At 39.8% G+C, this 72,089-nt stretch overlaps 2 protein-coding genes and 2 pseudogenes across 4 annotated transcripts in view; all 4 read right to left on the minus strand.

The window, feature by feature from the left end:
* Window positions 1–37,367: 37,367 nt before the first annotated feature.
* Window positions 37,368–41,931, minus strand: LOC143883687 (uncharacterized). 3 transcript variants are annotated; one of them, XM_077387014.1, is made up of 3 exons: window positions 41,522–41,931; window positions 40,876–41,107; window positions 37,368–39,569 (listed from the first exon to the last, which is right to left on the minus strand). In XM_077387014.1, the coding sequence occupies exon 3, from the start codon at window positions 38,510–38,512 to the stop codon at window positions 37,775–37,777; it is 738 nt and encodes a 245-aa protein (XP_077243129.1). In that variant the 5' UTR covers window positions 38,513–39,569; window positions 40,876–41,107; window positions 41,522–41,931; the 3' UTR covers window positions 37,368–37,774. The 3 variants fall into 3 exon arrangements, with proteins under 3 accessions (XP_077243129.1, XP_077243130.1, XP_077243128.1); XM_077387015.1 differs by having other exon boundaries at window positions 37,368–39,110; window positions 39,338–39,569; window positions 40,876–41,931; XM_077387013.1 differs by having other exon boundaries at window positions 40,876–41,931.
* Window positions 41,932–45,701: 3,770 nt separating this feature from the next.
* LOC143883689 (pre-mRNA-splicing factor ATP-dependent RNA helicase DEAH1-like) lies at window positions 45,702–49,263 on the minus strand (annotated as a pseudogene).
* Window positions 49,264–58,428: 9,165 nt separating this feature from the next.
* Window positions 58,429–59,492, minus strand: LOC143883690 (ethylene-responsive transcription factor ERF027 pseudogene; annotated as a pseudogene).
* Window positions 59,493–70,781: 11,289 nt separating this feature from the next.
* LOC143883117 (uncharacterized) overlaps window positions 70,782–72,089 on the minus strand; it is a 5,980-nt gene continuing 4,672 nt past the window's right edge. The window contains exon 5 of the mRNA XM_077386475.1: window positions 70,782–71,107. Coding sequence (XP_077242590.1) covers window positions 70,782–71,107 — 326 coding nt within the window. The remainder of the gene's footprint in view (window positions 71,108–72,089) is intronic.

Consider the following 72,089-nt stretch of genomic DNA (forward strand, 5'->3'; position numbering starts at 1 on the left):
ATACTAGAATCCCCTCTCATTGCGAGGGCGATGAAGGCGCTAGCCCAAGCCCATCCTTAGGGGACTTGCTCAGTCCAAGTAGCATACCCCTCCTTTGTATATAGGAGACTTGTCCAGTCTCATTCTCTTGCTTAACCTCCTCTTTGTGTGTCGTTTGGTTTTGGGAGAACACCCTACTCGGCTTGGCAGCATACCCCTACCCTTATGGGTATTGGGTTGCACATTTGTTGCACCCTACGGCTAGGTAGCTGTCCGGCCCGGCTGGGTGTTTCACCTTTGCCAAATATGCACAAGGTCTCTTATTCCTTTTAGACCCGCCCGGTCTCATTCTCTTACTAAACCTCCTCTTTGTGCGCCGTTTGGTTTTGGGAGAACATCCTACTCGGCTTGGCTTCATACCCCTACCCTTATGGGTATTGGGTCGCACATTTGTTGCACCCTAGGGCTAGGTAGCTGTCCGGCCCGGTTGGGTGTTTTACCTTTGCCAAATATGCACAGGGTCTCTTATTCCTTTTTACGTCATTTGTGTCTCGGAGACAAGCCTTGTCTCCTGTAGAGAGTTTCTCCTTTAGGAGGCTTACCTAGCCTCATGTTAGAATAACCCTTCCTCCTGGCGAGTCTTTGATTCATTTTTTACCCCTTTTTTTGGTAGTGTTTTTAGTGAGTCTCTGACTCATTTGTGCTCTTCTTTTTTTAGTGTGTTAGTTAGTAGTTCGCCTTTAGATTTGTTGTCATTCATCCTTGTTTGAGACTAACTCAGTCATATAGAGCCTTCCCTGCTTGGGATCTTAGATTGTTTTCTCTGTTCTTGGGACACTTCTTTACGTGTTGTGGTTTGTCTCTTTGAGACGCTAGTTGCTTATCCGGGGTTTCCCCTTTTGCTTTAGGGCTTTGCCCTAGTTTGTGGTATTACTTGCGTGTTCCCTTTAAGATTGAAAACATTTAAAGGTTTAGAGCATTGGAAAAGCTTTAAAATCCAAAAAACATTAGAAATTTAAAACTCAAAAACATTTAAAAACTTTAAAAATATCAAAAATATTTGAAAAACATAAAAAACCTTAAAAGAAATATAAACTGTTGAGTGTTTCTTTTAGAAGCGTAGTTTGAGAGTTCGTTTCGAACTACGTTGGCTTGATCCTCTTCCACGAGGTACGTAGTGCAGCTTGAGATTCTTATCTCAAGTCCAGCCAAACTTTGCAAATAAAAAAATGCTTTAACCCTTCAACTTTAAAACCTTGTTTTTAACAAAAATCTTCCTCTAGAGTTAGGAGTTTGTCCTAGATAGAGAGTTTTAGAGTTATGAGTTCGTCTTGGATTTGTTGTGTGCTTGTTTGTGTTTGTTTTAGAGTTAGGGGTTTGTCCTAGCTAGGAGTGCCTCCGTCCGGTTAGTTGGCGATTCACATCGCCGACTGATGACTAGGTCTAGGATGCGTTAGTGATCCCATTGTTTTCCTTAGGACACACAGCCTAGTTACACCTAGGTTGTAGGAACCACCTGCATTAGCCTAGGGCTAATCTGCATTTAGTTAGGGCATATAGGGTGTCCCAAAATCCACAATTCACTGGAATTTAAATAATCGTACAATAAACTTTAATAACTAGTCCGGTCTTTTAGATCGAGTCTAGGATAGAGGTCTAGGTGTCTTAGGCATCCTAGCTTAGAATAGGCGCGAAGAACTACGTTGCCTTGATTCTCGTGGAGGCGGGGATACGTAGGCTTCTTTGGATGAATATCAGACCATCCGAGGGCTCGGGCTAAATCGTTTAGAGTCTCAGGATTTGTTGTGTTGTGTTATATTGTATATTTTGTTGTGTTTTCTTACTTTCTTGTACTGATTTTATACCTTTAGTTATAGCTTGCATGTGTTCGCCCACCAAAACTTAGACACCAGTTAGGTATGTCACTCATAACCTAGCAATCATTAGGCGACACATCTTTTATTTTATTTTGTGTGCTTATTATTTGTATTCTCAGGAAATGCATGCTTAGGTAGACGACTCCTGAGGATTGTTCCCATTTCACATGATTTTCGCCTAAAACTCCTCAAGGTTAATAATAAATGGCATAAGAGACCAAGTGTTCGCACTCGGGCGAATTGGGGGCGCTCTTCGGACCTTCTCCATTCGTCATCAGGCACGGACCTTTCGTATCTCTGGTTATCCATTGCAAACAGAGCATTTGTTTTGGTTCCATGGCGTGTACATGGATGGCGACTCTGAGTTATTTTCAGGTACATCTCGGTTTCGAGCCCTGGCTCCTGATCAGGATGTATCTCATTCGTTTTTGTATCGCCACTCATGCTATGCTGTGAGGGTGGCATCCGTTTCGAGAGTTCCTTGGCAGAGCTCTCTTCCGTTGTGGAGATCTTTGAGGATTGCTGTGGGGATCTCGCGTCCCTCGGCACCGTCCTCGGATCGGGGTCCACAAATGCTATTTGATCAAGGGATGAAATTGCGTAAGTTAAAAATTTGTTAAGAGACTTACCGTGAGAAAATGGCTATTTCCATAATGAAGCATAACTACTCATTCTTAATGGTTGAACATGAAGGTACAAGAGATGTTCATAGTTATTTGAATTCAGATGTCAAACCATATTCTAGGAACACGGCGAAAGCTGATTATTTGAAAATATATAAGAGGGAAAAAGAAAAGCTTAAGCTTGCTTTGGGTAAAGTTGATGGGAGGATTTGCTTTACTTCGGATGTATGGTCATCAATTACACAAGATGGGTATATTTGTCTTACGGCGCACTTTGTTGATGAGGATTGGCGTTTGCATAGTAAAATTCTTAATTTTTATCACATTCCTCCTCCACACACTGGTTTCCTTTTGTTGGTGAAATTTTTTCAATTCTTGAAGGAATGGGGAATTGAAAAAAAAGTATTCTCTTACATTAGATAATGCTTCTACTTTTGATAATCTACAAGACATATTAAAGAATCAACTTCGTATTCAAAATTCTTTGTTATGTGGTGGTGAGTTTTTTCACGTGCGATGTTCGGCATATATCTTGAACCTCATTGTTCAAGATGGATTGAAAATTGCTAATGTTGCGATACAAAAGATTAGAGATAGTATCAGGTATGTGAAAGGATCAGAGGGTAGGTTGAGGAAGTTTGCAGATTGTTGTGCACAAGTTGGTATTGTGACCTCACTGGGTTTGCGCATGGATGTTCCCACTCGATGGAACTCTACTTTCTTCATGCTTGAATGCGCCATCAAATTTCGTACTGCATTCGTCCATTATGATCTTGTTGAAATGGGTTATATTTATTGTCGATCGGAAGAGGAGTGGGAAAGAGGGGTGAAAATTGCCAAATTCTTGAAACCATTTGCGGAGTTGACTAATCTTGTATCCGGTTCTGAGTACCCAACGGCAAACTTGTACTTTATATGTGTGTGGAGAATTCAGTTGCGTCTATTTGAGGAGATGATATGTGAAGATGAAGTTATTAGTGATATGGCTCAAAATATGTACCCAAAGTTTGAGAAATATTGGGATTCTTATAGCATTGTTCTAGCCATGGCGGTTGTTCTTGATCCTAGGTACAAGTTTGAATTTGTAAGATTTTGCCATGATAAGATCGATTCACATACGGTGGAGGGAAAAGTGTCATTTCTCAAAGGGAAGTTATTTTCACTTTTTCAAGAATATGTTGATCAATATTCCACGCACAATAAAGATACCACTTCGGTTGGGACTAATGGCACTCATTCCTTCACCGATGATATTTGTGTAAGTTACATAATTCTTGTCGCATTATATTTTTTTTTTAAGTTTCAATTTTTTTGTACTTGATATAAAAATTGCAATGATGTAGGAATATGACTATTATAGAAAACGACAAAATGTCAGCAAGAAGTCAGAATTAGACCTTTACTTGGAGGAGCCATACTTTGATCCCAAAGAACATCAAGTTTTGGATATTTTAGAGTATTGGAGAAGCAATCGTAGTAGATATCCCATACTATGTAAGATGGCACGTGATATCATGAGCATACCAATAACCACGGTTGCTTCCGAGTCGGCTTTTAGCATTGGAGCTAAAGTCCTCTCAAAATATCGAAGCACGCTTAGTCCGGATAATGCACAAGCTTTGATTTGCTCTCGAAATTGGTTATTTGGCTATGAAGTTCAAAGTAAGTTGTAACATTTAATTTATAACAACACAACATTTATTCATTTTATACTAATATTTACTTCATTATTTATATTTGTAAATGTAGGTGAATGTCCGAGTGATGATCAACTAATGGTGAAATTTTTCGAAGATGGCACTTCGGAAAAAGAGACCCCTCAATTGTGGATGGAATGGAAGGGATATAGCAACTTCTTTGGCTTTGGTTGCATTTTGTTTGATGTTATCGTGCGGTTGCATAAACTTTGTTTTGTTTGTAAGATGTAGACCTATGCACAAGAGCTCTTCCACATGCATCTGGTGGTGTTGAAGCCTATTGTAGTGTTGGAGCTATTCCACATAAGAGCTCTCCCACATGCATCTTATTTTAGATTGGCCAATCAATTTTGAATTTTTAGGTTGCCTGTTGGCTGTTGTAGTGGACTTATGCATCTTATTTTAGATTGGCCAATCACTTTTGAATTTTCAGGTTGCCTGTTGTAGTGGAATTTTCAGGTTGCCTATTGTAGTAGACTTATGCATCTTATTTTAGATTGGCCAATCAATTTTGAATTTTCAAGTTGCCTGTTGTAGTGGAATTTTCAGGATGCCCGTTGTACTTGGAATAGACTGAAGGTATATGCTTTTAAAAGCTAACATGTCTGTTCTTGATCCATCAATGTGAAGTTTATTGCATTTATTTTGTTATTCTACTTGTTGATTGAGCATTCATTGTCACACAATTCATGTATTCAATTGATAGTACTTTTCACACACTAGAAACACTTCTATTTGATGGGTATTCCATAATTTTGGCCATCAAATGGGGCAATTTTCAGATTATCCAGTATTCCAAAATTTGCCGGGTTACCCGGGGGTTTACCCGTACCCGCCCGGGTGGGGTCTGGGTACATGAAATGGCTACCCGCAGAATCGCGGGTATTTTTTACCCGTACCCGTTGGGTCCGTACCCGCACGGGTCGTACCCGTACCCGCGCGGGTTACCCGTTTGCCAGGTCTAACAGCACCTTGGACAGAGGAGTGCCAGGCCGCGTTCGAGGAACTGAAGCAGTGCTTATCCTCCCCACCCCTGTTGACAAAGCCGGAACCGGGGGAGGAGCTGCTCCTGTACCTGTCCGTGAGCCCCATGGCTCTAGCAGCCGTCCTAGTTCGTGAAGAGCACAACCAACAAAAACCGGTCTACTACGTAAGCAAGGTCCTGCATGACGCCGAGATCAGGTAGCAGCGGGTCGAGAAATTGGCCTACGCCCCGATTATGGCAGCCAGGAAGTTGAGGTCGTATTGTCAAGCCCACACAATAAAGGTCCTGACCGATCAACCGCTCAGGCAAGTTCTCCATAAGCCGGACACCTCAGGATGACTCGTGAAATGGGCGGTGGAGCTGAGCCAATTTGATATCCAGTACGCGCCTAGACCAGCAATAAAGGCTCAAGTGCTGGCAGACTTTGTAGCTAAATGCACCATCCCCCAGCAGTGCACTAAACCTGAAATTGTCCAAACCCCAGCTGTGGAGAAGGAAACCACAACTGAGGAGCGAACAGAAGATGGGAATGAAGCAGAAATCATCCCAGTACCGGCAGAATAGGATCCATCGAGCATCGAACCACTCTGGGAAGTGTACGTGGACGGATCTTCGAACAAGGGTGGCTGTGGAGCAGGTTTGATTCTCACCAGGCCTGGCAACTTCACTTTAGATTACGCCTTGAGGTTTGGATTCCGCGCATCCAACAATGAGGCTGAGTATGAAGCCCTCCTCGCCGGAATGAATCTCGCAGTCCAGACCAGCGCCCAAAGGCTGAAAGCATACTGTGACTCCCAGCTGGTTGCAAACTAGATTCAAGGGGTCTATGAGGCCCGCGACGAGCGTATGATCAAATACCTCTCCAAGGTCCGCTAGTTATCCAGCAAGTTCAAAAGTTTTGAGGTCATCAGAATCCCGAGAACAGAAAACGCAAAAGCAGATGTGCTGTCTAAGCTGGCCGCATCCGGATACACCACCCTCCGGAGTATATGTATGGAGTTTCTACAGAAATCCAGTATCGAAAATGAGGCCGCTGAAGTAATGTAGGTGGAGCACGAGTCCTGTTGGATGGACGAGATCATCGAATATCTACGCAGCGGAAAACTCCTCGAAGCCAAGAAGGAGGCCCGCAAAGTGACACAGAGAGCAGCTAGGTTTTCCCTCGATGGTGAGAGCTTGTACAAAAGATCGTACACCCTCCCATACCTAAAGTGCCTCCGGCCAAGCAACGCCGCATACGCTCTGCAAGAGACCCACGAAGGGATTTGTGGGGAACACCTAGGGGGCAAGGCACTAGCGGAACTTTCCAGCGGCAACTCCGAACGTGCACTTGGTCGGGTTGAGCTTCATATTGTGTTCTCTCAGAACTTGGAACATCTCCTTCAGGTTGGATATGTGATCTGACACCTTTTTGCTTTTGACTAACATGTCATCAACGTAAACCTCCATATTCCTCCCGATCTGGTTCTTGAAGAGTTTGTTTACGAGTCTCTGGTATGTTGCTCCGGCATTTTTTAGACCGAATGGCATGACGCGGTAATAGTATGTCCCCTGATCTGTAATGAAGGATGTTTTCGGTATGTCCGATTCGTACATTCTGATCTGACTGTACCCAGAAAAGGTGTCCATAAAGCTCAGTAGGTCATGCCCTGCGGTCGCATCAATCAATTGATCAATTTTTGGAAGCGGGTATCTGTCTTTCGGGCATGGCTTGTTCAAATCGGTGAAATCGATGCAAGTTCTCCATTTGCCGTTGGCTTTCTTTACGATGACAACATTTGTGAGCCAGTCAGAATATTGGATTTTTCGAATGAAGTCAGCCCTCAAGAGCCTCTCCACTTCTTCTTTGATGGCTTGTCGCCTCTCCGGGGCGAAATGTCTTCTTTTTTGTTTTACAGGCTTGCAAGTGGGATCGACACCGAGTTTAGAGTGCTAACTTCGGAATTTATGCCAGGCATGTCCGCAGGGACCCACGCAAAGACATCTGCGTTATCTCTCAAAAACTGGGTGAGCTCCTATTGGGCGTCTTCGCCTAAGGAAGAGCCGATTTGAACCACTTTCCCACTGTCATCTTGGTATAACTGAATTGAGAGGAGATCCTCGGCTGGTTCATTTACGATGATTTGAGCTTCGTCTCTAAGATCGAGCAGCTCAATCGGTAGTGTTTCTGATGCAGTTTTGCCTTTGAGCGCCATGGCATAGCACTCTCTTGATTGCGGCTGGTCTCCCCTGACCTCACCCACGCTGTTAGGGGTGATGAATTTCAATTTTTGGTGGTATGCAGATGCGACGGTGCGGACGAGGTTCTGTCTAGGTCTTCCTAAGATAGCATTATAGGCCGAACCAGCCCTCACTACTAGGAAGTTAACCATAGCAAATGCTTGACGAGGAGGCTCGCCGACAACAACAGGGAGCTCGATTTATCCTTCGACTTTAACTACCTCTCCCGAGAAACCGAACAGATCTGAATTTGCCGGCCTCAGCCTATCATCCCCTATCATCATTTGTTTAAAGGCGTGATAATAGAGGATGTCCGCAGAGCTTCTATTGTCGATCAGGATTTTTTTCAGCTCCCAATTTGCAACTAGCACAGTGATGACCAGGGCGTCGTCGTGTGGGAGTATCAAGTTATCGAGGTCCGCGTCCGAGAAAGAGATTGCATTCTCTATCTTCATTTTCTTATCACAAGTGTGGATGGCGTTGACTCGGCGGGCGTAAGCTTTTCGAGCTGATGACGAAGTTCCCCCAGCTGCGGGCCCTCCCATAACGGTGTTTATAACCCCATTGGGTAGGGATCAGTGGAGTTCAGGACGCCGGCTCAATGGGGCAGGAGACTTATACCACGTCGAGGGCGGAGGGGATCGTCGAGGGCTCCGACCCCGAGGGCTTCTCTCCCTGTGCTCCCTTCTGCGGTCATCCTCTTTAAGAGACTTCTTAAGGTATCCTCGGTTAATCAGTAGCTCGATTTCTTATTTAAGGTGCCTGCACTCGTCGGTGTCGTGCCCATGGTCTCCGTGAAAACGGCAGTATTTCGACTTGTCTCTTTTATTTCCCTTTAAGAGCATTCTGGCCGGCCATTTTAAGAAGTCTTCTTCCTTGATGGCGGCCAGAATGCGCCTTCTAGAGGTATTAGGCAGGGTTTAACTTTCTTCCTTCTGCTGGGGGCTCCTTTCTCTTCGGGGAGCTTTATCGTCCCTGCGCTGCTTGGTGGGGTTCTTTTCTTCCTCGAAGGTTCTCCTCCGGTTCGAGTCCAGGGCCGCCAGAGTTTCTTCTACGGATATGAACTCTTCTGCCCCCCGCCATCAGATCTACAAGTGATTGTGGGTTTCGTCGGGCTACCGATCGCCGAAAATCGTTAGACTTAGCACCAGTGAGGAGCGCATTTGTGGCTGCAGAGGGATCTAGGCTAGGCACCTGGAGGGCCTCTCTATGGAAGCGGCTCACAAACGCCTTCAGCGGTTCATTTTCCTCCTGTCTTAAGGCCATTAACGACGACGCTATTTTTCTTGGCCTTGGACTGCTCATGAAATGTCGGACGAGATCATCTCCAAAGTCTTCAAAATTGCTGATGGAGTTCGACTTAATTCGCGAGTACCAATCTAGCAGCACCTGTCAGGGTGGTCGGGAAGGCTCTACAGAGGAACCCGTCAGAGGCCCCGTGGAGGAGCATTATGGTTCAGAACGTCTCTAAATGGTCCATGGGATCAGTGGTTCTGTCATATTGCGGGATCGATGGCATCTTGAACCCTTTGGGCGTGGTGCGCCCAATACATTATCGGTAAACGACGGTCTGCTTGAGAACGCCTTCGAGGTAGGCCGGCCCTGATCTTTCGCCAGCTCTTCTATCCTGCGGTCTATTTCCTCGATCCTCCGCAGCATCGGGTTGGATCTCTTGTCTGCTTGCCCAACCGATCTGTCCATTTTCTCAGAAGGGCTGGCGGCCGACCCGAAGTGACTTTTCGAGCTCTGTCGGCCACAGCGGGATTTGTCATGTTGTGCACGGTCCTCCCTGGCTCGGTGCCTCGGCACGGAGCAGGATCGGGACCGGTGACGGCGGTGAGGCACTGTTTGTGCATGCCTTGTTTGGGAGTGATGCGCTCGCCTTGAGTGGTGGAAATGATTACGCCGGGGAGGTATAGGTTCCTCCTTAGGGGGCTCAACCTTTCTTGCGGTGGTCGAGAGTCCTCTGGGCCCTGCTGCTGGGGGGCTTGTTGGACCAGGTGCTTGTACTGGTCAACAAGAGTTGTCATCTGATGAAAAAGAATCTGCATTTGCTCAGACGTAGGAGTGGGAGCGGGATTCAGATGCTCTGAGTGAGCCGGACTCTGATCCGCCATCACTGAAGGGGCCACTACTTGTGAGGCGATTCGCTCGCTCCGAGCCCCGCGAGGCGCTCCGGCTCGGGCTGTCCGGGCAGTTGCTACCCGAGCACTCCTCCGCCCTGCCATTTTATAAGGGGATTTGAACAGCTTTTAGTTCAGGGTCCCACGGATGGCGCCAATCTGTTAGGCCCAAAATTGGTAACAGATACAACAGTAATGGAAGAGCTGATCTGGCAGGCCCAAGTTGACTTAAGATGTCCTGCACAGGAGCGCACAAGGTCAGAAGACTAGACCTGGCAAACGGGCGGGCCGGGCCGGATTTGACCCGGCCCGTACGGGTCCGGGTCAAACGGGCAGGGTCAAAGTGACCCGGAAAATTCTACGGGTCATTGACATTGGACCCGCACCCGGCCCGTACGGGCCGGGTCGACCCGCGGGTCACCCGGATTTTTGACGTATTTTTTAAGAGTTTTTTTTTTATTTAGGGATTTGCTAGCCACCTTCTCCTGGGCTATTTTTCGGCTTGTAGCCCCTCCTTTGCTGCAAAGATTGGGTGAAGTACGGTCTGGGGCAAAGGTTACTAGCAACAAAAGAATAAAGAGAAGTAATCATTACGGATTTTTGAAATATTCTCAGAATTTCTAAGTTTGAAATGAAAAATTACCGTAAAAAGGTCAAAAGTAAAAAAATTACATATAAAATATGACAATTACCGAGAAAACTACGGAAAAAAGTAAAAAAACCGTCTTTTGCACTTTTTTACGGGCACCCGCGGGTCCACCCGACCCGGCCCACTTTTGACGGGCCGGGTGGACCCGCGGGTCAATTTCTAACGGGTCACCAACAGGTGACCCGGACCCGTAAATTTACGTGCGGGCCGGGTGGACCCGCGGGTCCGGGTCACTTTTTGCCAGGTCTACAGAAGACCAACCCAAAGTTGTTGCTCCGGACGAGCCCTTCGACACTCAAGTCAGTATGAGCAGAAGAGTAAAGCCAGAACTTGGAATTATAGTTTAGGAAAAAATCCTCCTCTTTTAGCATGAATGAAGGCTATTTATGGTGAGAGTTCTGGGGGGTTGGATTACCTACCCCGGGAAAAAATCTTCGATAAGAGGCAATGGTTTCGATTGCACTTGCATTTCCCCATGTGGGATCTTAGAATTGATCGCCTCCATTAATTACGCCGTCACATCTCACATATGGATTTATAAGCACATGGCACGAAGTTTTGGATCACATCACATGATATAATATATATGTAAAACACGTAATATCATATAATATAATATATAAGTTTTGGATCACATCATATCATATAATATATATGTAAAACACGTAATATCATATAATATAATATATAGTGGGTGCGCCACGTGGCACTCCTCCTCAAAAAACATAAAACTCTCTCTATAAGGTGATATATTTGGATTGTAGAAAAAATCTCACCATATCCCACATTTTTAGCAAAATTGTTTCTATTACTCAATATCCCACGTATATTAGTAAAGTAGTTTCTATTTATTGGAGAAAAAATCTCCGCTACGTCCCATGATTTTAGCAAAATTGTTTCTATCTCTCAATATCCTACGTATATTGGCAAAATATTGGCGAATTATTTATTTTTTGCCCCGTGCATTGCACGGGTTGTCCACTAGTTTATAGCTAATAAAAGCACTGTCACCATGCTTTTGGTGGAGCCAGCTGGAAATTTTTTCTGCTTTTAATAAAATTTCGATGTCAACATTATTGCACTAATTTTAGAATTTTTTTTACTTGTTTTGTTGTTTCTTCTTCTTAATCTTCCACGTTTTTTGTTGTTGTTGTTTGTTTGTTTTTTTTTTTTTGCTTTTTCATCTTTCTATTTTTGTCTTCTTTTTATCCATTTTAAGATTTTATTTTCTCTTTTTGTTTCTTTTTATTCTTCATTTGCTTCAATTTTAGGATTTTTATTTTTATTTTTTACTTTTAAAATTTTTCTTCTTCTTGCACTAATTTTAAGGATTTTATTTATTTTTATGATTTCTCCTCCTCCTACCTATTCTTGCTTGAATTTTAGAGCCTCTTCCTATTTTTCTATTTTTCCTCCTGCCCTTCCTCTTCCACCTCTTCTTCTTCTTCTTTTTCTTCTTCTTCTTCTTCTTCTTCTTCTTCTTCTTCTTCTTCTTATTATTATTATTATTATTATTATGCAAATTTTAGAATATGGGCCCACCATACACGTGGTACATATAATTGGTGAATGGGATTAGGTTGTGCCTATGTAGAAGATTTTATGGGCACATTCTATCTAAGTCAGGGCCCAACAAATGAATGGTTTAGATCACTCAAACAATGTGGCCCCATTGTATTTTTCTGCTCCATGTGAATGCACAGTCGTACACCTTATAAATTCTCATTAATTTGATGGGTAAACAATAGGTAAAATTGTGAATATTGCCCCCTGCGCCTAGCAAAGATCACATCCACCAGATAAGCACCAAAAAAACCATCAAATCTTGATCAAACAAGTGAGCATTGGTCACGGAGGGACCTGGGATTGCCTATAGAGGGCGAAATAAAATATTGACGAAGAATTCTGTAAAAAATCAAGAAAAATCCATGCTATGTTTCCTTTAGAACATGTATATCAATATTACATATTTTTATAATTAGAGAAATGCTAGCAATGGAGCACTACATTTGAAAATACACCCCAAACATGCGAGAATTATTTGATTATTTCGAGAATTTTAACTATGCAGTTAACTAGACATGTGGTGACCCACCATATCGAGGGGCCTAGTCAAAAGGCAATAATAACCAACATGGAACAATTCTTGCCTGGTTTAGAAGTCCTCATGCTACCACCAGCCACAATCTTGGTTGTACATGTGTGCTTGCGTGAGTGGTTGCTACTTGTAATCAAATGGAAAGCACTTTGAATGAGCCATGGTCTCATAGTCTTATGGGTCAAATAAATGCCATAATCATCAATCATTAGCCTCAGAGCAAAAATAACTAAAAATTCACCTTTAACAAGCAAAAGTCCATCATTCAAGGAAGAAGAATGTACATTCAAATGTTAAAGTTACAGTGGACACCATATAAACAGACACATTATCCAAATGACGATGTTTTTTCTAGTGAAGGCATCTTCCAAACACATGATAACTTTAGGCCGTGTTTGGATTCCAGGAAGTTTCTAGAAAGAGTTTGGAAAGGAAAAATATCACTGAAATTTCCTACTTTTTTTAACTAACAAAGATAACAGGAACCAGCCCTATTCAATTTTTATTTAGAAGGGCCTTCAGCTCTAAATTAAGTATAATCAAATTATTTCCCTCTAAATTGTGGAAAGAAAAAAAATTCCTCAGAAAAAATTCTATCAGAAATGATTTTCTTCCAATCCAAGACTTCTCCACATGTTTGGGGTGTTTTTGTATAGTTTGTGCTTAAAACTAGTGTTCCTCTTCTTGTCTTGGATTTGAGAATCGTTCTTTAGCTCAAAACTGATTATTGGAGTCAAAATTAAGGCCCTGTTTGTTTTGGATTTTGAGAAACAATTGTGTATCCAATACTGGTTATAGGACTGAAATTTACGTTTGGGCCCTGTACGTTTTAGATTGTGCCAACCGATTGTGAACCCCCAACTGATTATTAGACTCAAAATCCAAAAATGGCCCTAGAGTGCAACAATCAAACGGGGCCTTAATTTTGAGTCCACTAATCAATTTTGGGTTTGAAATTTATTGTCAAAATCAAAACAAACAGTACTAAGGATTTACTGATATCCGTATGGTGAACTTTTAGATTTAAACCAATCCATCATAAGCTCCATTGGATGACCAAACCCTAATCAGCACCATACATTTGGTAGTCCAAAGCCTACTTTCTACTACTGTGAGCTGCGAGGAAAACATTCTTATGTCGGGATGTTCTTAACAGCCCTTTCTAAAGCACCATGTGTCAAATCATGCAAAAGTAACTATTTGTTTTATGACTAATGCTTTTTTGTCTTTAATAAAATGACAAATATGTCCCTAAATTGCTCACTGGGGAACATTTCAAATTTCGGTTTCGGAATTTATTTCGGTCTGAACTTTCTAAATTTCAGATGAAATGAAATCTAACGAAATAAATAAAGTATTACTTTATCCCGTACAAAATTTTGGCAGAAAATTTTGGCTGAAATTTTGGGAAAATATTAAATAATGAAAAAAGTGAAGATTTTTTGGTGATATCCCTCAAATTTCGGACCGAAATTTCAGGGAAAACGACCAAAATTTCGAATAAATTTCAGGTTTACAGAATTTCGGTTTCGGTCTCGACTGAAACCCAAAATTTTGGATTTTGGTCGAAATTTAAAACCTTTATTGGGGATATTAGGAGTGATGTCTTGGATGGTCATGATAAAATCCTGCTGTCAGACTGTTTTACCAATTCAAGAATACAATAGATCCTCAATAAATATAACTGGATGGGGAAATTATTCCATTATCTCACTAAACGAAAGGGTGTGTCTTTATAATCTTTTTTGGGCGTGGGAATATCATTCCTCTATTTATTATGCATATATGAAAGTATTCAAATGAAACATATCAGCTTTGAAAGGAGAAAAAAATCTTCAGTTTGACCAAATCCTAAACTAAATTATAGAGTAAATGCCAACTTTCACATAAGCGGCTAAAAAATTATAAATAAATCCGTTCTCATCTCTCCTCGTGGCCAATTCAGAGTCTCATTATCCTTAGTAATATACAATACAATATATTATGTTTAGATTTCTAATCAGAAAGGATTAAACAACGCCTATGGTTTAGGTCAATGAGAATCTCCATGACACCAGTTCTAATAATATGGTTTTGTTAAGTTAGCGCGTAACACATGAAAGCCGCACGTTTTAGAACAGATAATTTAAAGAATTCACCGTTAATGGCTGCCCTTTTCTTCTTCCTTTTTTCTAATGAGTATGACTGGTTTAGTGTTCCCCAGAGATTTGGAGTAACTTAAAAAAATGCTGTTCTTCTGTGAAATTATTGTTGAGATTGAAATTTATGATGGGACTTGCAACGTAAGGTGTATTACCTACCATTTCTCAGTGTACCAACCTCAGATAGGGATATTTAGACAATTGATGTCCACGTAAAATAAGATAATAATGAGAGCATATTCTTCGATTAACAATCATACTTTAAATTAGAAGTTTGGTTGTCCACCCACTTTAAAGTAAAGGTATCTATATAATACACTTGCCATGTATGAACCAAGACCCAACTAAATCTAGGCACCCCCTTATTCCATGTGAGATGATATTTCCACTCCCTACATTTCCACACCTTTTTTTTGTCTTTTCTCAAGAGGCTCAGTTTCTTTCCACGTGAGATAGGCATAAACCAAATTGTTCACACCCATTTTTAATTGGAAAAAATGAGTGTAAAATTTGTTTTAAGACGATTTTACCTAAAAGGGAACTGATCCTAAAGTAAAGTGAACAAGCCAAGACCAAGATGGTCAAAAGAAAACAAAGAAAAAGGAGAGAACTGCACAGCCCGTTCTAACAGTGGCTGCTAGCAGAAGTTCTATTCCATTTACATGAAAACATAGAGATTTTTATTCTTCCTTTTCACACCCAAATCTACTTCAGGCAATATGTTTTCTTGCAAGGAAAATGATATGGAGACCATGAGTACCCACCTAGCAGGGGACCTGCAATGAGAAAATGCCATGTGTTGAAAAAAAAAATATTACTTTTCACATCACTTGTGATGATGTGGTGTCAATCAATTTGTTTGGTCCCGTTTAGGTCCTACTCTCGGTTTCTCTAGCATTACTCTTTTTGAAAATGATAGCCAACTTTATTGAAAAAAGAAGACCCAGATGGTCAGGACAAGCTTGAAGGAAAAGAAAAGAAAAAACACAGCACCAGAAAATAAAAATACTAGAGGCATATCTTTGGTAATATTTAAAAGATGAGAAAACGGTTCCTACACCCTTGTGTAGATAAGTTATCTACACACTAGCTCAAAATACAATGGGGGTCCACATTGTCTGGGTGATCCAAACCATTCATTTGAGAGGCCCTCACATAGATAGGGTGTCCACAAAAATTCAGATCCATAGGATCATCCCAACCCTACGATTTGTGGAGTTGAAATGGACGTGTATAAACCTTCACAAATTAGTCCATTTTTTGCCTCCACAGTTCGAATGGTTAGGATGATTCTATGGATCTGATTTTTTGTGGATACCCTATCCATGTGAGGGCCTTTCAAATGAATGGTTTGGATCACCCAAACAATGTGGACCCTCACTGTGCACAAATGGGCCTCCATGCTCCCAAACCGGTTTCTCTTAAAAGATACCTGTTAAATAGATACCTTCAGGCAATATTTAAAAGAGAAATTTTCCTGCTTTTATGTACCAATGTTCCTATGGAACCTCCCAAATAAACACATAATCTCCTTGAAGAACGCCACATTTTCTTTTTTCACCATCTTTTTTTCAGGAAGTAAACTAGATGCATTAAAAGAAACAATATCAATAAGGACAGCAGCAAACTCGAACAAGAGGCACTCAACGCCCTTACCGTTGTTCACTATTACCAGTCCACCGATATGGAATGTAGCGGTGGTCTTTCGAAGCATTTCTCCTCCTCTTCTTCTTAAGGAAAGCTTCAAGCTTTCCAGCTGCCTGCAAAATCCTACAAAAAATAGAGTGAAAAACAATAAAATACTATCCCTTGATATGGTCTAGAGAAAATCACATCACAGCCTATTTCCTTCTACAGTTCAAAGACAATCCCGTTTATCTGCAGTTCATACATACCTTAAGTGAAGAATTTTAGAGAATTTCTATTATTCTTGAATTTCTTGGATAAATTACAAAGACAATTGATGATGCTTATAAAGAGCACTTACATGATAAACATAGAAATAAATCAAGACAACCATGGAAAGAGATAACACTAGAATATTATAATCTAACCTAATCAAATCTACTTTCCTAATCTCTCTTGCTTGCCTCTTCTAATCCACTTGGTTAATTTATCTAGTTGCTTCATTTAGCCAACTTACCCAATCTACCTCCAAGATGATCCAACGGTGAGATCTTAACCCAATCCAACCGTTGGATCCCACATATCCTAACATGCCCCCTCAAACGTATATGGATTGAAAATCGATATACGTTTGAAAATAATGAAAAAATGCCCAATACAATAGAATTCCCCAAATTACAAATATAATCAAAATCAACCGATTTGATGCACACTTCCAGAAATCGATGAAGAAATCCTTTGATGAAGACTGATGTTGATGCCAAGGATCATAGACGATGGTTGCCGAAGAAGATGTCGCTTCACTTGTTGTCATGAAGAGGGCTTAAAAGCCAATAAATCATAGCCTCGATAGGGCTAGATAATACTCAAGCCTTGATGGGTGAGTAAATATGGGTCACTATGAACCAAATGCCGGAATGGGCAAGAATTGGGTCACTATGGACCAATGCCATAATTGGCAAGAAATGGGTCGCAATGGACCGATGCTGGAATGGGCGAGAAAGGGCCACGATGAGCAAGAAATAATGGGTCATCAAGTACCGATCATCTTGGAATTTGACTCTCAGGCACGAACCTCAAATAATCGAGGCCCCTCAACTGAGTAGATAAATCAATTTCAGGCGCACCTCAAAGAGGTACCTCAACTGAAATAGGACAAGGAAAAGGGATGGAAAAGAAAAAAAAGAAGAAGCGACAACAAGCGACTACTATAATTACGGCAACAACACAAAACTTTGAAAAAGTCGAGAAAATGAGTGTGCACATATCAAATCTGGGGATTTCATTTTACTAAAGATATAAGAGGATATGCATTTCAGAGGAGACAAAGGAAGTGGGTGAATTGAGTAAATTGAGGAGATGACAAAACCTAAGCAATGCTCACTCTTGGGTTTCTGTGTAGCACTAAGCAACAAAAATATATTGTTTTGAAAAAGGTGGGGTAAGAACCATCACTGATATCTCCTCAAGAACAGAACCCCCTCTTCTTTTTTTTATTACGAGATATCACCCTTGTGATGTTTTGTAGAAGCAACAGTGGCGGGGACATGTCAGAGAAGTAGATCCGGGGCTTGGGATCCGATCATACCATGAATGCAGGCCTCTGAAATGATTTGGAGGTGGTAGCAACAAGGATGAAATCAGCGACTTCTTACCAGTGAGAAGCGCATAGATTGTTGCATTTGGGAGTGCACCTTACATTGCCAAGAACGGTACCTGGGGCTAGTTTATTTAGAAACTCAAAACAGCGACAAAACTATGGCCGGGAGATGTGGTAAGAGGAGAGAAATGGGACACACGATCCAGGCAGAGATAGAGGCAGAATAGAGAAAGGCCGAGCAAGATATCAACACAAGGACGAGGATGGAAACAATGGCAAATGCAAAAACTGAAGTTAATTTGAGAAAAAAGAAAAAGAAAAGCAGCAAGCATGCATAGAAATAAATCAAGGGTGGCCGGGCGGACGGCTAGATCGGCCGTCCGCCGGAGAGAGAAGCTACTTGTGTTGTGGTCACTCCAAGATCGGAGGCTCTGATACCATGAAGAATTTTAGAGAATTTCTATTATTCTTGAATTTCTTGGATAAATTACAAAGACAATTGATGGTGCTTATAAAGAGCACTTACATGATAAACATAGAAATAAATCAAGACAACCATGGAAAGAGATAACACTAGAATATTCTAATCTAACCTAATCAAATCTACTTTCCTAATCTCTCTTGCTTGCCTCTTCTAATCCACTTGGTTAATTTATCTAGTTGCTTCATTTAGCCAACTTACCCAATCTACCTCCAAGATGATCCAACGGTGAGATCTTAACCCAATCCAACCGTTGGATCCCACATATCCTAACATTAAGATTGTTATATTTCTCAGCTAACTCCTGTTCACGTATCTCAGCTGCACAAACCCAAATCGTTTAGGCTCTGGAGGTGGTGTGTTTGTGTGTCCGTGTGTGTGTGTGTGTGTGTGTGTGTGTGTGTGTGTGAGAGAGAGAGAGAGAGAGAGAGAGAGAGAGAGAGAGAGAGAGGACAAACATTTCTTGAGATAAAAAGGTCGTTTCCCCTGCTTCACAGCTTCTCTTTTCTTCTTGTGTTCTGCAAGGATCTTGGCATTGACACTCTTTGCTGAACCTGAGTTCAGTTGGTTGTCCTGAAAAGAAAAATATTGTACATAAAAAGGCCACACTATGGAGGAACATACCAGGCAGCAGAATATATCACAAAAAGGTCACCATCCAAGTAACATTAGAATATAAAAGATGAGAAATTATATGATGCCCAACCTTCAAAATGTAAAGGGCGGAAGGAGACAAAACCTGCTGCCTTAGTTTTTGAACCAAGGAAAAGTAAAAAATGGGGCTCTTCCTTGGATTAAAAATCAAGGGAGAGAGGTTTTGTCTCTCTCCGCCATTTATTTTCACGGTCGGGGATCATATAATTTCTCCTAAAAGATATTTTATTTGTGCCACTCCTAGTCAGAAATGGTGCAAGAGAGATGCAGTCAACAACTACTGCACATAACCTAGTCAAAGCTTCATTCAAGCATGTCGGTTCATTCAGGAGTGCGACGTACAGTTTGTATAGGTTTTGTTCAATCCTATGAGGCAATATGTCACTTTGTGTTTGGGAAATGGCTTTGAAGATATGAGGAGAAAAAGAAAGTACTTTGAAACAAAATCATAGGGGACAAATATAATGAGGGGATTGTGAGAGTAGGGACCCTGGTCTTGGAAAAGGTTCGGGGTCATGGAGGGCCATCTGTACATCTAGACCCTGGTATGACCTTTAGATAGAGCTAATGTGGGGATGGGGGATGTGACACGTTTCTGGTAGATCTATGGCTAGGAGAGTCCTTATTATGTCCTGCTTTCTAGGACCTTTATCTTCAAGCAATCAACAGAGGGGCGAGAGTATATGATACATCCAGGGAGTATATGATACATCCAGGGAGGCAATGGAGAATGGAATCGGTTGTGAAGCTTAGGAGGATCCTAAAGGATAGGAAAACAGAGAATTTGTCTTCGCTTCTTAGCTTACTAGGATCTCATTATTGTTCTGCATGCATTGTCCAGATCATTGGGTTTGGACTCTTGACATTTGGGGTTTGTTCTCTGTTCATTCTTTCTTCAGCAGGTTCGCCATGGTGGAGGGAGCAGCTGTAAATTACAAGAAAATATGGTGATCAGCGGCACGGGCTAGAGGCTTTCACTTGGATGGTAGCGAAGAATATAATCAGTACTTGTGAGCGGCTTAAAAGATCTTCTACCTAGCCAGTTGGTGCCAAGGTTTTAAAGTTCGGTTTTGGAATGTGTTTCGGTCCTCACCGAAACCAAAATTTCAGACGAAATCAATCGAAATCAAATCGAGTAATATTTTATCCCGTACAAAATTTCGACAAAATCTCCAAAATTTTGGCCGAAATTTCCGGGATTTCGGCTGAAATTTCGGGATAATATTAAATATTAAATCAAATCAAGATTTTTTTGTAATATTCCTTAAATTTCGACCGAGCCGAAATTTTAGGGAACACAAAATTTCAAAATTTCGGTCGAAATTTTGTAACGGTTCGACTTTAGGTAATTTCGGTTTCGCTCTCGACTGAAACCCGAAATTTCGGATTTCGGTTGAAATTTAAAACCTAGGTTGGTGCAGCCTATGCAAGGAGGAGGAGACCTTGGATCATGTCATGTTGCATTGCCCGTTCAATCATTGGATTTGGAAAGCCATCATGAGGAGTTTCAGAATTCTTCGGTGCCTCATGGTACTATCAAGGGGTCGATATTGCATTGGAGCATTGGCCCCTTTGGCTCAACTGGCCAGACTCATTGGAGGCTAGTTCCCTTCGTCATGATTTGACATTTATGGAAAGTGTGAAATAACCATAGTTTCAAAGATAAGGAAATGGAGTGGAAGGATAACAACCAAAATCAAGGCCAACCTAGTCTCATGGGGAAGGAATGAGAAAGTGCTATCGTTCTACAACATGTGATATATATTAAGGAATTAGAAAACAGTTATGTTTGAAAAAGGTGTTAGGGATAAAGATTCACCGAAGTGGAAGTTGCTGGGGGCCGGATGGGTGAGGCTTAACATTGATGGGAATTCAAAAGGGAAAAAAAGGCAACCCCGGAAGAACGGGTATTGGGAGTGTTTTCCATGATGAAAACGTGTGAATGTTGTCTTTCCAATGTAGCGGAGGCGAAGGCCCTTTTACGGGGTTAAGGTGGCTTCAAACCATAAAGTGGGGCCACTAATAACTGAATGCGACTCCACAAATGTTTTGGCATAGGCGAGTAAAAATAATTCACCAATTCACCAGGTCCATGGACATTGGCGGCCATTGTTTCGGACATTAGAGACTTACGTTCGATCGTTCGCCCCGACTTAAGTGCATGCAACAGACAGATTGGCCAAGGATGGAGCGAAAAGGACGGAAGTTGACATAAAATATCGTTGAGTGAAGGGAGTTGATTGGATGAGTAGAGAGCCTAGTCATGCATGTATATTTGGGATCAGCTACTGTAGTAGTGCTGTGGGACGCCTCCTCCCCTTGTATCTGTTATGGCCAGCTTTTGTTAATATAATTCAGTTCCCTTCCAAATAAAGCATGCCACTTTGTGAGATGAAGATAATAAGGCACAAAACTAAAAAAAAAAAAAAAAAAACATCTAGAATACCTTCACAATCCAAGCGAGCCTTGACAGATTGCTTCAGCCCATAAATTGCTTTACGAAGATGACACACTGACAATCGCATCTTCCCTTGAACAACATAACTAGGAGGTTGCTCCATATACACCTCTTCAGTAAGATCACCATGCGCAAAAGCATTTTTGACATCCAACTGATATAATGGCCAACCCTGGTTGACAGCTAAAGAGATTAATTAGAACGCAAACCAACGGTATCTTGGCCACGAGATAGAAAATCTCAATACAGTCCACACCCAAAGTGTGAGTGTATCCCCCTTTGCAACAAGCCAAACCTTCAGGCGCTTGACTGTCTCATCTCGTAGATACTTAATCGTGAATACCCAATGGCAACCAACACAATGAGCACCAGAAGGAAGAGAGACCAACTGCCAAGTGCGATTCGAGTGGAGAGCATCCAAGGAAGCACGCCAACCAGGATGAGCTAAAGCATATGTAACAGACTTAGGCACAATAACAAAAGACAATCCAGATAGAAATGAACAATAACAGGGTGAGATACAGTCATAAGAAAAAAAATGAGAAAGAGGATATGCTATGGAACAAGAACGAGTACGTGAAGCAACATGAGAATCGGGAAGAACAGAACTAGGAGAAGAATCAGTCAGCTGATATCAGAAGATGATCTGTCAGACTGGAGAGTTGACTGGTCGGGTGAAGAAGATGCTTCGGAGTAGGCTGCACAATCCTACGAGAGCTACGAGTATAAACCTGCAGCTGAGAAGGTAGAGCACCTAAAGAAATAGACGGTACGAGAAGAGGCAGGACAAAGTCACACACAAAGTCAGTTAGAGAGTAAAAAAAATAAGTAGACTCGAAGAAAGTAACATTAGTTGAAATAAATGTCCTCATTAAGAGAGTGTTGGAACACTTATATCCTTTCTGTGTGCGAGAATAACCAAGGAAGGTGAACTTTTCCACACGATGATCCAACTTCTCAAGTCCAAGGGCTAACTTATGAACAAAGGACGTACACCCAAAAGCCGTCGGATCAACGGAAACGAATTGCCAGACGAGTATAGCACAGAGAAAAGAGTCTGATAAGCTAAGACAAAAGAGGGAAGACGGTTCCTTAAGAAGCGTGCAATGAGGACAGCATTACCCCAATAAGGTTTGGGAACTTTCATCAGGAACATAAGAGTCCGAACAATATCAAGAAGATATCTGATTTTTCTCTTGGCTACACTATTTTGCCGAGAGGCATAAAGATAAGAAGACTGGTGAAGGATGCCATGAGTCTAAGAAATAACGGAGTCCAATGCACAGAGAAAAATATTCCTTGGCATTATCGGTTCACAAGCATTCAATCGAGCACTGAAATTGATTACAAATTTCTAAATAAAAAGTACGAAATGCAGATGTCATTTTAAAATAATAATCAACAAATATAATGAAATACTTCAACCAAATGAAGACGGAGTTCGACAAAGACCCCATACATCAGAGTGGACTAACTCAAACAGACAAGAAACACGATTAACAACTCTAGAGGGAAAAGACACATGATGGTGTTTTCCCAACTCATAGGACTCATATTGAAAAGAAACGAACTGGACTAGACAAAAAATTAGACTTCTGAAGCTTCTCAACCGAGGGGTGGCCCAAATGATAATGCCACTGAAATGAGTTAACATAGCTCTATAATGTTGTACCATCACTACCCTGATCAAGGTAATAAAGGCAGTACGAAATGCAAATGTCATTCTAAAGTAATAATCAACAAAGATAATGAAATACTTCAACCAAATAAAGAGTAATAAAGACAGTACGAAATGCATATGTCATTCTAAAGTAATAATCAACAAAGATAATGAAATACTTCAACCAAATAAAGACGGAGTTCGATAAAGACCCCATACATCAGAGTGGACTAATTCAAACAGACGAGAAACACGATTACCGACTCTAAAGGGAAAAGACACGGTGCTTTCCCAACTCAAGGACCCACATTGAAAAGAACGAACTGGACTAGACAAAAAATTAGACTTCTGAAGCTTCTCAACCAAGGGGTGGCCCAAATGATAATGCCACTGAAATGAGTTAACAGAGCTCTGTAATGGTCTCCCATCATTACCCTGATCAAGGTAATAAAGGCCATCTATCTCACGACCCGAATCAAACTTCTTCCCAATCTTCAGATCCTGAGAAACACAATATAATGGAACAGGGAGACAGAAGAGTTCGGATATTTGGTTAGCTTAGCAAATTAAAAGGAAACTTTGGTACACAAAGAATAGAATATAAAATGAGTCTGAAGTGAGGAGAGGCTACACCAACCCCTGAAACAGGAGATGTAGTCCCATCAACTAAAGTACCGCTATGACCAAGTGACCAATACGACTGACAAGAAGAAAGAATGTCGAATTTATCAGTCATATGATTGGAGGTCCTAAATAATTGAGCCAGGACCCAAAAGGAGTAGTAGTAAGAACGCAATATGAAGTGCTACTTTGTTGAGCTAGAGTGGCAATCAGTCGCTTTCCTTGCCTCTTAGGCGCAAGAACTCATCATATTTGGCACGAGACACCATTATAGAATCATTTTGCTCGACTGTACGAGATGAAGGCGATGCTGAGCTCTCAGACACACTCGTCAAGCATGGTTGGCATAACGGGAGGGTTGTAACTCTATACGTAAGTTGTAATATGAAATAAACAAGAGGGGGGTGAATTGGTTTAAACACTAATTTATACCTTTCTTAAAATTAATTTTTAAACCTAATTTGATTTTTCTTCTCTTGATTAGATTTTGGTTAGTTTAAATAAGATCAAAACAAAATAAATTGCCAAACCAAAATCAAGAATGAAAGTGCAAGACAAAGAAAGAACACACCGATGTATAGCGGTTCGGGCAAAGCCCTACTCCACTCTTTTAAGATCGTCCTTAAGTATTTCCACTATTGTGAGACCTCCACGATGCCCGGCTCCGAGGCGATTACACTCCCAAGGGATATTAAATGAGGATGCCCTTGACACCTTGACACCGACTCTCCTTCTTCGCCGAGTTCTAAGCGATACTCCCTAGGGTATTAAGATTGGATGCCCTAGCCACCTTTACAAGAAAAGAAGATGAAGATTTGCTTGGCTTCTCTTGAAAGCTTGATGCACAATGCTGTCCCTTTGATTACTCTCCAATATATGTTGCAAGTGAAAGCCTAAATCCAAACTCAAAAGATTTGCAAGTTGCAAGGCAAGTTTGGGGAGAAGAAAACAAATTCTCAAGCTAAAAGGATTTGCAAATGTTTGAATGCTTAAGGATGTTTTCCAAATATTCAAGAGAGGAAAAATAATCCTCTTGAAGGTGTATATATAGCCTCTTAACAAAATATGACCATTTGGGGTTAAAGAAATCAAAAACCAATTTTTAATTCAAAAGCCAACGGGAATATTTTGAGCTGTCGCGACGTTCTCGGAGTTCTGAGAACCATTCTCGGAGCTCCGAGAAATTCTCAGAGTTCCGAGACAATTTCTCGGAGTTCCGAGAGAACGGCCAGAAAATGGAAAAATTCTACTGGACCATTTCTCGGAGTTCCGAGGGAACTCTCGGAGAGAAAAATCTCGGAGTTCCGAGAAGCCTAAAATCAGCAGACTTTTTATATTTTTGTTGCTATTTGATTTTGGGCTTTTGGAACTCAATTCCTAAGATAATTTGGAATGTTATGAGGGTCCCAACATGTTGGTCCACCACATAACCATTCATTAAACCATTTAAGTTCTTAAGTGTTTTTGAAAACTCTTTTGAAAAACTCTTGCCTTGACTTATAAATCTAAAGAGAAAAGATGTACAATGAATTGTAGGTAACCTTCAAACTTCTCTTTAGCCTTGGTCTTCAATTGGTCTTCCATTATGTGTGTACTTGCTTGAGAGATGATGTGAGCTTCACTTAGCTCATTTGACTCTTGAGTGGTACATCTTCAAGCATGACCATGTGGTGTGTTGGTTCCTTCAATGATTAACCTATCTTAACACACAACACTTCAAGGCAAATTGATTAGTATTCAAGAACATAATCAATTATGTTTAGAATCATCAAAACAAGATAGGAGAGTAGACCATTGGGCTTACAATCTCCCCCTTTTTTATGATGACAAACAAAATTGATTATGAGGTGTGTGTGGAGTGACATGATAGGCAAGTGAATGCAAGAACTCCCCCTCAATATATGTACAATGATAAATGATAACAATTAAAAGCATATAGTGCATATAGGTAAGTGAATAATAATCAATTTCAAACTTCTCCTCCTTTTGTCATCGACAGAAAGGGCGAACTAACATGTATAGCAATTAGGAGTGAATGAAGATTGAGTTAGGTACTCCCCCTAAATCAATGCTTATGGTATAAAATATGTAGCCAAGTAATACACATATACCTGTTCATGATCGAGATGTTGACATATTGTCAAATTGTTAAGTATTTTAATTAAGGTGAAGGTACCTCTCCATCTTAGAGAACTAAGAAGGCTAAGAGTACCAATTGAGTGATTTTTAAGATTAATGTTTGACATCTCATTCATGGAGATACTACCAAACAAGGATGATATATATATATATATATATATATATATATACTTTATAGATAAGCTAGTGAAAGGCACAAAGTATTTATTTGGCAATTTCTTTGACTTGATCCGCACTCCAAATGTTTAAGGCACTTCGGATATAACATATTCTATCATCACTAAGGGGTTTTATAAAGATATCAGCCAATTGTTCCTCAGTGTTGATATATTTTAAGCAAATATCCCCTTTTTGTGAGTGATCTCTAATGAAGTGGTGCCTAATCTCAATATGTTTTGTTCTAGAGTGTTGTATGGGGTTCTTTGTCAAGTTTATAGCACTAGTATTGTCACATTTGATGAGAATATTTTCCATTTTAATTCCATAGTCCATCAATGTTCTTTTCATCCATAGGACTTGTGCACAGCAAGCTACAGCTGCCACATATTCTGCTTCTGTTGTGGATAGAGCTACTGAATTTTGTTTCTTGCTAAACCATGAAACAAGTGATTTGCCCAAGAATTGACAAGTCCCACTAGTACTTTTTCTATCTACTCTACATCCAGCAAAGTCTGCATCTGAATATCCAATGAGAGTGAAGGCAGTAGATCGTTCATACCATAGTCCCAGACTTTGGGTTCCTCTTAAGTACTTGAAGATCTTCTTGACTACCGATAGGTGAGACTCCTTTGGATCCAATTGAAATCGAGCACAGAGACAGACAGTAAACATAATGTCTGGTCTGTTGGCTGTCAAATAGAGTAGGCTACCTATCATACCCCTATACATCTTTTGGTCCACAGATTTGTCAAATTCATCCTTTTCTAGCTTAGCAGTTGTACTCATGGGAATTCTTGATGTCTTACTACTATCCATGCCATACTTCTTTAATAACTCCTTTGTATATTTTTCTTGATTTATAAATATCACATTTTGGTATTGTTTAATTTGGAGTCCTAAGAAGTAGGTTAACTCACCCATCATGCTCATTTCAAATTCATTTTTCATTAGAGTTGCAAATTCATCACACATTTTTTGATTTGTTGAGTCACAGATGGTGTCATCCACATAAATCTGGACAAGGAGGATATCTTGATTTTCTCTTTTGATAAATAATGTTTTATCCACCTTTCCCATCTCAAAACCTTTTTCCACTAGGAATGTGCAAAGCCTCTCATACCAAGCTCTAGGAGCTTGCTTTAATCCATATAAAGCTTTATCAAGCCTGAAGACATGATTTGGATGTTTGTAGTCTTCAAAACCTGGAGGTTGCTCAATATACACTTCCTCTTAGATATAGCCATTTAGGAAGGCACTTTTGACATCCATTTGATATAGTTTAAATCCTTTATGAGATGCATATGCCAAGAGTATCCTAATAGCTTCCATACGGGCAACATGAGCAAATGTCTCATCATAGTCTATTCCTTCCTCCTGATTGTACCCTTGGGCTACAAGCCTAGCTTTATTTCTAGTTATAATTCTATTTTCATCCATTTTGTTTCTATACACCCATCTCGTGCCAATGACTGGATGACCACTAGGCCTAGGCACTAGCCTCCACACCTTGTTCCTTTCGAATTGACTCAACTCTTCTTGCATAGCCATCAACCAATATTCATCCTTTTAGGCTTCCTTGATGGACTTAGGTTCTAATTCAGATAGGAACGCCAAGTTATTACTCACACTTCGATAGTATGATCTAGTTCTTACCGGCGATGTGGCATCACCTAAGATTTGGGATTCAGGATGATCTACCAATATTCTCCTATCCCTAGGCAATGAGTCACCATCTACATTCTCAACTTCCTCACTAGGTAATGTATTACTTGTAGATGCATGGGGAGGAGCATTGTTCTTAGGTAAGAGGATTCAATAGGTTCATCCTCACATGTGGCATTTCTTAAGGTGTTGGCTCTCTTTCATCAAATGTAACATGCATGGATTCTTCTACGACTAGGGTTCTCCTATTAAATACTCTATATGCCTTGCTATGTGTAGAATATCCTAAGAATATGCCATCATCCGACTTCTTATCAAATTTGTGTAAGTTATCTTTAATGTTCAAGATATAGCATTTACAACCAAACACTCTAAAATAGCTTATATTTGGTTTCAAGTTTTTCCAAAGCTCATAAGGTATTTTCTTAGAAATTGGCCTCATATATACCCTATTTATGATATAACAAGCGGTGCTAACCGCTTCCGCCCAAAAGTATCTAGGGAGATCATTCTCATGTAACATAGTCCTAGCCTTGGAGGGTTCGGTTCTTTCTTTCTACAACCCCATTTTGTTGATGTGTCCTAGGTGCCGAAAAGTTGTGTTTGATGCCATGTTCATTACAGTAAGTGTCAAAGTGTATATTTTCAAATTCCGTTCCATGGTCACTTCTAATGTAAGATATGGCAATACCTTTTTCATTTTGGATTTGATTACACAACTTAAGAAAATTCTCATAGGTTTCATCTTTATGTGCTAAAAATATGACCTAAGTAAATCGTGAGTAGTCATCCACAATGACAAATACGTACCTCTTTCCACCTAGGCTACTTGTCTTCATTGGTCCAAAAAGATCCATATGAAGTAGTTGCAAGGGGTAAGTGGTTGAGATTATATTTTTAGGGGCAAATGAGCTCTTCAATTGTTTGCCTAATTGACAAGTTCTACAAATGTGATCTTTGGTGTATTTGAACTTAGGCAATCCTCTAACAATGTCTTTTAAGGAGAGGGTTGAAATGAGATCCATTCCGGCATGACCCAACCTCCTATGCCATAACCAAGAATCTTCACTAATGGCATTAAGACAAGTTACGTTTTGGAGTCTAAGATCATCTAGCCCAATAGTGTAAATGTTATTGTCTCTAGAACCTATGAATTTTGCTTTTCCATCTATCTTATTTTTAACAATGCATTTGTCGGGATTGAAGACTACTTCAAAACCATTGTCACATAATTGACTAATGCTAATAAGATTATGAGATAAGCATCAACATAAAGTACATCATGTATGAGAGAGGTAGAGTTACCTATGGTGCCTTCTCCTTTGACTTTTCCTTTCTTATCATCTCCAAAGGTAACATCTCCACCATCCTTCAGTGATAAGGATGCAAATTGAGTGAGATCTCCGGTCATATGTCTAGAGCATCCACTATCAAGGTACCATGTGTTCTTCTTGTTATGGCTTTTAAGGCATACTTCTTGATCGTCATTTGTTGAGGCCATGAAGCAAACATTTTTTGCTATCAAGCAATCTTCTCCATCATTTGGTTCGCCTTCACTTTCATTTTCCTCATCCCATGTGGCGGTCATTCCTTTCTTGCCTTATCTTTTCTTGAAACGATTGTTTGAGGTAGGCTCATTGTTGAGTGGACAATCCGGGCGAATGTGTCCAAGTTTCTTGCATCCATAGCATTGGGGTTGAGATGATCCGTCACCGAGCTCTTCTTTCTTCTTGAATGGAGGATTGGTCCTTCTATTTCTCATGCCTCCCATATTCCTTTGCAAGAACTTGATCATTCTTGTTAGGAGGGCTACTTCATCTTCCATGTCTTCCTTTCCCTCTTCGTTATCACCTACATTGCAAGCAAAAGCAACACCTTTTCCTTTTTCAATTTTATTTTTAATTTCGGGTGCTTTTGTTTTGAAAATCATCTCATGGGTTATCAAGGACCCTATTAGTTCATCTAGGTTTAATGTGTTCATGTCCTTGGCTTCGGTGATTGCGGAAGTTTTGGATTCCCATGATAAAGGTAGGGATCTAAGGATTTTGGTCACTAAATCTCTATTTAAAAATTATTTTTCAAGTCCCCTTAGTCCATTAACTAGGTTAGTGAATCTAGTGTACATGTCGGCAATGGTTTCATCGGTTGACATTTGAAAGAGTTCATATTGCCTAAATAGATGATTCATTTTAGATTCCTTAACTTGGTTATTTCCCTCATGTGTAACTTCTAAGGTGTCCAAAATTTCCTTTGCCGAATTCAAGTTTGAAACTCTATTGAATTCTCCGGGTGACAAAGCACAAATAAGGGAATTCATGGCTTTGGCATTGTAGTTTGAGGCTTGTTGTTCGACTTTGGTCCAATCATTTAGATTTCTAGTGGGTAATGTATATCCATTATGAATGGCTCTCCACATTTGGTAATCTTGGGTTAAAAAGATTTTCATTTTGGTTTTCCAAAATCCATAGTTGGTTCCATCAAAATAGGGTGGCCTAGTGTTTGAGTATCCTTCATGGTGTTGATGGTAGTTTGCCATTTTTAGAATCTTTTCTCTACACCGGTTAGGGTTCCAAATAAAGTAGAGACGAGGCTCTGATACCAATTGAAATAAACAAGAGGGGAGGTGAATTGGTTTAAACACTAATTTATACCTTTCTTAAAATTAATTTTTAAACCTAATTTGATTTTTCTTCTCTTGACTAGATTTTGGTTAGTTTAAATAAGATCAAAACAAAATAAATTGCCAAACCAAAATCAAGAATGAAAGTGCAAGACAAAGAAAGAACACACCGATGTATAGCGGTTCGGGCAAAGCCCTACTCCACTCTTCTTAAGATCGTCCTTAAGGATTTTCACTATTGTGAGACCTCCACGATGCCCGGCTCTAAGGCGATTACACTCCCAAGGGATATTAAATGAGGATGCCCTTGACACCTTGACACCGACTCTCCTTCTCCGCCGAGTTCTAAGCGATACTCCCTAGGGTATTAAGATAGGATGCCCTAGCCACCTTTACAAGAAAAGAAGATGAAGATTTGCTTGGCTTCTCTTGAAAGCTTGATGCACAATGTTGTCCCTTTGATTGCTCTCCAATATAGGTTGCAAGTAAAAGCCTAAATCCAAACTCAAAAGATTTGTAAGTTGCAAGGCAAGTTTGGGGAGAAGAAAACAAATTCTCAAGCTAAAAGGATTTGCAAATGTTTGAATGCTTAAAGATGTTTTCCAAATATTCAAGAGAGGAAAAATAATTCTCTTGAAGGTGTATATATAGCCTCTTAACAAAATATGACCGTTTGGGGTTAAAGAAATCAAAAAACTAATTTTTAATTCAGAAGCCAACGGCTATATTTTGAGCTATCGCGACGTTCTCGGAGTTCCGATAACCGTTCTCGGAGTTCCGAGAGAACGGCCAGAAAATGGAAAAATTCTACTGGACCATTTCTCGGAGTTCCGAGAAAAATTCTCGGAGTTCCGAGAAAAATTCTCGGAGTTCCGAGGAAATGGCCAAAAGTTGAAAAATACTACTGGACCATTTCTCGGAGTTCCGAGAAGCCTAAAATCAGCAGACTTTGTATATTTTTGTTGCTATTTGATTTTGGGCTTTTGGAACTCAATTCCTAAGATAATTTGGAATGTTATGAGGGTCCCAACATGTTGGTCCATCACATAACCATTCACTAAGCCATTTAAGTTCTTATGTATTTTTGAAAACTCTTTTAAAAAACTCTTGCCTTGACTTATAAATCTAAAGAGAAAAGATGTACAATGAATTCTAGGTAACCTTCAAACTTCTCTTTAGCCTTGGTCTTCAATTGGTCTTCCATTATGTGTGTGCTTGCTTGAGAGATGATGTGAGCTTCACTTAGCTCATTTGACTCTTGAGTGGTACATCTTCAAGCATGACCATGTGGTGTGTTGGTTCCTTCAATGATTAACCTATCTTAACACACAACACTTCAAGGCAAATTGATTAGTATTCAAGAATATAATCAATTATGTTTAGAATCATCAAAACAAGATAGGAGAGTAGACCCTTGGGCTTACATAACAAAAGCCAACTGAATGGCCCTCCATAAGGCAGTGCGTGCAAAAATGAGTCCTACGACCACCAATGCCACAAACTCCCCCTGAATCGCGACCACCTCTACGGCCAGATTGTCCACCATGACCACTACAATCGGTTTACAGCTGGGCAGCAAGAGTGAAACGATAAACAGGGGAATCACCGGACCCCTCAGTCGTCATAGACTGTTGTACTCGAGAGAAGACCACATTAAAAGATGACAGAGAGCCTAAACCCACGATCTGCTGACAACTATGAAGAAACTCAGGACCCAAAGAATCAAGAAACTGGACGACCCGTAAATCTTGCGGACGCTTGGCCAGAACAGACGGATCCATGGTAAATGGCAAATACATATCCAGCTGCTCATAAAGAGTGACGAACTGTGACTAGAACTTAGCAATAGACTGATCACCACGATTGAGATTCAACAACTAGAAGTATACATCACAAATCCAAGTAAAGTTATTGACAAACGAATAAAGAGTATATTAGGGGGGTCTTTTTCACTGTACTCAACTGTTTCTTCGGCAAGAAGGAAGTTTCAAAGGCCATTCTCCACAGCGGACAATTAGATCCATCCAATTTAATGTAATCCGAATGTTTTGAAACTCCATGGTGGGAAAAGCAGCAAAGGCAATCATAAGCAAGCGACCGACAAAACACAGCAAAGACAAATCACAACAGCGAACACACACTACCCAAAGAAGGGCACTGATCTGACAAAAAAATCCTAAGTCTCCGAATTAGACAAACTTTAACAAACACACCATTCGAAGGGATCAAACACAGTAAACAGTCCTATGGTCGGACTTCCAACACGAAACAATGAAAAAACAATTGATCCAGAGACATATGGCATCAACACGGATGTAGACGAGAATTTACACTATCCCAAACGAAGACGAATAGCAATAGGTGTTAGAGTTGATGTCCTAAAACCCAGTATATTTGGCATGTTAATCAATAAAAGTTTCTTTTCATGACAATTAATGGGTAACTAAAAGTTAAATATGTGTGACATGCTACTTGTTATTGACATGTATTTATCCTTAGGTAGCAAAGTAGGAAACCCATGCTCATGGACTCACGGATCCTAGGGAACAAGGAGATATGGGATTTCAGTTCTTTGAAGACTTTAATAGTTCTTAGTTGGAGTTGAGGTTGGACACCTCCTCATGTATACAACTAGCATCTATCTTGCCAAGATACACGAGATGTGGAGTGACTTGTCTCAATCACCCGGGTAGTGGACCCTAAGTAAGATAGAATGGGTACGACAATGAGATTGCGTACTAAACATGATCACATTAGAATAGCTTGTGGACAGGAGATAATTGAGCTATTCTACAAGACAAGACCCTTTACATGTCCTTTGACCTGAGGGGTCATATTGGTCTGTTGGCGAGTCTCTCATTCTTGGTCTATCTAACCGTGATTCTCTTGGAGTCACCAGAGGGTAATACTGGAGTGTTGGACAAACCTTCGATGTTAATAGTGATACTCGACATAGAATTCTCAACCTATTTTATAAAATAACATCTACGGTTTTGGTCAGAGCAATAGGCCTAAAAAAATACCTGGCCAGGTGGATTTGATAAAAGTGTATATCAAAAGAATTTCACAAAATAAGTTTTGAAATAGTTTTTAACAAATGCATTTGCGGGCCAACACTGTTTGAGTGAAAGATATGCCGTGAGTGAGCCTAGGGGGTAGTTGATGTCCACCTCCCATAGGACTAAACTCGGAGATGTGGAATTGGAGAAAGGACATGCACATTTGATGTTATTAGGGGTATGATGATTTGACGGTTATCTTCAGGGTTACGGCTCGATGGAGGCCACTGACTCAATGCGATTGTAGCATTAGCTACGGGGCAATAATTGTAGTGGGTCCCACTTGTGGGTTCTGCAGGATCTACCGTTAAATTCCTGCTACGATCCCACTCACTACTCGATTGACCTATTATAATCTATTGGATAGAGGCCCCGCATTTATTTGGTTGCTTACACAAACTAGATTCCTGGCATTGGATGCATTGAAATGATATATACAGTGTATATAGTGTATATGCACTATGTGATACATTGGAAATACCAAAATGGTTAAGTATAAACCATAAGGGTATTTCGGGAATTATATAAAAATATGGATGGAGCTTTTATCCCATTGGATGTGAGGTAATATGTTTATTTAATTAAAAAAATCAAATAAACAATTGTAAGTTTAGCTTATAGACTGGTTTTACTAAAACAATCATAACTTACTCATCTCTGAAACAAAATTAATGTCTAAGTACTTGTTTCGAAGGATTTTGAAAGATTTACAACTTTGTAGTTTATGATTTTTTCTAATTCGACCATTTACTTGTCCAAAAATGAGGTTAAAATTTGACCTACAGGCTTATAGCGGGAATGTAGAAAAAGGAAAGAGTGTAGGAGATATTTTAAGAATTATTTTTATCCAATAAAGCAACCACGTTTTTTACTTGGAAAAAACCTCAATTTAGGGATTTCTAATAGTCTAAGAGTTTCTAAAATCATTCCCCACATTGTTTGGTTTCTATTTTGAAAAAGCAAACTAGCTTGTTTCCAAATTTGAGCTTCCAATTATGGCTAGTTTCTATTATTTTTTGGATTTCTCTAGAAACTTTGGATTGTGCATATGAAAATTGATAACTCTATAAATACAAGACAAATGAATAGAGTTTGCAAGAGCTCTTCCATAATTTCATGTGTTGGAAATTGGTAGAGACACTTCAAAGTCTTTCTCTTCTTCTTCTTCTTCAATTCCATCAACTAGTTTTCTCTTTTAAGACAAACATCCAACCAAGCTCCATTGAGCTAAATACATATTCCCATATTATAATTTGATTTAGATCATATTATAAAGTAAGCAAAGAAGTATTTACAAGATCCTTTGTGCAACGAAAGGAATCCATCGGTTCAACTTGTGGTTTTGCATCGATTAGATCGTTGGCAGATTTTCGAGGAGTAGATCACGCAGACGTTTTTCTTTTCATCAGCAAAATAAGGTATTTATATTTATGTTTATTAAATCACATTAAAATCAATTACTCCATAGGAATCCTGGGTTAGAGCAATTTTTTTTTATTCTACACGGTTTATTCTTCCGCAACGTCTAGTGATTTTGCATGGGGTTTTGCAACCAATCTGACAAGTGGTATTAGAGCTAAGTAGGGAATAGATTAGGAGGCTAACGAACCAAAGATAGATCATGCGGTAATCCGCTGTGAGTCCGGACGTTTATCCCGGCTATCCGAGGTTCCTAGTCTTTGTGTGTTTTTAATAAACAAAGGACTATTTGTCGGAAAACAGCAAAACTGAACCGCATGGTTGATTTCTGGACTGATCGCTTTGCATGGTTGGAAAGTAGACTCGAATACGAATCCAACACATCAAGAATCATCAAAATTCGACGAGCGGTTTAGGAGATATGATTTTTCAAAGTTTGAAAAAAGTTGTTAGAATTCAGGAAATTAATTCTGAAAATAGATTTGGAATTTTGTTTCTCCACCCAAAACGAATTGAAAAGCCTATAACCCAGGCATAAATTTTTCTAATAATGTCTTGGGGTGTTTGTAGCATGATCAAATCCTTGAGAAAGCATTCGAGTAACTATACCCACTCAAAGTTACTCGAAAAGTTCATGCTATCCGGATTGTGTTCCGGAATGGAACAATTTTGTTTTCACAAATCAAACGATCTTGTTTTCGTGCAAAATTTTGTACACTGATTTATCAGACCATATAAAAAGATTTTATGATGTTTCTAATTAAAATCAGGATGGCTGTGTATTAATCAAAATTGAATTAACCCGGTTTTGTGCGAATTGATCGGTATTGGTGCAAGATGGGGAAAAAGGAGATTGGACCTCAATTCATGCATGAGATGCATGATCTTTTTATGGATGTTATGATCTGATGTGATGGTTTATTTTATGGTTTGTAATATTAAAGTTCGCAATGTAATTTAATTATTTCAGTTTTTAATTACCCCCTCTGGGCAGTTGAGTGAACGACTGGTTTCCCATGGAGATTGATTACGATGTATAGATTACCTTAGATAGTGTAAGACAGTAGGGTAGTTTATATTTGTTTGTCCAAGACCAATTGAAGATGAGATCATTCTCTTGGTGCTCAATTGATGGATCGTGGATACTGCGGCATGGTGATGCTCCAGATTGACTGGCAGGTGGAGGCGGATTCGATCCAACCAAAGAGGGACGAACTTGCTGATGTTATTGTGCTTCATATAATGATGCAAATTAGATTACACTCCTTTGGGAATTCGCTTTGAGGCTAGTGAAGTTCCCCTTGTACCATTGCACAAAGTTGCCCATAAGTCACCCTCAATTTGGCAAGATGGTATTGTAGAGCCCATTGTCCAAGTTGAGGATTTTGTATCTCAAATGAAGCTTATACATGAAGATGTGCATCATAAGATGAAAAGTAAATCTGAGACCTATAAGAAGGCTGTTGATAAGAGGCACCGTGAAGTCATATTTGAACCCGAAGATTTTGTTTGGGCTTACTTGCCACCGGAGCATCACCCCTTTGGAAGCTACAACAAGCTTAGTGCTAGAAAGCTTGGCCCAGTTGAAGTACTTGCACTCATCAATCCGAATGCGTATCGTCTCAAACTTCCTTCCCATATGAAGATACATGATGTGTTTAACGTCCGCCCCTTATTCAAATAAGGTTAGTGGGAGAGTCCTATGGTCTAGGATGCCTAATTGGGTTTCATGGATGGTGAAATGTTTATATCCATGATTTGTTGGCTTGCTTTTCATGTGATGGATGGCATGGTTTGGTTTGTGATGTATATTTTTCTTTTATGCAATGGATGCCTAAACACACAATGATGATTGTAACTCCCACATTAAATAACACTCTTAAAAATATTAAGTTGATAAACGTGGTTAAGTCGAAAGGATAAGACCTCGTGGCTTTCCACAGCCATCAAACCGTTGGCTAGTCTAGGAAATAGGACGGTCACATGCCAAAGCAGAAGCCGTTCTTGTTCCTTGACTAGAGTAAACCGTTAGATTCCTACTAGGATAAGGAGAATGTGCATAATATATTGGTCACATGCCAAAGCAGAAGCCATTGTAGATTGCATAGTTTTCCCAGGCAGTGGGTATAACTTAACCAAGCAAAGGGTATTGACTCCCAAAGGATATACATATTGCAATGCTTGAGGCCGAACATAAATCAGATCTCATAGGATTAGATGAATCCACTTATTCAAAGTTTTTGAATAAGTTTCCGATGCCCGTTGGATAAATTATACATTTCTCTTGATTCACGAGGTTGAGAGGCTCGTGAATGAGACTTGCAATGGGCGGTTCCATCGTAGATCAAAATTCCAGATCTGATGGACATGTCATGAAATTAACTAAAACAGTAGTTTTGCAAATTATGCTTCTTTCCTTTGCGCGTAGATAACATGGCTTCATTCAACTCATTAGCTAAGATCCTAGACGAAAATAAGTTAACTGGTCCAAATTACCTCGATTGGAAAATGAACCTAATGCTAGTGCTCATAGCCGCTAAAGTTTATTGGGTTCTTACCGCTGAGGAGCCAGAACTACCTGGTTCCGATGCGCCTCAAGCAGACCACGATAGAAAGTCTAAGTGGCTTGAGGACAATGAGATGGCAAGGTGTTACTTCCTTGGCTCTATGTCCAATGTGCTGCAGCAGCAACATATTGGAATAGTAGCGGCCTCGGATATAATGCTAAATAAGAAAAGTGCCTTCCTAGCAGAGGGTAATGTACTCTCATCACCTAAGCCGAAAGGTAAAGAAAAAAGAAGAGCAAAAGACCAAGGCTCTAAGAAAAACATGCCAGTGGTAAAGAAAAAGAAGAACTTTAAAAAGAAGAAGTCAACCAAGGGCAACGACGGTTGCTTCCATCGTGGAAAGACTAGATATGACACCACATGACTAATACTAGTGAAACCAAAAGAGAACCTATACTAGGGAGACATGGAGACTAGCGTAAAATGCCTAGGGGATGCTCCTGCATCAAACTCCCCTTCTTGAAAGAACTTGTCCTCGAGTTCCCATCAGCCTCGTAGTGGAAGGACTCCGTTGGGGTAAAAAATGTAGATGACCCACTCTCTCAAGGAGAGTAGTAATCCATAGAAGTCAGCCCGCCCCATGCGTCTCATCGAGAATGGATCATCCCTGCAATTGTGGTGGTCTGGAGGTGTAGTAGTCCATAACAAAACATGCATCTACTGAACGTGGGAGTGGTATAGTGGTCCGTCATGCCAAACAGATGTAATCTCACCAAATATCTCAGCTATGTCGGGTGTAACAGCTATAGGCAATACCATCTCAATATGAACAACACTGGCCAAGACTTCCTCTACAACTGGGGTAATAGTGATGTCACATGTGACATCTGCAAGTGTATACTCCTCATCTAAAATTGTGCTCACTAACGGTGCAACGGGCTCTATCTCAGGATGCTGTGTTGTAGCCTCAATATCATCATCATTGCCACCCTCACTATCAAGGATAACAAAGTCCCCACTAGTATCAACAACATCACTAGTGTCAAGCTCTTCACCACCATCGTCTGGCTCTGAAATGATGGTCTTAATAACCTCTCCAAGATGGCCGAGTGAATCCTCAATATCATCCATAACCTCTCCATCCTTCCTTCTATGGCGAGCTTCCAGTTCTCGGCGATGCTGGGCCAAGAACTTTTCCCATCTATCCTTCTGGGCTCTCTCCTCATCACGTCGTCGTCGTCGTCGATACTCTGGAGCATAAATCCTCAACAAGCAATCACGGACATGCTCCCATCGGCAAAATGGAGTTTTGCTCAAGCCAAGATGCTCTTTTTCAATGAGCATCCACACAAACTCTGCACTTAGTCTAACTGTCTCTCTAGCACGCCGTAATGTCTCACAAAGGTTGAAGCCATAGTATCTGTGATACGCATCGAGTGCCTCCGCCCAAATCATGCACTCAATCTCAACATCACCATAGCCATAATATGTGAGGAACAAATGGTGGCTCCATAGATGAAAATGTGAGCACAACTCAGTTCTTCAATACCAACATTAGTTCTGTCCACTGAAAATTGCAAATACGCTCGCTGTGTAGTAGATTGGCTGCTAAAAAGAATCGATGCCCTGAAATTTTAGTCAATGTAGTGACAACATGGAAGAACTGTCTCACTAAGGAATGGTGCAAAAATTTATTATGTATGAGCCTGACTGACATATAGCATGGTACGACTTATCCTTAGGCTGGTGGAGAGCAGTAAAGAAAGGTCTTGTAAGCAACTATCAATTTCCAAGTGCTGAAGTTCCTGCTTCTTGTTTTCTTAGAGCTGTTGAATGACTGATGGACTGGAATTCCTCTTTAATACCGGTTTGATCCTGAATCCACAACACACAGTTTCAAAAAAGAAGACAGAGGATGGACTTCTAAAGGACTTGGTTTTCGATAGACTGACGAGATTGGAATCCCAATAGTTAGCACAGTAGACTGTCCGAGAGTGTATGTGGTTCAGCAGATGTTTCAGCACCTTCACAGTGCAGATTTCAGGGATAATTCCTGAAGCAAAGGATGGCCAGATTAAATGTATCACTTTCAGTTAAAATCTAGTTCACTTTAATAGCAAGTCTCAAGCTGAAAGCAGCAACAGATGGCTGAAACTGTCAAGAAATGGTGATCTTAGGAACATGCTTGCTGAATATGGTGAAAAGAGTTATTGTATCAGGGCTACTGGATGACTGAGGAAAATTGCTCTCTGTATTATCAGAATGTGATGGCCAACTCACCTTGGGAAAAGGCTCACTCTAAGCAATCAGCATGCTCTTGTTCACTCACTTTTACAAGGACATCCACAAGCTAAGTCACTGGTTGGACGCCATCTTCCAGATCTCACAGCTCATGTCTGTTTTTCTGCTTGCTAATATGATAAACCCCACTTGCAATGGCCAGCAACAACTGATAGTTGTAGAACCCAAGGGCTGGAAGCACGATCAATACCCAGGTGGAGAACCTTGCTTCCTGCGTTTTAATGAACACAAGCTAACTGAATTCCTGAGAACCAAGTATAGATGCTAGCTAAAATGAAGGCTTCAGACCTGATTCAGATAGTGAATGGAGCTAGAAATGTAGCTAGCGTGCTTTACTGTTCTAAGTTAATGGAGATTGTGCTTCATTAACATACATGATGCACTTACTTGCACCTTCACGAAGGAAATGATCTTCATTATAGTATATTCAAGGAAACAGTGGTGTGCTATAGCTGAATTCAATGGACGACAGTACCTTAATTTGCCTTCACCAAAACTGACAATCAATGCACATAGAAAAGACAGGAGCAGAATGCAACAATTTTCCATGCAAATGAGTAATAATTTTCAGAAACTTTAAGCTATATAACAACAGCTATGGTAGAATTCCTCCAGCATAAATTGGAGAGTCGGATCTCCATCAAACAACCAATCACAAACAGGTTCTTATATTTGTTAGTTTTGACCAATTCCAGCGTCTACAAGTAGCCTTGAGCTCTCGTTCTGGTCTCCAATTGAATTTAAATGGTCTCAACAAGTAAACAACAACTAGTAGGTGCCCTCTACTAGTTGTGCTGTTAAACTCCCATTATGACATATAAGGACTAGTGGATAAAGACTCATCAGCTCCTAGAGGGAACCCATAGAATCAACATCATGCACATGCCAAGACATAGTTTATGAGAATGCAGAATTTAATGTCTCTGTTCTAATAGTTACATGTATATCTGCTACTTCCACAAGTGATGCCCAAATTCTATACAAGGATGAAGTAAGCCTCATCCAAAACGTCCACATAAAGCAATATGAGCTGCAGGATTTTGAAGTCTTTTCAGATGCTTTCTATCAAACATTAAACATGCATTTCACATATGCCCATCCAGATTTATTTGTGAAGTGTCCTTGGGCAGTAATTTTTAGTGCAAAGAAACCCTATTTCCTGTACAATAGAGAACTTTATAACTCAAGCCAAACAACAAACACATAGGTTGCACTTGTCAGAGAACTAATGAGAAACGATAATTCTCTGCATGCAAATGGCCATAGTTCTTGATCAATCCTTGTAAAAAAAAATCATTCTAGTGGGTAGATGTATGGTCACTATTTGAAGGTAGAAGGCATTCAGAAGTCTATGCCTCAGAGAACAATACAGACACAAGGCTCAGATCGGAACCTCAATTCCACTGAATTCTAAATGTCCCACTTGAAAATACAATGTGCTTTACTTTCTTCAAAGTTTACCACCATTCTTAGAGAAGATGCTAGAATTAATAACAGAATTTGAAGATTGCACTTACTGGAACTGATTTCAGACGAAATTTCAACAAAGCTTCACGAAAAATTGCAGGTGAACCAGCTGCTTTTTCCAACAGCACAGATCAGAGTAGTTTTGCATCTACATCGACTGCTTCTTTGGACTGAGGCAGTACAACCAATGCTTATTCTTCCGCAACTTTACTATTGAATATGGAAATGGAGTGACTGAACCATGGAGTTCCAGAGACAATTGTCTGAATTAGAGATCAGGATCTAATGCCAAATTGGATTCAAAATCAACAACCTGATCCTGGTGTCCTTGGGAAGTTTCTCAAACGAAAACTGACATGTGTTTCAAAGCAACCGAACATAGGAAATTTCTTGAAGAAAAAAAAACGATTTCAATGCCAGTTCAAGGAAGCAAATCAACCGATCTTCCTATCTACTGCTACATGCAGAAGATTGGAAGAAACGAAAAAAAAACCTCGAGATATGTAATTATAGAAGTTTCCCAAACCCCATCTGGAAAATTCTCTCACAGAAATTCCAGATCTGAGTGGCGATTCACATTCAATTATAGAACGAGCTTGTAGGATACACATATCTGGTTTTCTTTTTCTCCTTCAACTTTGTCCAGATTTCAGGTGATTAATTAGCAAACAACAAGAAAGAAGGTAATGCACTCACAGATAGATACGTAAACAAGACCTCCTGTCACTTTTCTTCCCAAAACCTGCTTGGATTTAGAAATCTAGCTAAGCTAGCTCTGATACCAAATGGACGCAGCACTGACAGAAGAGAGTGAGCTTTTAAGCAAATGATGCTCTGATACCAAATTGATGTAGAGCACACAATCGGAGCGGAAGCGCTAGACAGATCGGATCAATAATTTTTTTTTTTAATTTTGGAGAAGATAGGGTTCTTGATCTTACTTTGAGTGGGGACGCACAAGATCAAATCAAGCGCGGATTCGTTGGCACTGGCCCTTGCGTGCAAAAAGGGATGAAATGATGGGAGAAATTGGAAAAAAAACTACAATCAATAGCTTGCAATTTCAATTTCTCTAGAAAAACAAGAAGGTACAAGAGAAAATTTATTTCCAAATTTCATGTCATTAAGAGGTGACTAAAATGAGAGACATGGGGCTTTATATACTAACTCATTACAGTATGAAATGACTTAACTACCCCTAGTAAGCAAATGACCACTAAAGACATGAAAATAAGAAAATACAAACATGACACCACAGGAGTAATAGTAGTGAAACCAAACTATAACCTACACTAGGGAGACATTGAGACTGACGTAAAATGCCCAAGGAATGCTCTGCATCAGAGTCCTGTGAATGGACCATCACCATCACCTTATGGTGCTATGTTGCATGCTATTGTTCAAGCCACTATATGCATAGGAATTTACTTGTATTTGGTACCACATTTCCTTCGTCCCGGATTATTAATCTCTTATACCTAGAGTGGGGCTTTTGGAAACGACTTGGATACCAATACCTATCTGATTTTACAGCACGCTATTAGTATTATTTTATGGGGTCTATCTTTGAGGCATCCATCAACATTTCTGGTCTGGAGTTCAGTGGTTGGTCAGATTCTGTACCACCTAAACCCAGATGGGACTCTGCAAAAATGTTATTTCTTGGTGTTGAGTTTGCAAAGAGTGCGGATGAGTTGTTGATCGTGTGGAACATACAAGTCAGCACTTGGCTTTGTCGCTGTGACTGTACACTGCTATCTTGCAAATACCATTTCATATGTAACTTGGACATTAGTATGTGTTGGTGTCAAGTCACAAGTGGGGTTTTCAGCGTAAATGTCCAACCTCTCCTATGATGTTGGAGGCATGTCACAGTCTTGGATATGCCTGGTAATCACACCCACTGAGTTTCAGTCTTAAAGACTACTAGAAACTGTCTGATCTTGATTGGACTGTAGTCACATACATGTATTGACTACCACCTGAAACTGATCAATCCTGGGAACAATATAGGGTCCAAATGGGAAGGTGTTAGTCCCCACACACAACAATTTTATGGTTGATTACACTGCGGAGTTATCTTAGTGACTTCTGTGTGTCCCTGGAGACCAGGAAAGCTAAAACTTATCTGATTGCTTTGCCAACCAATGTCTGAAATGCTTGTTAATAATGAAAAGTTTTTGATGCATCATTGAAAGAGTGAGTGAAGTTACTGATGACGCAGACTGTCAGTGCTATTTAGCATGCGAGTATACATTTACCATTACACCTATTTGGGAAATGCTTAATGACCTTGATGAATGAGTCCATCATTGTATTAGCATGGTTTTTCGTTTAATGAATAATCTTTTCAATCCATACTGGGGATCCTATGCCCTGAAAGTAAAGTCTGTATTTTAAGAGAAGACTATTTGACCTGTTATTTTTATAGCACTGTGGACATTCTGTTCGGATAAATGCATGCATTGGCTTTTATATGTTTCTTGTGGTATGTAAACCTAAATATATGTTAACCTGCTTTTATTGGCATGGATGCCATTATTGACTGGTGGTGGTTGAGATTTCTAGTTAATGCATAATTTGATCTCTGAAACTATAGATTGTAAGTGGTCAATTTTGTGATCAAATGATAAAATTCTTAACTCTTAGGGGCCGTTTGGATATGCGGATTTTAGAATCTAGGTTTTTAATTTGAAAACAGTGTAAAAGAGGCTTCATGATCAAGCTGTTGTGTGCTGTCGTGACAGCGTTTCTTGGATTTTAAAAGAAGAGTTCAAGAGAGTGATAGAAATGGTAGAATGTATTCCTATCTCTCTTGTCAAGGCACATTATTTTAAACCCCTAAAACTAGTGAGAAACAATATTTTTCAAAGAGACTACAACACACCCTTAGAGCCTAATTGGATTAGTGAATGACCATGTGGTGTTCAATCATTATGGGACCCTCATGACATTTCAATCTTCATAGAAAATGAGTTCCAAAAGCCAAAAAGAATTCAGCAACAAAAACAGGAAAATATGTTGTTCATAGGCTTCTCGGAACTCCGAGAAATGGTCCAGGGAGTATAATTCATACTCTGGACGTTTTCTCGGAACTCCGAGAATTTTCTCAGAACTCCGAGAATTTTCTCAGAACTCCGAGAAATGGTATAGGAAGTGAAAATTCACTATCTAGCTGTTTTCTCGGAACTCCGAGATGATTTCTCGGAACTCCGAGAATGGTAAAAAGTAAAAAAATATAGCCATTGCGGCTACAATGGCTAGTGGACTTTTTGACCCGAAATTTACCATTTTGCCCGTGAAACGGTAATATTGAGTTGAGAACCTGTATATACATGTTGTATTGTTTCAAAACATCAAGGAGAACATGTTTCAACTCTAAAGAACCCTAGAAACACACTTGCAACTATTTTTGGGTTATTTTCTCTCTCACAAAACTCATTATGCCTTAATTTGAGAAAAACATTTGAGATTGGTTTAGGCTTTAAATTGTAAGTATTTTTTAGAGAACATTGTGAGAGCTTCATTGTGCATTGTAGCCTACTTAGAGCCAAAGCTATCTTATTCTTCGGAAAGCGCTTAGATCTCGGAGGTGTAGGAGAGACAAGAAAGGTGGAAGGACATCCTGTGCTAATTCCCTTGGGTGAAGGGCTTAATTCTCGGCCGTGTATGAGAGATATTGTAAAGGTGGCAAGGGCATCCTCGTTTATTTCTCTTGAGTTGTAAAAGCCTCGGAGACGGGCGTCGTGGAGGTCTCAATAGTGGAAATCATCAAGTGCGACCTTGAGAAGAGTGGAGTAAGCCGTTTGCCAAACCACTATAAATCCTTGTGTCACTTGTATTAGTATTTCCCTTTCTCTCTCACCCTCTCACTCTATTATTTGTGCTTGCATTTTTTACATATTTAGAATTGAGTCAGTAGTTAGCATTTTGGTTTTAATTGAATAATTATACTTTGCTAACTAGGCTATAAATCACCCAATTAAGTTTGTTAATCAAAAGGTTTTTTGAACTTATATAAATTTATAATATTGTTTAAGTTCAACCATTTCAAACTTAATTAAACAAGGGATAAAACTAGGGTGAATTTGGTAAAAGTTTAAAAAAGGAAAAGTTTTATAAACATCCTATTCACCCCCCCTCTCTAGGTTGCCAAACCGGGTTACTCTTTGAATTTCAATTAAACATAAATTTGAGTCCAATAATCAGTTTTGGACTAACAATCGGTTCTTAAAATCCAAAATAAAATATAATTTAGAATCCAATTATCAGTTTTGCACTCATAAGCAGTTCTCAAAATTCAAAACAAACAGGATATAAAAATTACAACTTGAGGATAGACAATACTAAATCAAGATTACTATAAATAAAGAAGATTTTCACTCTAAATTATTCCATTCCATCCTTAGAAAATTGTCATCTCTGTGGATATGGTAATAACTCGCAGATTAACATGGAATTTAGAGTTCTAACTTCTACGAAAGACAACCTGTTTCCCATTATCATAAACAGAAGAAGGGTCCATGAAATCGAGAACGAAGACAATTGATTTCGACTGCCAAACAAAAAGTACTTCATAAGCAGTTGGTTTGATACATGAAATACCAAATATAATGGAAACAAAAGAGATTTGTGAAACTAAAACCTGAGATATGGGGCTCAAAACCATGGTAAAGTCATTAATTATAGGTATTTCCATAGCCTCCTCCATGTTACACACCTACTCAAAATACAAATATCAGCAGCAGTAAAAAAAAAAATATCTGAACCCCAAACCAAAAAAAAAAAAAAAGACAAGAAAAGGACCTTCCCAGCATCTTGGCCAACAAGATGAACCATTTATAATTTCTTCTTCCTATAAGCACCCTCACCATTGTTAGTCCATACCTGCGCGTCCTTCCCCGCGAGGCATTTTCTTTGATCCAGGATCCTTGACATCTTTCAACTGGTAATAGTGTGGCCCGATCTCCACCAACCACTCGGGTTTTAGTTTTGTAATCTGTCGCATGTACTCCTCTGTTGTGAGAACTAACTCATGGTAAATAATCCATCTAGGGAGCACCTGTCCCAAACCAGAACTTGGATGTATATGTACGGTTTGTGGGTTTTTGACAGTTAGGCATGCCCCACTCTTTTGTAGCCTTGCAGAATGGTGGAAAAAACCAGATGTTACAGCCTTCTTTATCGATTCCAAGTCATTCTCATTGGATGAAAGTTCTATTTCAACCCTCTCCGGTAAACTCTCCAATTGGTCTCTAATATCTCTGGCACGTTTCATACTTCGAACCTGAATATAATTCTCATAGCATGGACTTGTTTATCCTTTGGATGGTAAAATATCGAATTCCCAACAGACAACATAGCAGCAATTGAGATAATCTCTTCAGAGCATTTGAACTTGTCTGAAGCGACTATCATCTTCGAAAGCATTGGATCGAGAGGAAACTCTGCCATCCTTCTTCCCACCATAGTCAGCTCCCCTAAGTTATTCAGTGCACCAAGTGAAAAGAGTAGCTCAAGAGCTTTAAGTAACGCCTCAGATGGTGGTTGATCCATGAAATTAAAGTCCGGTAAATCACGAATACCCAGGCTCTTAAGTGCAAGAACGACATTTGCAAGGTTAGTTCTCTGCATCTCCGGTAAAGTGTTATCTTCCAAATCATTCTGATAACTATACGAAGTATACAAACCGAAGCATGTACCAGGGCCTGTTCGTCCAGATCTACCTGCCCTTTGCAATGCAGACGCTTTGGATATGGGAGTAATAAGTAATGATTCCATACCAGTTCGTGGGCAATGAAATTTCATCTTACAAAATCCAGGATCAATGACGTATTTAATCCCATCAATTGTCAGTGATGTTTTAGCTATGTTTGTTGCCAAGATAACTTTGCGAGCTCCTTCTGGAGTTGGTTCAAAAATCTTGGCTTGAAGCTCGGTTGGGAGGTTAGCATATATCGGGCATATTATAAGTTCAGCAATTTTTGTTCCTAGGCCCCGTGTCCTGTGTTTCAGAATTTCTTCTGCTGTTTCTATCTTTTCCTGCCCAGTTAGGAAGATTAGAATATCACCAGGAGGTTGAGTCACATGTATTTGAAGAACAGTAACAATTGCAGCATCCAGGTAATCTGGTTTTGGCGATTTTGTATAATATCTCTCAACAAGAAATCACCTCCCTGGTATTTAAAAAATTGGAGCAGAGTCGAAGTAGTTACTAAACTTTACAGCATCCAGGGTCACACTTGAAATAAGCACCTTCAGATCAGTTCGGAGTCGAGCAATGTCCTTTAAGAAACCAAATAAAATATCGGTGGAAAGTCTTCTCTCGTGCGCCTCATCCACCATCACTACACTGTAGCTTGCTAGATCTGTTCACCAAGGAATTCCCGCAACAACATTTCATCTGTCATATATTTTTCAACAGTTTTCTCTGAAGTACAATCTTCAAATCGAATAGAGTAACCAACCTCATGGCCAAGTTTAACACCCACCTCCTGCAAACTTTGGCAGCAACACTCATCGCTGCAACACGACGTGGCTGGGTGCATCCGATCTTCCCACGTTTTGTGTAACCAGCCTCAGGCAGATATTGAGGTATCTGAGTAGTCTTTCCAGAACCAGTCTCTCCAACGATAACAAGAACCTGATAATTATTAATAGCCTGGAGCAGCTTCTCCCGATATAGATAGATAGGCAGAGTTTTTCTCTCATCCTGAAGCATTTGCAACATTGACTTTGCACCGGAATCCTCAGCCATCTCAGTGAACAATTCATCTACAATCTCATCACCCATAACAGTGTCCTTTGTGAACTCAATTTGATCCTCAAACACATACTGATAATCATCTGATATTTGCTTCTTATCTTTTGAGCCGAACTTTAGAGTTGCCTTTCTGATCTGATGCTCTTCCCATGCCTCCTGTTCCGCAATTGGGGTCATCTTATCTCCATACCCTAGGTCCATGTACCGCTGCGCAGCTGCAGCAAATCTCTTGCCCTGATTTACGCCCCCATCTGGATCATATGCTTCAGGCATCCTGTACTCGCGAATATTATCCACCTCTTCTAACTGCTTCTTTGCAAGCTCATAGATATCTTTCTTGTAATTCATCTCATGAATTTCTGCCTCTGTCAGCTTAACACCATCGAAGAGGTAATGCACATCCTCGATATCATTTCTCAACTCGTCCAACTTCTTTAGCTCCCTTTTCTTCAAATACTTGTGTCGTGAAACCTTTCTTAGAGTTGATGTGTCAACTTCCTCCAATGCTTTAGACCTCCGAATCACCTCCTCTTCCTCGTGACGTCTCAAATTTGACTCAATTATCTTGCGTGCCCCAGCCACATCTCTTTCTCTCTCTGTTCTAAAAGGCGGCCGCCTAAGCGCCGCTTAGGCGCTGGGCGCAGAAAAAATGCACCGCCCAGGCCCTGAGCGTTTAAAAAAGCGGTCTCACCGCTGGGCGTTATTAGGCGGCCGCCCAGGCGATGAGGCGGCGCCTGGGCGCTGAGCATGGGCCTGGGCGGGGCGGGTTTGAAGACTCAGATGAAGATAGAGTCTTGGTCTTGGAGGGAGAGGGCATTGATTGGTGAAGACTGAAGAAGTGCTTGGATTTTAATCTTTTTTTTGTCATGGATTTGTGTTGTATTGTTAAATACTTAAATTATTAAATACTTTATGCTTAATTTCTTATTATGTTTTTTACTTTTTGTTATTATATAATGTTTAGTGCTTATGCATAAAATGGTTTGGATTGTTATGTATTCAAGTATTTATATTTTATATAAAAAAATGCAAGATATTATGAAAATATATTAATATCTAAAAAAAATGAAAAACGCCTCAAAACGCCTGGGCGCTGGGAGGTCAGTCAGCCGCCCAGCTCCGCCCAGCGCTTTTTAGAACACTGCTTTCTCTTATGTTCCCCTCCAACTTTTCCCGCTCTTCCTGATCACGAATTCTCGCCTCCTCCGACTCTAACTGATCTTCGTCCTTATCAATGCGCCTTCGAACTCTTCGTTTTTTTGCTCCTTGTGCAATCACCTCTTCCTCTTCACTGTCTTGATTTTCACTCTTCTCCCTAAATTGCTTTTGACGCGAATCCACTTTCTTTGATTTTCGACCCACAACCATCACATCATCATCATTGGCATCCAAAAGAGTGTGACTGTTTTGCTTCTTCACCAACATGGCCGCGGCTTTTTCGTCTTTGTGATAACTACTTAACCCAGATGCTTTATGAGGAACTCTAGCAAAAATCTCTTCGGAAAATACGCGAGTTTCGGCTGAGGGAGAACATCCATATTCAATAAGCTGGTCCATGATGTGAGAAGGTGAGGATGATTTCTTAGATAATGCCATGACAAACTTTCCCATGGATGCCAATGAGAGAAATCAATCTGTCTTAGACCCATGTTTTGAGATTAATATCATCTGCCATTTTTTCACAGCCAAAGGAGATAAAACAATTGAACGTCACAGCTGATATAACCAAATTGCTAGAAACAATTGAAAAAAGGGAGAGAAATAAAATCAAAGATAAAGTTGCCTCCCCAACAAAATATATATACCACAATAGAAATCGGGAGCTGATATTTACGCCCCTTATAAGTCTACGGACACCCGCATTTAAACGCCGTTATGGGCCAGGATGAGTTGTCAGTTAGTAAAAAAAGAGTACTTCTAAAATGACGACAATACCCTTCCAACAAACCGCCTATTCCATCTCTCTCACGATCAAAATCTTTTCGTGTTCTCTGGCCTTACCAAAATCCCCTATTCGATCTCTCTCTCTCTCTCTCAAAATCTTTCCTCTTTCTCTCACCTTACCAAAATCTGGAAACCTCATTTCCTCTCTCTGGCACGACCAAAATCGAGACCTTCGTGCTCTCTCCGTCTCTAAGCTCAAATCAAAAGAAGAGCTTGCCATCACAGATTCACAGTTCTCTCTCTCTCTCTCTCTCTCTCTCTCTCTATATATATATATATATATATATGACCATGAAAATATCTCATGTCTATGAAAACAGGGTTTTCCATTTTGGGCTATTAGATTTACTTTTCAAGTGCTCGGTGAAATGCCCAAGAGGGATTATATTTTCTTCTTGGTTGATTAGATATTGGGTTTAGTTGTTAATGGCTACATGTGTTAATTTTTTTGCTTTTCTTTGTTAAGACTAGAGTGGGCATTGGGCTTTAGTTATTTATGGTTGTGAATTTCATTATTAACATCAAGTTACTAGATTGGAAATGAGTTGATGATTTTAGTTGTGAGAATTAACTATATCCGATTGTAATCTGATAAATCAAATTAGGTTGTTTATTTGATTTCTGATTTTCTTCGATTATATTATTTGGTCCCGGCTTAATGTGCAAATAGTGATTATGAATTATAAAAGGGAAATTATTTCTACGCTCCAATGTTTTGATAAACATGCGCTCCAACTTTTGTCGTGTGGTATTTAGCAGGCTGTCAAAGGAATATTATGATTCTCAAAAAGCTCTTAAAGCCCTTAAAATACTACACGACAAATATGTAGAGTGCATGTTTATCAAAACATTGGAGCGCTGAAATCATTTCCCTTAAAAAAAAAAGTGTTAAATTGTTGTGGTTTTTTATCTGCTTTTCATTTTTAATATAACTCGCTAACATTTTTTGAGGTTATATCAGTTATATTTTTTCCTACTTACGATGGACATTCAAAGCCAAGAAGAATGCCATAAGAATATGGAAATGCTTCTACCTCTAAAGATGGAGTTTGCAAATCGAGAAGAGCTTCTTGAGCAAGTGGCCAATTTTGCAAAATCCCAAGGGTATATTATAAGCATTAAGAAATCGGAAAAGAACAAGAAAGTTATCATTGGATGTGATAGAGGAGGTGTTTACAGGAATACTCGTAAGATTCCGGACAATCTTCGTCAAAAAGACACTTGCTCACGCTTGATAAATTGTCCGTTTAGAATTGATGGTAGAAGGATATACAACAGTTCATGGATACTCAATATAAAAAATTTGGAGCACAACCATAAAGCTTCAGAAGACATCTCAGGTCATCCCTCCAGTTGTCGGCTTTCAAAAGAAGAGATTTTGCAATTAAGGAAATGACTATTGCAGGTATACAACCACGTCAAATACTTTCTTCTCTTAAGCAAAGTAATCCACAATTTTTATCAATATCAAGAGATGTCTACAATTGTATTGCGAAGGTTCGTAAAGAGATACTAGCAGGTCGTAGCCCTAGCCAAGCCTTAGTAGACGAACTTGCTAATGATGGTTTCTTATACAATCTTTAAAATGATGAAGAAGGTCATTTGACACATTTATTTTTCGCTCACCCTCAATCGATAATATTGAGCAAGAGATACTCTAATATTTTTATGATGGATTGCACCTATAAGACCAATAAATACAAGATGCCATTATTTGATGTTGTTGGAATGACAAGCTTTGGTTCTTCATTTATTCATGCTTTGCATTTCTATCGAAAGAGGAAACAGAAGATTATGTATGGGCTTTGAAAATGCTTGATGACATGTTGGGTGGTGTTTCTCAACAAATAGTATTTGTAACAGACAGGGAGTTGGCCTTGATGAAAGCTATACATGTTGTATTTCCAAGAGCTATTAATCTTTTGTGTGTATGGCATATTGATAAAAATATTTTATCGAAATGTAAACGTCATTTTGAAGATGGAGACAATTGGGAGAATTTTTTATCTGGTTGGAGTACTTTGATTTACTCTCCAACCGAAGATGCATATGTTGAAGCTTGGAAAGAATTTAGAGATAAGTTTAAAGAGAAGATGATTGCTATCAACTACATTTCCGACACTTGGCTTCCTTATAAAGAATGTTTTGTAAAGGCATGGACAGAGAAGCATCTTCACTTTGGGAACCGTGTTACTTCAAGGGTAGAAGGTGCGCATTCCCAACTTAAAAAATACTTGCAACTTTCAACCAGTGACTTTTATTTGGTTAAAAGGAAACTATGTCTAGCTATTGAAAACCAGTTTCAAGAAATCAAAACACAGCTTTCAACGGAAAAGATTAAAGTTCCTTATAAGTTGCATATGGCATTTTTTCGTGAGCTCATTAATCACGTATCTGATTTTGCATTGGATAAGCTTTTCCAACAATTTGAGTTGGCTACAACTTGTTCAACTTTGGCCACATGCAAGAATCACTTTACTGCTACCATGGGGCTTCCTTGTGCACACAAGATTAGATATTTGTTGGATGAACGTAAGGTATTGTTTCCAAGTGATGTCCACTCACAATGGCGAATAGATGATCAAGCAATCGATGATATGAATTGTGTTAAAAATAGTGGAGAAGAACAAATGGAAAAGATAATTGAGAACATGCAAGATAAATACCGAAAATGGCCCTCCTCTCAACAAGAGATTGTTTTAAATCAACTTTCTCAGGTAGTGAACAGTTCTACCTCAATGCTTCATGAACCTAATGTTCAAAATCCGAGAGGACGTCCACCAACGTCAAAGAGTCGAAAGACAATCAGTAGCACAAGACGAGACCCTTCATCATTCGAGATTGTGGAAGCAACAAGAAGATGTAGTATATGCAAAGGCGTTGGCCATAACAGCCGTACATGTCCACGACAAACCGTAGGTACCGTCTCAACAACTTATTTTTCTATGCCCATTCCAATTAGTGTTGAAACTGAAATTGGCATTTCAGAATTGGGCACAGAATTGAGCACTTTCCCTAGTGAGACTATCGGATTTGGGGACGATTAGCAAATGGTAAGTTGCTTATATTGCTTGCAAGGTCAAGTTATGAAATTTAATAATGTGATTTTTCTTTTCTATCAATCTAGATTGGCTGATATATTTAAGATTTTCTTCGCCGCAGATGGAGTTTTTTTATTTAACCCCTCCCCCAACTTTTTGCAGAGGTGATTTTTGTCATATTTTAGTTAGAACAATTTGCTAATAGTGAAAGGTAAGAATCTTTTGTCATGACCTCATAATGACTTTTTCTTTCTTTTTAAAAAGGACATTGATGTGTTTTCTTGAATTATTTTGTAGGAATCTTGGACGATTGAAGTGGCACTCATTCAAATCTGAAGCATTTGTTGTTGTTTTTTACCATCAAAGTGTCACTCATTCATTCCAGCGCTTCTCTAATATATCATTGATTTTGTAGTGTATGCGTCCATTTTGTCATTTAAATCGCCCCATGGGGCCATTATTAATGAAAGACCTTTCGATTTACATTTAGATTTTCATCAACTAACGATTTGAATTCTCGCAATGTGTTGAAAATGAATCAAATCAGTGCAAATTTATGGATCTTGATGGATTCGAATCACCATCTTCTTGAGACATATTTCTCAAGTTCAACTCTTTATTGATAATGTTTATTTGTGTATCTGATTTAAAACCCTTGAATTGACGTTGTGTAGGGAGAGAAAGGTGAAATTGTGAATGCGCCCCTAAGTGCAGATTTCTGCACTAATGGAAAGGGTGCCTAGCCACGCCAATTGGCCGGTTGGGAGAGAGGGGAAATATTAAGGTGTTGGAAGTGTGAACTGTAACCGAATTGAAGTTATGTTGGGAGAGAAAGGGGAAATTGTGAATGTGCCCTTAAGTGCAGAATTTCTGAAGTAAAATTCCTCTATAAACTGAGGCAGAAACCCTTTTAGATCCAGACAATTCCCAAGGCGAAACTAATTCCGAACTCACTGTGCACAAAATTCTGCTCTTAGGATAGATGATGTGAGCAGCTCTAGGACAAGTTCAATTACAATTAGAGACTTTCATCCCATTGAACACCCTGAACCGAACAACTTCAAGTAGTGCAAGCTTCTGATACCAATCATGCATTATAACTCTGTTTGGCATGCTCTGAGATACATCAACAAGCATACACTCTCTAATATACAACAGTATCAACTTTCAAAATGTAAGACATGGCTTTCAATAGCCTCAATGGAAATACTACATTTGTGAGCACTTCGGTCTTGACTTTTCAAGAATTCAATTTCTTGCAGCTCTATAACCAATTGTATGGCATCCAATTCAGAGAAAAAAATATATTTAAAAGTAATTCCTCCACACCGAAATTGAGGACAAGCTCAAAAACTATTTTCAAAAAGCTCTTATGTCCATGGATATACTTATATTGTAAAGGAGGAGAAGGTATTTAGACGAAATATCTGTTATGTAGAGCATTGTTTTCCATTAAGGCCCTGTTTGGATTGCAAAAGGAAAAGCATTTTCTTGGGAGTTTTTTTTCTTTTCTTTCAACGATTTATAGGGAAATGATATGATTATGGCTAATTTAAAGGGAAAATTGAGTAGGGACTGGTTCAACCGTTCAGGTCTTTTTTCTATGAAATTTTAGAAATGTTTTCCCTTTTTCAAACTTTTCTAGAAAATTCCTGCAATTAAACGGGCCTAAGGAAAAACGATTGTCTTAGCAGTCAATGTCATAACTCATAACCACATGTCCTCATTTTCCTTATTACATCTCTCCTGTCATAGCAGCCAATTAGGTTTTCAATAAATTTTCTGTTTGTGATGAAGAGGGAAGTGACAGTCTTTTTCGGGTGCAGAAGCTGTTGCTGCAAATGGTGACTCTGTTACAAGATCTTTGGAAGGAGCGGCCATGGAAGGGTTCCAGATTTTGGTAAGGTGAGAGAAAGAGGAAAGATTTTGAGAGAGAGAGAGAGAGAGATCGAATAGGGGATTTTGGTAAGGCCAGATAACACGGAAAGATTTTGATCGTGAAATAGATGGAATAGGCAGTTTGTTGGAAGGGTATTGTCGTCATTTTAGAAGTACTCTTTTTTTACTAACTGACAACTCAACCTAGCCCATAACGGCGTTTAAATGCGGGTGTCCGCAGACTTATAAGGAGCGTAAATATCAGCTCCCTAGAAATCCCTAGGCTTGAGACTATAATCAGAAAAACGTTGTGGTGGGAAGCCTAAATAAGAAATAAATTTTTTTTGGGGCGAGATAAATTCGCACCCCATGGAGGATAATCTACACCCCTCTTACGGGAATTGATGTGGCAGACTTAACGTTTTTCACGTTAAGGGGATGCGAATTATCCTACAGGGCTGTGAATTTATCATGTCCCTTTTCTTTCTTTTTTTTACTTTTTCTTTTTGGGTTCTCTAGGTGGAAAGAGAGGATAGAAATATGTTTGTCCGTGTAGGATGTGATTCTCAAAACCCTCGACTATCAAAGGCAATGTGTACCGTTGGATTGATCTAATGTGGGGCCAATTATCAGAATTCCCTTTATGAATCTTGACCGTCCACTGTTGAAAACCTTGATCTAATACCTTCGAGCCTGATCTCATATCACTTCTCTAATCGGCTGCTGAGGGCTTTTAAGGAATTGTAAAAGTTTTGAGTTTTGACTGGTGGTTAAAAAAGTTTATAACATTGCGATTCGTCTCATCATCAAAATATCGTCGTGCGGATATCATTCCACAAACCAAAAACAGTAACTAACCTTTAACTTGTAGTATGAGGTGGGTCCCATTGTACAATCTGAATAGCAAGACGTACATTTTGATGGAGGAATGCTTAAAAAGGTATGGGCTGTTTGTTTCCATCATAACAGCCAATATTGGGCCCCACTTGTATCTTTTATTTGGGGCAGTGATATTTTCCCCCCTCTGATGGCTATTCCGCCCCCCCCCCCACAACAGTCAACGATTTCTGTTAAAGAGGGGGGCGGGGGAGTATCCATCAAGGGGTGGGGGGAAATATCACTCGCATTTATTTGTGATCTGATCCATTGATTCGATCAGAGACCTCATATCATGCCAAATGTCGTTGAGGACACCTGATCAAGTGATCCTAGTCCCTGCCTCATTTAGGGTTGATTTTCGTAGTCCTTTTCTCACAGACACATTGTGTCTAATCTCAATCTCAATCTCAATCTCGTCGATCCCAATTGAGAAATCTTATCTTGGAATCTTGCAAATCATAACATGGAATAGGGCGATGATATTTTACCCCCCTGCAGTATGCATTCGCCGCCCTGTTAACGTGATTTGACAAAAAGCGTTAAAGTTGCCTACTGTTCACGTTATAAGGGGGGTGAATGTGTAATCCAGCGGGTGAAAATATCATCTCCCTATGGAATAATGTGTATCTTTTTTTTGGTTGAATGTGAACCATTGCTTGTACTTGTCGTCCTTGTTCAACAACCAGAAATGTATATTAATAGCTTTTAAAAGTATTAAACGAGCCGAGAGTTAAGCTCAAAAGCTCGGCTCGGGCTCGGCTTAGCTCGGTCAGGCTCGGCCAGGCTCACGAGCCTTACCGAGCTCGGGTTATATTAAGTTCACACCCTTCATCTTCCCTGGACAGCCCTATCTAGTGTAATTTGACTACTTTTTTTATACTACGGGGGGTGGTCCAAGTAACAAATGGAGTTCCAAAAATGAAGTGACATATTTTGCCTCCCCCTTTCACTCCCTGGACAACCCTTTTAGTGTATATATTAATATATAATATATATATTTAAATATATTAAATTCTTAACGAGCCTTAACGAGCCGAGTTGAGCCGAGCCTGGCCTAAATCGGGCTTGGCTTGTTAAGCTTAACGAGCATGGCGAGCCGGCTCGGCTCGGCTCGTTAAGGATTCGAGCCGAGCTCGAGCGAGCTTCCGAGCCCGAGCCAAAATTGACACCCTTAACTATTTGGTTGCCAGGTTTTTTTTGTTCCTGGGAGTTATGTGGGAGAAAAAAATACCCTGGGAGATAGGTGGGAAAAAAAAAGTCCTAGAAGTATCCTGGTAAAATAAAAATCCCATGTTTGGTTAACTGGATTATGGTGGGAAAAAAAAAACCTTTGTTTGGTTGCTTGAACTGTTGGGTAGAAAAAAATTCTTCTCAAACTTATTTTTGGTTCCAGAGTTTATTTTTGTTCCTGGGGTTATTTTGGGATGGGATGAAAAGGCAATCATTACAAAAGTGGGATTAAAAAATTCACCACACAAGCAATCATTACAAGAGTGGGATTAAAAAAAACCTAGTGCTAAAAGGCAACCAAACATGGGATGGGACAAAAATTTAACTAACTCTTCCCGGGACAAAAATTTAACCGGCAACCGGGTGATTTTTTAACCAAAGGAGATCCAAAGCAAGGGTTATCAAGTGGACGGTTCAGATCAACCAAAGGTCGGATCCACAATTCCACAAGGGGTAGCACCCTACTCTAACATTCCTCACTCTAATAAGACACGTCCACGTGAGGATGTCCCATACAGCCCTCAAGCAATATATTAGTGACCTTACGACAGTGAACCATTATTTTATGACAAAAACACCTCCATCCTTCTAATAAAACGACAAACATACCCTTATTTGGTAAACAGATAATATTAAGAGGTTTTTTACTACTCTGACAAGGGCTTGTCCTAGTATATATTATTTTCATTATATCATTTGCTTGGGACTACAGTGACAAGGGTGAGTCCAGCTTTCGATTTTGTTTATCCAATATGATTAGGGGCATCAATGGATCCATTTCGGATTAGATCTACCTATGTCTTAGTCACAATCCATTCAAGTCTACTATCAGTCGGATTGGATCCACCTATGTCTTAGTCACAATCCTTTCAAATCTCCTCTCGGTCAGATCGGATTCGGAGTGATCCCATTCAAATCTCCTATTGCTTGGATTGGATCCACCAATATCTTTGTCAATGCATTCAAATCTCCTGTCAGATGGATCCGATTTGGAATCTTCTCCAGATCCTGCTTAAACTGTGCCTAGGTCACGATCCATCTCTAATCGGACCATCCATTGGAGTATCCTAATAGGTACTTACATTTTACAGTCAAAACTCTCAAAAGAGGGCGAGCACAAGCATGACCTATAGCTGCAAGGGTGGGCCACAACGGTGGCAGTGGGACACAGTGGGACTGGTCTGGAGAAGGAAGAGAAGAAGATGACTGAGACTCAAGAGATGAATGAAGAACATACCAAAAATAGGAATCTTTCAAAAAAAAATATGACCTTTTTTTACTAAAATACCTCTGAAATAACACAAACTTATAAAAAATAGAGGGTATTTTTATATTTTCCTAAAGCGAATTGCTTTAATATTTACACAAACGTAGCTTGCCTTTTCTTTTTTAATTGGTTTTGTAAGAGCTTTTTGGGAACTGTATTAACCCTTGACAGCTCTTTAAGTAATCAACGACAAGATATGTTAGTGCAAGATATCATCTCTTTTTCGTAAAATAGTATCAGAAAATCAGGTTTAGTACTATCCCATTGGCTTAGTTGTCTCGATCCCATTGGTAATGATTTCCTACATATAATAAGGCCCCCAAAAGTGTTCAATCATGGACACTTGTAATTAGGGGTGGCAAAATTGGCCGAACCGAATTGAAACCGAACCGAAAATTCGGTTTTGGTTTGGGTAAACCAAACCGATTCAAATTTTGGTTCGGTTCGGTTCGGGGATCAAACCGAACCATTGCTACCCCCTACTTGTAATGTGTTGCGATCCTATTTGTTAAAGTTCGGATTCAAATGGTCTATCCCATTGACACACACCTGTTTAGTCAAGTCATCATGAGAGAGAGAGAGAGAGAGAGAGAGATTTTTACGGGGCAAAATATATTCGAATAAAAACAAAAGCGAAGAACGGCACACTTTCTCTATCGTTTGGCTACACAACTCAAGCAATCATCACCATATTTTTTTAAAATTATCTCCTTTTCTACTCTCTCTTTCTATTCGTCTTCTTCTCCTCTTTTAGTTTAATGTCTGGTGGGAGGAAAACCAGTGCAACCTTTGATTAATTGTAACTCCACAGACTTTCTCCGTCCGAATTATCCGGCGAGTCGTCGGACGGTGGCGAACTCAACCACGGCGGACTCACCAACATACCCTCCGCCATATTCGCAAGCAGTATCGGCATATCAAATAGTGCCTCCTCGTCCACGAACTCCGACCCCATGACCTCATTTTCCGGTCGCTGGGAAATTGAACTCTCTCCACTTTCCGGCTTCACGGGGAGTCTTGAGGCAGCGGCCTCGGCCGCCGCCGCACGGATATCGGCCGGAGATACGGTAGCCGGGGCACGGTGAGAATGGATAGAATCCGGGAAATTGAGAATAGCATCTGAGCCTTTGAGAGCAAGAGCTGCCACGTCATAGGCCGTGGCAGCCATCTCAGCCGTCGGATACGTACCGAGCCAGATACGTGTCGTCTTACGTGGCTCCCGGATTTCCGACACCCATTTTCCGCTCCGGCAACGGATTCCCCGGTAAACCGGGTGTTTTCCGGCTGTAGGCGGGGGAGTTGGTTGGGTTTGGGAGGATGGGTTTTCTTGCACGTGTGAGGGTAGGCCCATTGGTGGTTGGGGTGTTTCATGCACGTGTGAGGGTGGACCCATTGATTGTTGGGGTGTTTCATGCACGTGTGAGGGTGGACCCATTGGTTGTTGGGGTGTTTCATGCACGTGTGAGGGTGGACCCATTGGTTGTTGGGGTGTTTCTTGCATGTGTGAGGGTGGGGGATCTTCTTGTGGCACGTTAGAAGATGGGTTGGACATTTTTATACGGAATTGTGGGGGGAATGGAATGGTATTGAGAGAGAGAGAAAGATTGGCGATTCGAGTATTTAAGAGAAAGGAAACCGCGGCGGTTTCGCGGATAGGTAGAGTGGCAAAGAGTTGTTTAAGATTAAGAGAGTCACACGCTTTGCTCGCTAGCATTTAGCTGCTACGCCTACATTCGTGTCTCGTTCTCGATCTCCATCTTCATCTCGATCGCGATATATATTTATACCGTGTGTACGTACTCCTACTAGTGCTAATAAAGGCTTTTTTGGGCTTTAAATGCTGATTCCTTAGTGGAGTGACGGCTAATTTGAGGGAGAAATTATAGGGAAATGATAAAATCGTACCCTTTTCTTCCTGGCCACCCCTTGTAGTGTAAAATAGAATCTTAAATACACTAGTGGAGGCTGGCTCGGGTAAGAAAAAGGTGCTAATTTTTCACAATCCAAATTTTATTTCTGCACGAATAGTACAGTAGGGACCACCTATTTGGATGATCTAAATTATTCGTGGGAGATGATATTTTCACCCCCTCTTCGTACGTATTCGCCCCCCTTATAACGTGAACAGTGGGCAACTTTAATGCTTTTTGACGTCAAATCACATTAAAAGGGGGGCAAGCGTGTACTGCAGGGGGTGAAAATATCATCGCCCTTATTCATTTGTTGATTTCTAAGATATTCATGTGGTATTGTTAATTAATTCTTACTGACCGCGTCAATAGTACAAACAGCTAGCTTTTCCAGAATCAACAGCAATAAACGCTTTTCCATATGGATCATCCAGTCGATAGCACTGAAAGCTTCGTTTGATGAGGTTCATACAGGAAACGTCTTAATATAATACTATAGTTGTTTCAAAGTGAATTCTCTCTGCATGCATTTCTTAAATTTCATTAGGCCCCGTTTGGATGCCCTGACGAATTTGGTTTGGATTTCTCACATTTGTAGCCCTTTTTGCACTGTGATTTGTATCCGGATCAAATCCTTCAATTTCCAAATTAGCGACTGACACTTAGAAAAAGCAAATTTCCAAATATGCTGTGGAAATAAGATATTTGAAATCCCTAGGTCTGGCAGTTTCATTCACCCTCTTTGCTCCTCAACCTCTTCCCTCCACTAGGAAGTATCCCCTTCCCCCTCTCTTCCTCTACATGAGCTAGCAGATCTAATTATTTTGTATTCAAAACCCAAATCCAAATACAAAATATGAGGTATCCAAACGGGCCCTTATAAAACTATTTTGAATATATGGGCGAAAGCATAGACAGGTCTTGCTCCAAAAATCTTCTCTATAGGATGATACTTAAGCCTCAGATATGTGGAGGTTTTGATAGTGTTTTTTTTAAAACCTTTTGAGATGTCTATTTTACACCAAATATATAAGAGTGTTAGGATTATCTAATGGATAAGGTTTTTGGGTACAAATTATAAAAGATGGAGATAGGAAAATGAATGGTTTAGATAATTCAAATAGGAGAGTCCCACTATATTTTTTCTTCTTGTTTTTACGAATGAATATATATATATATATATATATATATATATATGAGGAAAAGGATTGTACGCTCGACTGTACCTAAAGTTAGGTACGGTAGAGTGCCAAATCACATGGGTCCCCCATTTTTGGTGGGCATCTAAACCATTCATTTGCAAGGTCCCATCATAGATAGGGTGCATACAAAAAATCAGCACCATTGAATCATCCTAACCCCTCCAAAACTGGAGGCTAAAATGGGCAGATTTGTGGACAAACACTGTCTGTCCATTTTAGCCTCTACAAATGGATGGGTTAGGATGACCCTATGGAGCTGATTTTTGGTATGCACCCTATTTATGATGGGGCCTTGCAAATGAATGGTTTAGATGCTCACCAAAAATGTGGGACCCATGTGATTTGGCACTCTACCGTACCTAACTTTAGGTACGGTCAAGCGTACAATCTTATTCCTCTATATATATATATATAGAGAGAGAGAGAGAGAGAGGAAAGTGTTCCTAAGCTATAGCTCAAAAACACATGTGGCCGCACATTTTTTGGGGGATCCAAAGCATTCATTTGGAAGGCCCATCCATGGGTAGGGTGTGTACCAAAAATCAGGCCTATAGGATCATCCTAACCCAATCAAAGGAGGAGTGTAAAATGGACAGACATTGTGTGTCCATCTTTCTGCCCATTTTTTCCCTCAATAGTTGGCAGGGTTAGAATGATCCTATAGGGTTTATTTTTTGTACAAACCCTATCTATGGAAGGGCCTTCCAAATGAATGTTTTGGATCACCAAAAAATGTGGGGCCACATGTGTTTTTGAGCTATAGGTTAGATATATAAGCTTATCTAAGCTATGGCTTAGGAACACTTTCCTCATATATATATATATATATATATATATATATATATATATATATATATATATATATATATATATATATATATAAAGGAAAATGATTGTGAGCTTGAAGCTCATATAGGTTATATGGGCTTGAGGGCCCAAACACATGGGTCCCACATTTTTTGTGGTGATCCAAACCATTCATTTGCAAGGTTCTATCATAGATAGAGTGTCTACCAAAAATCAGCCCCATTGGATCATCCTAACCTCTCCAAAAGCGGAGGGCAAAATGGGCAGATTTGTGGCAAACGGTGTCTGTTCATTTTGCTCTCCACTTTTGGATGGGTTAGGATGATCCTATGGAGCTGATTTTTTGTACACACCCTATCTATGTAAGGTCCTTTCAAATGAATGCTTTGGATCATCTTAACAATGTGGGCCCACATGTGTTTGGGCCCTCAAGCTCATATAAGCTATATGAGCTTCAAGCTCACAATCATTTTCTTCATATATATATATATATATATATATATATATATATATGAGAAAACATTTCCTACACACTTGTGTAGGTAAGTTACCTACATACTAGCTTAAAATACATTGGGGGCCCACATTGTTTGGTGATCCAAACCATTCATTTGAATGGTCCTCACAGAGATAGGGTGTTCACAAAAAATCAAATCCATAGGATCATCCCAACCCTATGATTTGTGGAGGTAAAATGGACGTGTATAAACCTTCACAAATTAGTCCATTTTTTGCCTCCATAGTTTGAATGGTTGGGATGATCCTATGGATCTGATTTTTTGGGGACACCCTATCTATGTGAGGACCATTCAAATGAATGGTTTGGATCACCCAAACAATGTGGGCCCCCACTGTATTTTAAGCTAGTGTGTAGGTAACTTACCTACACAAGTGTGTAGGAAATGTTTGCTCTCTCTCTCTCTCTCTATATATATATATATATATATATATATATATATATATATATATAGAGAGAGAGAGAGAGAGAGAGAGAGAGAGAGAGAGAGAGAGAGAGAGAGAGAGAGAGAGAGTAGAGTTCCTGAGGGTGCCCTCATATAAGCTTATATGAGGTGGCTCTCACAAAACATAAGGGGCCCACATTGTTAGGATGATTCATAGATAGGTTGTGTACAAAAAATCAGCTCCATTGGATCATCCTAACCCCTCCAAAAGTGGGGGCAAAAATGGGCAGATTTGTGGACAAAACGGGTCTATCCATTTTTGCCCCCACTTTTGGAGGGGTTAGGATGATCCAATGGAGCTGATTTTTTGTACACACCCTATCTATGATGGGGCCTTTCAGATGAATGCTTCGGATCATCCTAACAATGTGGGCCCCTTATGTTTTGTGAGAGCCACCTCATATAAGCTATATGAGGGCACCCTCAGGAACTCTATTCTCATATATATATATATATATATATATAGAGGAAACTGTTGGTGAGCTAGCTTGCCCAATCCCATGGGGGCCCACTCTGTTAGGATGATCCAAACCATTCATTTGAAAGTCCCTTACATAGATAGGGGGTGTACCAAAAATCAGCTCCATAGGATCATCCTAACCCCTCCATTTGTGGAGGACAAAAATGGACAGACACAAATCTGCCCCATTTTTGTCCTCCACAAATGGAGGGGTTAGGATGATCCTATGGAGCTGATTTTTGGTACACCCCCTATCTATGATAAGGCCTTGCAAATGAATGGTTTGGATCACTCCGTAAAATGTGGGACCCATGTGATTGGGCAAGCTAGCTCACCAACAATTTCCTCATATATATATATAAGTGGATAATTGTGATTAGAAGAAAGAATTCTACACTCAAGCCCTATCCGTTTTGGATTTTGACTCAAAATTGCATGTTTTGAGTCTAATATTCAGCTTTGGCCTCAAAATCAATTATCAAAATCCAAAACAAATAGGGCCTCACTGAGAGAAGAATTGAACCCCATGCTGAAAGTAATTTCGCAAAAAATTCGTGTTGATTTGGTTATGAGGATAGAAGGAATGTAGAGAGGGAGATTCCTGATATTTGGAGGATTAGACACTAAAAAAAAATAGATGGTGAACTGAACCCAAAATAACCATCTAAACTAGGTAAACAATCTTGGGACAAACATGATTCGAAGGTTTTAGAGAGTATTTTTCATGGTATGGGAGACAAGTTTGGTGATACAGGTAAAAGAGTTTTGGTTAATCTCTTGAATTCTTGTTCTATTTTCTCATGGTAAAAATTGGTTCTTGCCCTGTGGACATGGGAATCAATGTCAAACCGTGTATATTTCTACATTTTAGATTACAATTTCATGTAGATTTCACTGTAAAATCTCAACAATTGGTACTATAACTAAGGTTATTAGCTTTGGCGGATGAATAGGGAGAACTAGAGGTTCAATCTAGGGGTGAAGCTTGTTGTGGGTGGAGCAATGTTTATGTCAATTGCAAACAACAGTTCTAATCAGTGTGTTGATTAATTAAAGTAGTTTTACACAATGGCAATAATGGCTTCAAATACCTATATAATTCATATTGAGAAGCTGATGGAAACGTTGTCTTACTCTCTGATAGAGAAGGATGTTCTAGTTCAATAGGACTTGTATAATCATTGAAGGGTGATAGAGAAGGATGTTCTAGTTCAATAGGACTTGTATAATCATTGAAGGGAAAGGATGACAAGCCAAAGAAGAAACAGAAAGATGAGCGGGAGGACATCGAGGAAAAGTTGTCATCATGATTCGACATTGTCTGTGAGGTAGCATTATTGTCATGCCTTGACCCTACTATGTAAATATTGTCCGGTTCTAGGTTTTTCCACTCTCCCCAGTTTTGTTTTCTAGCAATACTACCGTGTCCGCCCGTTGGAGATGTTGAAGATGCATCTACATAGGGAGAGGGAGAATCCGCATATAGCCTAGAAATCTTTTCTCCCTTTCAGATGTGGGATCTTACATCCACCCCCCTTGGGGCCAGCATCCTCGTTGGCACCCCCCTTGGGGCCAGCATCCTCCCTGGTACACCACACTTCGGGAGGTTCGGCTCTAATGCCATTATGTCACGCCTCAACTCTACTGTAAATATTGTCCAGTTCTAAGTTTTCCCACCCTCCCCGATTTTGTTTTCCAGCAGCACTACTGTGCCCGACCAACTCCGCAGTGCCCGCCCCTTGGAGATGCTGAAAACTCATCTCCACAGGGAGAGAGAGAATCCACATATATAGCCTAGAAATTTTTTCTCCCTTTCTGATTTTGGATCTTACAGTTATGTTTCTCGTTATGCACAAAGATTCAATACCAAAATCATGTGAGAAATTTGAGAATCTTTATATGGAAAAGAGCTCGACCAACAAGTTTTATCTTAAGCTTAGATCGACAAGTGATATCTGAAGCTTCAATTGTATGGGTTGGAGATAGGGGAAGGTAAGGAACTCCTATAATATATTAATTTGCTTAGTAAAATCTTAGATCGACCCCACAATTGATGTCAAGATGGAGGAAAAAGATACAATTATATTGCACTTAACCTCATTTTCTAATTCAAATGACAATACAGTGACTATGTTAGTGTTTGGATAAATAACAGAAATTTGGAAGAGATCATGATGTAACTTTTATTCAATGAGATTATAAGAAAGTCCAATATTGAGGGCAACCATATCACGGATCGATTGCTCGTGGGGAGAATCAGATAAGAAAACAGTTTGACATGGAATCCAAAAGACAAGTCGAGATAGAGGATCAACATGAAAGGCATGCAATATATGTTTTTTTGTGCAAGATGACTTGAATCAGGATTGTCTAGAGTGCTAACAAGGAGAACTGTGACAATTGATTCTGGTAGTATTTTACGCCCTGTTCGTTTCATATTGTGATAACATATTGTTAGCCGGAAGCCGATTACTGGACTAAAAAATATGTTTAATTTTGAGACCAATAATCGTCTTGGGCCTAACAATCGGTGGCCACAATCTGAAACAAATAGGGCCTTAGTAGCAGTAGGGGACACAGAGAACGTGTTTATTGGAGATGTCTTCCCACTCTGCTCAGCTAATAAGACTTTTTCAAGATGATTAGATTTGAATTTTGGCTATTTTGCTCAAATTTGCTCTAGGAATAAATATTTTGATACATTCCGAAAGAGGAGGGCAAGGGTAACATTCTTGGGTGGCAGGGCAATCAGTGAAGTCACAGAAGTTAGGATGGTAAAGATCAAGATGTTCGATCGATGGAATGATTTGCACTCTTGGGTGATTGAGTGGTTCGCACTTTGGGGGATATGACGTACGTACATCCTAACGACATGAATGAACCTAATATTACTTAACCGGTTGGACTCCATGCATTGCAAGTACTCGATCATTACTTGTAAAGCCATAAAAATAATATGCAACTTCATGGTCCTGACGGTCCTGAGGAAGGGAGAAAAGTGTGATGGTAAATTTCATTTAAGGGGAAGGTATTTTATTTAATAATTTTTTCTAATCTCGAGTGGTGGCTACAATGGGGCACACCGAATGAAATGTACTTGTGTATCTTCCCATTCGCAGTTGGATCAGAAATGGATATATAAGCTTTTGAAAATGTGACACTGAAGGACCTGTGGTGAAGAGATTAATCATCTTATTAACACTAGGCGGATAAAAAAATACGAAGATGTTTGTAAGAGACCTCATGGACAAATTGAAAATCAATCTCAAGACATTACAGTGAGCGTGAAGAGAATTTGCCACTATGAATGCCACACATGCATTATCAAGTATCCCTAAGGATGTACTATGTGACTTTAGCAGCAGACACTACAAGCGAAAACTACTTATAGCCAGTGAAACCACTTGCTTGCGATCACGGCACACATGATCTGATTTTATAAAGAAATTGTTGAAAACAAAAATCATATGTTAGTCCTTGAGTAGGATTAATCATTAATTAATTATAGGGCAATGATAAATTCGCACCCTGTAGGATAATTCGCACCCCTTTAACCTGAATTGACGTTAAAAAGTATTAAAGTCTGCCACATACCCTCCTTTAAAGGGGTGTGAATTATCCTACAGGGGTGCGAATTTATCGTCGCCCTTAATTATATTATACATTACTAGTATCCCACGCTCATGCTATACATGGGTGTGAAATGGTGGGCCCCACCCATCAAAACATGAGTTGTATAATGGTGGATCCCACCCTAATGCATAGGAGGTGAGCCCCACCCCATCAAAATCTGAGGTGTAAAATGGTAGGATCCACCCCATAAAAAGCATGAGGAGTAAAACTATGGACCCATTCCATCGTTCACATAAGGTGTGAAATGGTGGCCCGACTTGTAAAATAGGTGCTAAACCAAATTTCTAAGAGAAAAGGTTTTCCAATAAAATATTTTCTAGGAAAGAATAAGAAAGAAACATGGTTAGTACAATATTATGGATAATTTCAATTAAATTAGTCAAAATGCATAGAGTTGAATACTTTTTTTTGTTGGGTATAAGCCACCCATTTGCTATTTGATGGTGAAATTCCAACCTCCAATTAATTCCTTCACTATATGCGGTCAAGTTCTTGAAAAGAATGATACGCAACAAATAATTTTAAAACAGTCTCTTTCGGGTAGGGCACCTTCTTGGTTGTTGCAACAGCATTAATAGTAGCTTTTTCACAAGACATTTGCTAGATGTGGTCAAATGTTTCATCGGAACGTTTGTGTGCATGCATGAACTTGGATACGTTTGTTTTTGGTAGGGGACCCCTTTCAGTATTGTGATAGCACCTCCTGAATAAAGGTAGAAGGCCACGCGTGATAAAAGATTACGATCTGACTAGGAGATCTTATGAATATCTTTAGCATTGCTAGGGACACTTGCATGGTAGAAAATGCACAACAATTGCTCCCGTGAACAATATTTGTGGTGCACAACCCATAAATATATCTATCTATCCATAGTATGTACTGAGCATGTTTCTTTCCGTTGTCATTCCTTGACAGGCCGGGCCGATAGTGAAGGAACGTCATGGTGAAGGACATTTTGGCCGTGACAAGACATACCAACTGATCGGCGCTGAGTATTATTGGCCGGGGATGAGACGAGATGTGTCACGGTCTGTGGAACATTGCCACATATGCTAGGTATCGAAGGGTCAAGCCACCAATGCAGGTCCTTACATGGGTCCGACTCAACCCAAAAGAAGTGTTCTCATCTTTGAAAGAAAGATGTAAGTGGCGGTGTTTTGCATTTTTTCAAACAAAAATTTTTTATTGGAAAACTTTCTCTTTATGGGGAGTGATAAATCGACCCCCATATATCTTAAATTGACCCCCTATGTCTCTTTCTCTCTCCTATGGGTTAGAGGGAGAGAGAGAGGAGAGGGAAAGAGACATAGGGGTCGATTTAAGATATTTGGGAGTCGATTTATCCCTTCCCTTCCTTTATACCTATGTTCTATTTTGATAGGGTGAAGCCCAACGTTTTATACCCAAGAAAAGTATGGTTGAGGGCCACCATTTTATATCTGGTGGGCCCTTCATCTCTATCAAAACCAATGCATACGGTGGGGCCCGCTATTTTACACCTCATGCTATAACTGGCGGGGCCCAACTTTTTATAACCATGCCTAGCATGGGTGGGGCCCACCATTTTACACCCATCCATAGCATGGGGGTGGAATAGTAGTAAGTTTTATTCGCGGGACTTTCCTTAGCATTTGCTGTGTGGTGGAAGTCGTAGTTTACAAATCTTCGGAAGTTTCCATTTTCTTTTTCTTGGCCCATTAAAAATCAAAGAGCTCTCATTTTGGTCGGCTGAAAAGGTTGTGTGATGCGTTCCACCTTTTTGGTTGCTAAAAAGGTTAGGGACAGCCGCAAAATATAGCGGCTTTGTATGAAACAAGTTGGCATGCGAATATGCGATCATGACATAGCGTCGGCCCTTCTTTCTTCAAGTTGGTCAGGGAAAAGCGAGCTGATATTTTCCACCGATGAGAATGGGCAGACTGCAAACAGGTATATGGATTTTATAATCCATGATTATATGATTATAAAATCCAGGTTTTACCTTGTAAAATCTATGATTTTAGAATCCTGAATTATAAAATCCATGTATCCAAACGGCCCGTACATAAGGGTGTAACTTGGGTCAGGCTCAACCTGACCCGATGGGTTGAACCCAATTTTAGCTCGGGTTGGGATGCAGGTGCATCTCACCCGATGACAAAGATCAACGGTCAGAAGATATAAGACGGCGTCCAAATCTATGGTCCACATTGATTACTACGTTTGAAGAGCCCTTTTTGGGTTGTTTTGCTTTATTTTATTTTATTTTATTTAGGAGGAATGAATCGAATGATGGATACAAGGGAGCCCTTCCTTAAGGGCTCATGATTGGATCCACGTCATCAAATGTAACTAATTTTTCTTTTCCAGCCAATTTTAAAATGTAACTGAAAATGACGTGTATCCAATGAAGAGCCCTTTTGCCGCTCTTTATGCAAGGGCACCCTTGTATCTATGATTGCTCTTTATTTAGAGTTGGGCGTGTATATCTAGAATAATTTTAGGAATTTTGAGTTTTTTTGGGGTGTTTGAGAGTTTATAGGAGTTTTAATAGGATAAGTTTCGTAGAAGGGTTGCTTTTCTCTAAGGGTGTGTTTGGCGTACCGTTTGAAATAGCGTTTAAAACGCTGTTTTGCAAAACGGCATTTTGGTTCAAAACGGCGTTTTGCCAAACTGCGTTTTCATGTTTGGTTGGCCAGATCAAAACGGCGTTTTAAATGACAAACAGAGGTATTGTGTGTTTGGCTGTAAATGCCCCATAACGGAGTTTTAGTGGTAAAATGACCAAAAATGACATTGTTTTGTTGGCCTCAATGTAACTCAACTACTCTCTCATTAGGCCCAATATTAAAAGGTCATTAGGATCTCATTCAAACACTATTAAAATTAAACATCATTGCCAAAAAAATAAATGGCTATACCTTTAGGGTTCTTCTCCTTCTTCTTCTCAACAGCCGGATTTGACGGATTTGACGGACGAGTGGAGGCGCTGAGGCAGTGAGGCGTGAGAGGGTTTGCAATTTTGCAAAGTAGATGAAGAAAGTAAGAAACTAGGGTTTCTTTTAATTCTTTTGTCTTGAGAAAATCAAAATTAAGAGATCATATAATGATATCAGAGCCCCTTGTTTTGAATTAAATATTAACAATTTAACAAATTTGTGTCCTCAAGAATGATATTAACACCCCCACTTTTTTGGTATTTGACGTAACGCATAAAATCGCGCGCATATACTTAAAAATGGGTTTTGGTGAGGGCAAACATGTAAAAACCCGTTGCCCAAAAACTCCGTTCAAAACGGTGTTTTGCAAACGGACCTCCCCCCCTCCGTTTGCAGAACACCGTTTTGAGGGTTCAAAACGGTGTTTCAAACGGCGTTTCAAATGGTGGCTGAGCACCCAAACACTCCAAAACGGCCGTTTGGCCCCAAAATGGTGTTTCCAACGCCAAACGGTGTTTTAAACAGTACGCCAAACACGCACTAAGTCTTAGATGTGTGAATGGTGTAGAATTTTTAGGAGATATGAATACTTTTAGCTGCTTTTTAGGATAGAGATTTCTTTGCTTTAAACCTCAGACGTTTTCTAGGGAAGTGATATTTACGCTCCTTTTGATCACCAGAGACACCCAGTGCCGGTGTATGTGGCAATCAAACCCATTGGATTCTCAGCGAGAATAAGAGAGAATAAGAGAACTTATTATGGTTGATGGAATCTTTCAATTGTAAGAGAGTGAAACGAGATCTACCTCAGTGAGATCTAGTACCAGGGTTTTCAAGATTCAAGAAAGGAAGAAAACAGAGGAAAAGGTTCAGAGAGTTTGGAAAAGAAAAGAAAAGAAAAGAAAGATTTTCATTCGTTCATTGATTTCATCATTACACATTCATCCCTTTTTATATCCTTTCAAACAGTTAATACAGTTGGCACTTTTCCTAACAAACTAACAACTAAGATTCTCTTTTATTTATTCCTACAAGCACTAGTTTTTATAACTCCTCATCAGCTATATGTAATCCTTCAACCATATAGACTTCTGCTTGACCCTTTGAACTCTACTGTCTCTTTTCTGTTCCTTCGGTATTAACTGGCCCTCGTCACTCACTCCCACTTCTATGTCTTCAGCATTTTGTGCTCCTTCAGGTTCAACATCAATGTGATTGCTATCATTGCCCACCGCTTGAAAAGGAACCTTGCCCTCAAGGTTCAAATGAGGGTATTCTGTTTGTAGTGTGGCCAAATTTTCCCAAGATGCATCTTCAGGTAAGAGACCATGCCATTGCACCCGTAATTGAGTCACAGGCTTATCATTTTGGAGAATAACTTGCGTCCCTAAGATAGCCATGTTAGAGGTAATTAGGTCAAGCAAAGAGTGCTTGAAGCATTACACCCAAGGTATCTAATTTGGAATACCAAGTTTGTTGCCTCCAGCCCATATATATATTAGATACACTAGGGTTTTAATAGGTTAGTGGGCTCTAGCCCAAATAGGCCCACTACACCAGTCCATTATCTTATTGGGCTTATATTAGAACATACATGGGTTATATTATATACCCAACAATCTCCTCCTATGTTCTACATATAGCACAATCCAATAGATAGATAGTGTAATGTTCACAACAAAATATTGAATCATCCACATCACCATATGGTCTATATCATAAAAGATCTGTAATCCAACTGAAAACACGAATCCTTTTATGACAAACCAAGAGTTTTAGATATACAACAAGCTAAACTCAACCAAAAGGTAGTTTCACATATAAGTGAACCCCACTGATCTTAGAGGAATTCATTCATGGGGTATGATTCTCATCGAGATCCAAAATAAAGTTCCACAAAAAAGTGAACTCTATACATACTGAAATAAAAGCATAGTCTTTATGACTTTAGAAGATTTAAGTAAGTCATCTTCATCAAAGTCCAAATCAAGACAAGCTCCTCCTTTTTCGCCAATCCCTATGAATTACCAAATATGGATTTCATAAAAATGAATCCAATCATTTGTGTAAAACACTAAAGTATCTAGTTCTACCTGAAGAAGAACTTAGTACAATTCCATAATTCACGAAAGTATCTAGTTCTACCTGAAGAAGAACTTAGTACAATTCAAAATGACTGAAAAAGTATCAGTATCACTCTCACCATAAGCATCATTGTCAAGTTTCAATAAAGAACAAGACCTAAACAACTTCTTTTGCAAATAATCATTCATAATTGTCAAGTTTCAATGAAGAACAAAACCAAATAGTTTCTTTTGCAAAGAACCATTTCATGTTTCTTTTTTGGAATGTTACAGTCATCTTATCCA

This window comes from Tasmannia lanceolata, unplaced genomic scaffold (assembly GCF_043159265.1).
Source record: "Tasmannia lanceolata isolate RefF3 unplaced genomic scaffold, GAP_Taslan_0.1 ptg000008l, whole genome shotgun sequence".
Classification (NCBI taxonomy): domain Eukaryota; kingdom Viridiplantae; phylum Streptophyta; class Magnoliopsida; order Canellales; family Winteraceae; genus Tasmannia; species Tasmannia lanceolata.

Bases quoted from the DNA above. Each gene is read 5' to 3' on its own strand.
- LOC143883687 (XM_077387014.1), bottom strand. From the start codon at position 38,512: ATGATTTGGGCGGAGGCACTCGATGCGTATCACAGATACTATGGCTTC.